General features: G+C 45.7%; 1 protein-coding gene across 1 annotated transcript; it reads left to right on the top strand.

The window, feature by feature from the left end:
• Positions 1-40,783: 40,783 nt before the first annotated feature.
• Positions 40,784-60,356, top strand: DUSP4 (dual specificity phosphatase 4). Its single transcript, XM_049866420.1, has 4 exons — positions 40,784-41,683; positions 53,103-53,248; positions 55,312-55,531; positions 56,069-60,356. The coding sequence occupies exons 1-4, from the start codon at positions 41,251-41,253 to the stop codon at positions 56,452-56,454; spliced, it is 1,185 nt and encodes a 394-aa protein (XP_049722377.1). The 5' UTR covers positions 40,784-41,250; the 3' UTR covers positions 56,455-60,356.
• The last annotated feature ends 10,490 nt before the right edge of the window (positions 60,357-70,846 follow it).

Here is a 70,846-nt window from a genome sequence, read left to right on the forward strand (position 1 = left end):
GAGTTGATTCCACTCATAGCGACCCTATACGACAGAGCAGAAATGCCCCATAGGGTTTCCAAGGGGCAGCTGGTGGATTCAAACTACTGACCTTTTGGTTAGCAGCCAAGCATTTAACCACTGCACCAGTAGGGTTCCAGCCCATTATAGGTCCCAGAAAGAATGTGTGTGCTGAGAGGGGTGGGTTAAAGGGGAAACACACCCAGCCTCAGAGGGTCTGTTTGATCAGTCTGCAGTCAGCCCTCCTCCCAGGTACGTGGGACCCAAGGAATGGCAGCCTTGAAAGGGTTCTTTAAGAAGTGTTTAAATATGGACAATGGAAGAAAGAAACATTTGCAGTTTGTTTTCTTTCTCCTTTAATCCTACGCACAGTATAATAGGCCCTTGAATTAGCTGAGGAATATACATAAACAGAAGAGTCCTACAAGAGATGGCACTGGTGAAAAGAGGTAGTGCTAAGGGATGAGGCTGAGGGAAGGTACTGCGATTACATGGTACGCCCAGCAATCCCTCTTCCAGAAATTGGTTCTAAGAAATAACTGGACAAATTCACAAAGATGTGTGTGTGTGTGTCTGCCAGAAGAATGAACAAATCTGCCTTGGAAGAAGTACAGCCACAGTACTCCTTAGAAGCAAGGATGGCGAGACTTTGTCTTAAGTACTTTGGACATGATATCAGCAGGAACAAGTCCCTGGAGAAGGACCCCATGCTTGGTAAAGTAGAGGGTCAGTGAAAAAGAGGAAGACCCTCAATGAGGTGGATTGACACAGTGGCTGCGACACTGGGCTCAAACATAACAACGATTATGAGGATGGTGCAGGACCTGGCAATGTGCCGTTCTTTTGTACATAGGGTCACTATGAGTCAGAACCGACTCAACGGCACCTAACAACAACAAATAAATGCAATTTATAATAGAAAAAAACTAAGAAAAAAACTATCAGCAGGAGATAAGTTAAAAAAAAAACTGTCAGCAGGAGGTAAGTTACATTATGGCATATCCATAAATTGGAATATTTTTAAGCCACTTAAAAAACAGTAAATCTACATATTGACATAGATGTTTATCATACAGTAAGTTAAAAAAGTAAGTTACCAAAAGGCACTTCACAGAATGATTTCCTATTGCCGTTAAAAAAAAAAGAACGTATGTGTGTGATTTAATTTTTTGCAAAAAAGCACATTTATATATTTACATAAAGAAAGGTTGGAAGAACACACACTGAAATGTTAGTAGTAATTATCTATGGGTGGTGAGACTCTTCTTTATATATGTCTTTATAGTCTGAACTTTCTATAACAAATATGTATTAGTCGGAAAGGGTATTGGTGGTTCAGCGGTAGAATCCCCGCCCTCCACGCAGGAGACCCAGGTTTGATTCCCCGCCAATGCACCTTAAGCCCAGCCACCACCAGGCCGTCAGCGGAGGCTTGTGTGTTGCTATGATGCCGAACAGGTTTCAGCAGAGCTTCCGGACTAGGATGAACTAGAAAGAAAGACCTGGTGATCTGCTTCCGAAAATCGGTCACTGAAAGCCCTATGGAACACAACAGCCTGATCCATAATCCATCATGGGGATGGCACAGGACCGCGCAGCGTTTCCTTCGGTTGTGCACAAGGTTGCCGTGAGCCGGGGCCCAGCTCGACGGCAGCTAACAACATATTAGTCATATAGTCCCACAAACACACACTCACGATCTAGCTCCATTTGTAAGAAAACAAGGCCTGGGCTCCGGGCCGGTGTAGTCGGTGAAATTGCTGACACCTGCGTTGTGGGGCGCGTGTTACCGGAAACCAGCTCACCTGCTCACATGGGCCCCAGCCCTCTGCAGCTCATAGCTGCCTCCTGATACCTGGAAGGAGGGAAGCCCCGGGACTCTGCTTCTGTCGCCGGCCCTTTTACAGAACAAACTTGAAGATGTGTGTTTTTTGTCACTCCTCAGAGGGGAAAAAAAAAAGCAAATGAGTCAAAGAAACCTCTTGTAAGAAAAAATAAAATCAGCCCCCATCCCAAATACGCTAATCTGAATTCGATGGTGTATCATTCTCCCCTGGAGTCAAGGTCAGGCCCTGCAGAAAGATAAGAGAGAGAATCTGAAGATAACCTCCAGTTTTAGGTGAACAAAGACTGGACAAAGCAAGGTTTTGTTTGAGGTAAAACAAACCGAAAAGGAGAAAATGGGGCCTTGTGATATTTTTTGAGAACCTCGCTGTCCCTTTTTTCCCTTCTATCAGAGACCACCAAAACCCATTGGCATAGAGTCGATTCCGACTCACAGTGACCTTATACTAGAGAGTAGGACTCCCCATAGGGTTTCCAAGGAGCGGTTGGTGGATTCAAACTGCTGACCTTTTGGTTAGCTGCCTGATCTCTTAACCACTGTGCCACCAGAGACCACCAAGCTCCTTAAATCAAGGCTCTCCCTGGGTGGTAGCATGTTATAGTTTCTGTTATTTCCCCCTGCAAATAACCAGGCCGGCAAAAACCTGGACCTTCAGATAAAGCCTTTCCAAGGATGGAGGAGGCTGGGGTGAGGGGGTGAAAGACTGGGGGTGAGGAAGACGCAGAGGAGGAAGGGAAACGGAACAAAGCCCCAGGCAGACCGAGCATCCTGAGTTGGGTCGGGGTTTGTTTTATGCAGCTGGAGAAGAGGAAACCCTGGTGGTGCATCTAAGTCCACACATTTATGGGAAGGAGAGAGGGCACAGAGAATGGGCCTGTGTCCACGTGAATATGTCCGTAAGTGAATGTAAAAAAAATTCATCATTTCACAGTGTAAATGGGGGCTGAAGAGTCACCCAGGATTCCATAACCAGTAACCAGTGCCCCTTGAGTCAATTCTGACTCAGGGCAACCCCATGTGTGTCAGAGTAAAACTGTGCCCCATGGGGTTTTCAGTGGCTGACTTTTTGAAAGTGCATCACCAGGCCCTTTCTTCCAAGGTGCCCCTGGGGGGACTCCACCCTCCAACCTTTCCGGTAGCAGCCAAGTGCGTTAACTCTTTGCAAAATCTGCAACTCCCCAGGATTCTATTAAAAAAACCCAGTGCCGCAGGATTCTATAGGGTAGGTGAAAAAGAAAAAATCCAAACTTCCCTCCAAATCCTCTGTAACAGATAAGATTCTCTTTCTGGAAGCAAGGCAAGGGGTGATGCAGGTGGGCCAGGTCTGGCCAGAGCCCGGGGAGGGCGTGGTTAAAGTGACCAGCCCAGGGGTGCAGGCCAGGGCAGTGCTCAGCACTTTTCATCACTGTATCACTCAGCGAAATGCCAGTATAAAGGCCTTCACCTCCTGTAGGTCGGAGTGGGAATGAGAGGCGGGGTAGGTTGGCTCCGGGAAGGAGATGGCTCAGAAATGAAGCTGCCAGCCGGAAATCATTCCCCATTTCCTCTTCTGCTATTTCCACTTTCTCTTCCTGTCTGTTCCCAGAAATACCACAAGTGGCTGGCTTCAATGAACAGAAGTTTGTTTTCTCACAGTTTAAACCTATTGCCATCGAGTCGATTCCAACTCATAGCGACCCTACAGAGGCTAGAAGTCCAAATTCAGGGCACCAGCTCTAGGAGGAGGCTTTCTCTCTCAGTCAGCTCTGGAGGAAGGTCCTTGTCTCTTTTCAGCTTTTGCTCCTTGGTCCCCTGATGATGGTCCTGTGGCATCTACCTTCCCCAATCTGTGCTGCCTTGCTTCTCTGCCTAATCTACTCCTTTTATATCTCAAAAGTGATTGGATTAAGACACACCCTACACTGACATGGCTTCATTAACATAACAAAGAAACCCTTTTGCCAGAAGGTATCATATCCACAGGTATAGGGTTAAGATTTACAGCACTGGCTTTGGGGGGACGCAGTTCAATTCATAACAGGGACTAATGTTTGAAAGCTCTATGTGCCTGTCAGAAAGCCTGGTGGTGCAGTGGTTAAGAGCTATGGCTGCTGACCAAAAGGTTGGTAGTTTGAATCCACCAGCTGCTCCTTGGAAACTCTATGGGATACTTCTACTCTGTCCTATCGGGTCGCTATGAGTCAGGATTAACTTGATGGTAACGGGTGTGGTTTTTTGTTTGTTTTGGTATGTGCCTGTCATTACATACACACACATTAACACACGCACACATACACTTATACACACGGACACACAGACATAATATTTTTTTAAGCTTTATGTACATTTTCTCCTTTAATCCTCACAACAAACCATTGTTGTTATTAGGTGCTGTTGAGTTGATTCCGACTCATAGCCACCCTATGTACAACAGAATCAAACTCTGCTGGGTCCTGGGCCATCCTCACAGTCATTGCTATGTTTGAGCCCATTGTTGTAGCCACTGTGCAATCCATCTCGTTGAGACTCGTCCTCTTTTTCACTGACTCTCCACCTTACCAAGCGTGATGTCTTTCTCCAGGGACTCGTCCCTCATGATAACATGTCCAAAGTATGCAAGACAAAGTGTCACAATCTTCGCTTCTAAGGAGCATTCTGTCTGTACTTCTTCCAAGACAGATTTGTTCATTCTTTTGGCAGTCCATGGTATATTCAATACTCTTCACCAACACCATAACTCAAAGGCATCAATTCTACTTCGGTCTTCCTTATTCATTGTCCAGCTTTCACAAGCATATGAGGTGAAAATATCATGGCTTGGGTCAGGCACACCTTAGTCCTCAAAGTGACATGTTTGCTCTTCAACACTCTAAAGAGGTCTTTTGCAGCAGATTTGCCCAACGCAATACGTCGTTTGATTTCTCAACTGCTGCTCCCATGGATGTTGATTGTGCTGCCGTGACTCATCTGTCAGTTTGTTGTACTGTGGTGGCTTGTGTGTTGCTGTGATGCTGGAAGCTATGCCACTGTTATTTCAAATACCGACAGGGTCACCCACGGTGACACAGGTTTCAGCACAGCTTCCAGACTAAGGCAGACTAGGAAGAAGGACTTGGAGATCTATTTCTTAAAAAATTGGCCAGTGAAAACCTTTATGAATAGCAGCGGAACATTGTCTGATATGCTGCGGGAAGATAAGCCCCTCAGGTTGGAAGGCACTCAAAATACAACTAGGGAAAAGAACTGCCTCCTCAAAGCAGAGCTGATCTTAATGATGTAGATGGAGTTTACCTTTCAGAATCTTCATTTGCTGATGTGGCACGACTCAAAATGAGAAGAAACAGCTGAAAACATCTATTAATACTTGGAACATGGAATGTACAATGTATGAATCTAGGAAAATTGGAAGTTATCAAAAATAAAATGGAATGCTTGAAGATCAATATCCTAGGCATTAGTGAGCTGAAATGGACTGGTATTAGCCACTTTGAATCAGATAATCATATGGTCTACTGTGACAGGAATGACAAACTGAAGAGGCATGGTGTCACATTCCTTGTCAAAAAGAACATTTCAAGATCTACCCTGAAGTACAACACTGTCAGTGATAGGAAAATATCCATATGCCTACAATGAAGACCAGTTAAAACAATTATTATTCAAATTTATGCACCAACCACTAATGCCAAAGATGAGGAAAGTGAAGATTTTTACCAACTTCTGCAGTCTGAAATTGACCAAACATGCAATCACGGTGCATTGATAATTATTGGTGACTGGAATGTGAAAGTTGGAAACAAAGAAGAAGGATCAGTCGTTGGAAAAATATGGCCTTGATGATAGAAATGAGATCACGTGATAGACTTTAGCAGGACCAATGACCTATTCATTGGAAATACCTTTTTTTCAACAACAAACCATTACAGGATATTATTATAGCCATTTTATAGATGAGGGACTTGAACCTCAGGAAGGTTAGGTAATTTGCCCTAGGTCACTGCTACATTACTTGTGTAATAATTTTAAGAAGACTTCAGTGAGAACAGTGTGCTACATGAAGGAGTTACCATACCCTGGGGGCAGTTAGTGAGCATTCAAAAGCAATCAGGAAGCAACCCTCCAGGCTTGATTAACAGATGAGTTGCCCTTATCAGAGGTAGTTATTTATCATTTATAGTATGGAAATCTACACTAAAGAATTCATTAATTGGCATAAGGAATATTAGAAATAATTTTATTGGTGAAATGAATAGGTGATTTACTTCAAAATAGGTCCTTGGCTAGAAATGTTATACAGCCTCCAGTGCCCTTGAATAAATGAGGCTTTAAAAGTGGGCAAGCTCAGCAGTTTAATGCCAAAGGGCATGCCCGTTGGTCTCTCCAGGTCCCGATGGACCTACTGTAAAGCACAGCCTGCCCCTCTGAGCAAACCTTCCACGCAAGGTGCTTGTCAGAGTGCTATAAAACAGGTTGGTGAACAGTTCGTATGACTCTTTTGTGCTAGCTTGCTTATAAATGTTTGTATGCTCGGTAGAATTTAGTCTAAGGCTTGCTTTCATCATCACCCACCTCTGGAGACTGTGGCTATGAATAGGTATCCTACCAATCTCTGATCCCCAAATGCTCTCCATCTTGGCCAGGTGACCCCTACCATTTGCTGAATGATCAAACCCGCTTAGATACGTCAGCAATAGTCTCAGCGCTGGTGAGGGGCAAAGCTAGCATTTGGGACAGATCCACCTCCTCCAAAGCCCAGGCATCGGCTACCTCTTGAAAGAAAGGTAGGGTGTGGAGATGAAGACCAAAGTGAACAAACAGATATTCGAGGCCAACAGTTCTGTCAGTCAACAAGTAGGAAAAAAAAATCCTTTTCTGACTGAACTGTTTTTAATCTTCAGAATCTTCCATAAAGTGTCCTTAGGAACTCTACTCATGTCATAAGTTCTTTAAAGGTCAAGCTGAATATATAAACCTCTTTAAACCCTAACAGGAAATAGAGGATGTTCAGCTTGAAGTACGCACTTAGGATATCTAATATGAATTCAAGACAGGGCCCATAAAACGAGGGAGGGGAGAAAACCATGAACACAAGTTTCTCAGTGTTCTTTTTCAAAAGGTCAACTTTATTTTAACCCTGGTGTCACTGGGCGCACCCTTCTCTTTCATGTGGTGAAGAGTCCAGGCTGCTGCTTTTTCAAGCCATCGGATTGCCCAGATCATCAACAAGCACTTATTTTTAGACTTGAAAGGATGAGAATTTCCGATCCTTCCATCATCCTCTGAAGGCAGTGGGGCCTTGTTTGTGAGTATTATCAACAAAGATATAAAACAGAAAATCCTCCAGATTTGCTTTCCATCCTTGCTGACATGTTGACCGAACGCATTTCCGAACTGGTCTCAAAAAAAAAAAAAAGGAAAACATCATGAGCAGGAAAGTCACCTCAATAGAAAGTAACATTGAGTTGAACATTCATCTTAGTCTTCAAATCACATGAGTTTGGTGCAAGAGACTGCTGTTGTGAACATTTTCCCTGAGTGTGTTTATTGTGGTGAGATCAAAGTATCACTATTCAGAGCTCATAACACTAGAAGCATAGGCTTCTGAGCTGGAAGGGGCCTTGGAGACCATGTAATCCAGCATTCTCATTGGACAGAGGAGGAAACCGACTTGCCTGAGCTTCCATACATAGCTAGAGGCAGAAGCAGGAGAATGCAGAAGTTTGGAATCCTAGTTGCACCTTTTTCCCAATGTCTCTTACTAGAATCTAAAACGTGGGTACCAGGCCAAAGGGTTCAGCTGGGGCATTAAAAAAAACAAACCAAACCCATTGCCATTGAGTCAATTCTGACTTAGTAGAGACAAATCTCTAGCTCCTTCTATAGTATTTCTTCAATGCTCAAGAGTCCCACTGAGGTCAACATACCCAATAAACCTTCTTTAGTCTACACTTCTCTGGAAACCTTTAGTACTTGCTTGGAAGAACTTGAAGCTTTTCAGATTTGTCATTTAAGGAAACATATTTATCCCTGCATTTGGAACAAACATCCTGAGGTGAGGTCACATTTCTGTCCTTTGTTAAAATCAATTTCCCATCCAAAGCCAAGTATCTGATTCCCTAAAGAGCTTGACTGGGGTGAATGAAAAGCTATTAACCATCTGCCTTTTTTTTGATGCCTTTATGAGACTCTGAAAACAGCCTGAAGGGAGAGCAGCAATGGAAAGTAAGAGAGGCAAGGTATCCTAGACGTGAGGGTGGCTTCTCTGAGGCTCTCCAGGAGAATTTCTTGACCCTAAATGAGATGAATCATGTGCTGAGTCTACTAGCATTCAGGAATAAAAAAGATAAGGTCTGGGGCTGGGAGGCACAAGAGAGAACCCAGTCTATTCGAATTTTACTGCTGGAAAATCTTAAGTTCCTCGTCTTCATCTCCAGAATCGCCCCCCAATCCAGATAAGACCACTGGATGATTTGCCCTTTCCTCCCTGTTTGACATTCCTTTACCTGTCCCTGTATCCTGGAAGGTTTGTCTTTCCAGGAAGCAAGGATGATCTCGAAGCAAGGGGACTTAGTGATTTTGATACTAGACAGCTTGCTTACTATTTTTCTTTCATTCATTCATCCATCCATTCAACATATATATTCTGAGTATTTACCACGTTCTAAACTCTATGCTTTTAGTGGGTAAACTCTATGCTAAGCGCTGAGGGTAGGGTGGAACTAACCTGCATTTTCCATGCCACCATTGCCTTATTCCTGGCTAGGTAGGGCTGGTTCCTACCCCTTGAATCAAGCTGGGAGAAACCTGCAACCTCTTCTTCTTGGTCTTCATCCATGCAAAAAGTCTTAGTCATCTCATGGTCATCACCTACTATGTTCTAAACACTGTGAAGCTGCAAAGGTGAATTGGGTAAGCATCCTGTCCTCACTATCTAGGAGGGAGGATACTCGTATGAAACAGAATATCCATTTGGGCTGTTTCCAGTTTGGGGTTATTATGAAAACTCTGCTATGAATACACTTTCACAGTTATTTTTGCAGACATGTATTTTCATTTCCCTTCAGAAAATGTGTTATCCAAAGGTCCATTATCAAACAGATAAATTGTGGTGTATTCATTCAATGGAATACTACTCAGAAATAAAAAGGAATGAGCTACCGATACTTCCAACAACATGGAAGAATTACAAAAACATCATGATGAGCAAAAGAAGCCAGATACAAGAGAGTTCATACTATATGATTCTGTTTATATAAAGTTCTAGGACAGCCAGACTAATCTACTACGGCGAAAGAAAGAAATGAGGACACTGATTGCCTGTGGCTGGGGGAATCAACTAGAAAAGAAACATGAGAGAAAGTTCTATATCTTGTCAAGGGTCGTTGTTGCACAGTGTCATAACTTATTACACTGTACACTTAAAATCTGTGCATTTTATTATATGTACATTATGCCTTAATGTGATCATTAAGGTTGTGTGTCAACTTGGCTAGGCTATGATTCTCAGTGGTTTGGCAGTTGCGATATAGTTTGGCAGTCATATGATGATGTAATCACCTCCATGATGAGATCTGATATAACGTGATCACCTCCATGATGGGATCTGCTGTGAGTAGCCAATCAGCTGAAAGGGTGTTTCCTTGAGGGTGTGGCCTACATCCAATATAGGTGGACTTTCTGGCAAGGCTTTAGCTGCTCTGGATCCTGCAGCTGGCTCCTGTTTGTCTGACCTCTGGTTCTAGGGACTTGAGCTAGCAGCTTACCTGCCGTCTTGCTTACTAATCTTGGGATTCATCAGTCTCTGCAGCCTGTGAGTCAGAGCCCTGCTCTCTGACCTTCCAGTCTTGGGTTTGCCAGCCTCTGAGGCTACGTGAATCTGGAGAAGACTCCAGCCTGATCCAAGGACTTGGGATGCTTCCGACTCTACAACCATGTGAGCCATTTCCTTGATATCTATCTATCCATCTATCATCTATCTATCTATCTATCATCTATCCATCTATCATCTATCCATCTATCTATCTATCTATCATCTATCCATCTATCTATCTATAAATCTATTTATCTATCTATCTAGTTATACACTTTACTGCCTTTGCTTCTCTAGGTAGCCCTGCCTAACACACTCAATATATTAAAAAGAAAGAACAAGTCTCACTTGTGTCTGGAGCAAACGTGGCCAAAATTGAAGAAGTTAAGATTTGATAAGAGTTAGGGAATGACTACATATGTGCTTGTCATTTGTCGTATTATTCTTTATACTTTTCTGTATGCTTGCAAGTCACAATAAAAAATATTAAAAAAAAAACTAAAAAGAAAAAATAAAGATACAGAATCATCAAATCCCAATTTAGAAGAAATGTTGTCCTCCATGAGTCCAACTTCCCATCTTGAACTTGAATCCCTTTAAAACACCCCTGTTAGGTGGTCTTCCAAACTTGAACACTTTGAAGGAGAGGACTTACTACCTCCTGGGGCAGCATATTTCAAAACAAAAATGATGAGTGCAGCTAGGGAGGGACAGAGTTAAGGTGCTATAGAAATTCAGAGGAGGAAAGGAGAGCTCCGAGACAGCCTACCCTCCTTTAGGAGTGGGTTCATTAATGGCGTCTTTGTCATCTAGTGCTGCTATAACAGAAATACCATAAGTGGGTGGCTTTAACAAAGAGAAATTTATTTTTTCACAGTAAAGTAGGCTAAAAGTCCAAATTCAGGGCATCAGCTCTGGGGGAAGGCTTTCTCTCTCTGTGGGGCTTCTCATCAATCTTTCCCCAGACTAGGAACTTCTCCACACAGGGAGCCTGGGTCCAAAGGAAGCACTCTGCTCCTGGCACTGCTTTCTTGGTGATATGAGGTCCCCTCTCTCTGCTTGCTTCCCTTTTCTTTTATCTCTCTTAAGATAAAAGGTGGTGCAAGCCACACCCCAAGGAAACTCCCTTTACATTGGATCAGGGATGTGACCTTTGTAAGGGTGTTACAATCCCACCCTTATCCTCTTTAACATAAAATTACTATCACAAAATGGAGGACAATCACACAATACTGGGAATCATGGCCCAGTCAAATTGATACACACATTTTCGGGGGGGCATAATTCAATTCATGACAAATGATTACCATTCATTGAGGGCTCCCTAGAAGCCTGCAATGAATGTGCAACAGGGAGCAGTTGTCCCTACAAATGGCAGAGCTGCAGCCCTTAGGTTAATCTGACTCTAAAGGTCTGGTTCTTTCCTCTCTGCCATACCACTTCCTGATTGACTGCCTTACCCGCTCCTTGTCTCCTACCACTGACCCAGCTCCAGGCTCTTGGGTGCTCTGGTCTAGAAGGAAGGAGAAGAGCAAGGAGGGAGATAGCAAATTAACAGCCAGGTCCAGTAAGGAATCAGAGCTGGGAGGCCAGGCTGGAAGCTGGGTATGTACTGAGAGGGTCTCTTGCTCCTCCATCCAGGACACAGGCAAGGAAAAGAGCACATTCTGGAAGCTGTGGTCCAACATAGGAAGGAATTTTCATAATGGCAGCGTTGACCACATAAAGAGAGGATGGGGGCAGGCCAGCTATTCCACAGACATGGCAGAAAGCTGAGTCGCTCTGCTAGCAGCGCGCTCCTCTCTCTCGAGGGCTTCCCCATTCCTGGGGAAAGTAGGGTTCTGTGGACCATGTAAGCCTGACCGGGTCTGTGTCAACCTCTCCCTGTGCACACCCAGATCCAGGGACAAGTCACAGATTAGTTTTTCTATGACTGAGAGTTCTAAGGTTGCCAGCAACAGAGAACAACTCTACATAATCTAGGCAAGAAAATGAACGTATTGGACAGATACAGGGTAGTTCCCAGAATAGGAAGGAGAGCTGAATACCTAGGCTTGAAAAGAACGGGAACAGGGCCATCAGAGATCTGAGTAGCAGAATGACATTGACAGCCCCACTGGGACAAATCACTGCCAACTGTCTTCATATCTGCTCAGGAAAAAGAAAGTTCGATAGGCCTGGCCTGAGGCTTGTGACCTTTGCCAAGGAGCAGCAGGCACCTTGATTGACAATCCCACCAACACTGGGGAAAAGCATATTTCTCCAAAGGAAAACCCATGGTGCTATGGCCAAAAGAAGAGGCGCTGGCAGGTGAAATGCTGCCCTCAATGCCCCAAATGATGTCTGGTTTTTTCCCCATCTGTCTTAGCGTGTTTGCCAGGTAACGTGATACTAAAGAGCATCATGGCACATGGCCTGCATGGACCAATGACTCTAGGCTTCCCCAAGTCCTCTCCCCTGCTATCTCCCTGCATGATGTCATAGAGTAAGCAGTGGAGGTGGATAACATGGACTTCAGGATATATCTCTCTCCAAATCCACTAGCCAAGTTGTGTTCCACAAATGTAAGCTGCCCATGACCCCCATTCTGGCCCAATATAAGCTCAAACTGAATGGGAGTTATCCCTCAGAAATCCTGGGACGACCCGTCCTGAGTCTTCTCTGCCTTCATCTGGCAGAGCCAGTCTCAAGTCTTCCTTCACAAGCTCTGCCCCAAACCAGGCTTTAGAGAAATCTGTTTCTCCCGAAGGCAGTGATGGGAACCAGGAACCTCTGCGGGTGGAAGAGGTCCATAGAACTAGGTCTTGGCCTTGCCCTGTAATCTGTTCTGCCGAAATTTGACTCCCAAAATGACCAGGACCAGGAAACAGGGTAAAATAACCAAGGCAGGACAAGATGCGGAGAAGAGACAGACATGGAGACCGCAAGAGATTGGATGATGGGATGCTCAACAGGGCAAACACCAGCTCATGTAGTCTTCATAGAATTCTTGAGAGTCTGGTTAACTTCACTCCTTCCTCCACTATAATGTGAACTCGAGTGTTCCTGTTGTTTCGTTTACTGTTCCACCTCATAGGAGCTCTGGTGGCGCAGTGGTTAAGAGCTCGGCTGCTAAGCAAAAAGGTCAGCCGTTGGAATCCAACAACTGCTCCTTAGGAAACCCTATGGTTTCCTTACTGTGTCCTACAGGGTCTCTATGAGTCGAAATTGACTTGATGGCAGTGGGTTTTTTGGTTTAACTTTTCGAAGTGCCTTCCTACAAATGGGTGTATTCTACTTAAACGCAGCTTGGTGAGATGCCGTGTATTAGCAGTTTCAAAACTCACAAACGGAGGAAAATCCCATTAAAAAAAAAAAAAGTTGAAAAAAATAAAAAAGAAACCCTTTTTTTTTTTTTTTTATGGGGGCAGTTCTACTCTGTCCTATAGGGTCGCTATGAGTTGGAATCGACTCAATGGCGACAGGTTTGGTTTTGGCTTACACTGCCACCACCTAGAGTGGTGCCTGGCCCTTTTCAGAGTCCTGGGCATTTGTACCATGTATGGCTTACAATGTGTTGACTTCTTTGCAAAACCAGCTTGGAACCCTTAATCCTCTTCTGCAGTGGCTGGACCTACCTCTGGAAAGGGGCTAGAAAGGCACTTCTTCCATTAGGTGGTCACTGGTGGCAGCCGATGGACCCCGCCAGGCAGCTGGCCAGCTGCTCTGCAGTGCTCAGGACTGAGGAGCAATCAGGTGCTCTGCCTTCAGCAAGAGCTAAAGAGCTGTTGTGGCTGTATGACCCAAGCCTGGTAGTCCCCCTAGGCAGTTGCTCACAGCAGAAACACCACGCGTGCGCGCGCACACACACAAGGCCTCAGCTGAAGTGCGCAGGATGGTTAGGTAAAGGACAGAAGATTGGGGGTGTGGAGGATCAAAGGCCCGCTGCAGAGTGCCTTCTTCCAGGGTTGCATTATTCTTGGGCTTCTTCTTTCAATCCCAGAGTATATGATGAAAAAGAGGGGGGAAATATCCCTCTGAAAGAAGCTTCATTCACTGAGCTTGGGAGACACACTCTCATCTTAGCTCAGGACCCTCAGGGGCTTGAAACTAAAGTCTTTCCCTCACTCTCCCCCAGTCCAGCACCCCTGGCCCTAGACTGGCATCTGTCCTCCTTTGGAGGCACCACCTACAGGGGCAGATTCCATCCCATCTTCTACCGCTGCCCTGTTTGCTAAGCCGCTTCAAAACCCTCTTTCCCCACCCTTCCCCCTGGTGTTTGGGGGTCTGGTGACTGTGGTGCCATACTGTAGCCCCTTCCCATTTCCTTCATGTCTGTCTCTCACCGGGGTTTCTGTGGTCAGTAAAGACTTTTCCTCCATAACCAACTGTCTAGAGGTGTGGAGACCACCTATCAAGGAGGCTCATCAAGCCCAGACTTGCTCCTCTCCTTCCTGAGCCCCTGCAGGACTATCCTCACCCCTCCCCACCTGTCCACATCAGGGAGCAGTAGGGAATAGGATCAAGAGTAGGACTCAGAGCTAGCCTATCTGAGTCATAATCCTGGCTCTGCTGCTTGCTAGTTCAAGGAACCTCAAGAAGCAACCTAAATTCTGTGTGCCTCACTGTCCTCGTCTATGAATTGAGAGTAAATAACATGACCCACCCCCAGGCGCTTTGTGAAGAGTAACCAGGATTACACAGCACTTAGAACACCTCATAGCATGTACCAACTGCTTGATAAATGGTCACCATTATTATCACACCCCAATCCTACCTATCCTTTAGGGCCTAACTGGAAGCCTCACGGTGAGCCTTCTCTTCTCTGAACTCTCGAAATTCCCAGAATTACACAAAATAATGCTTTATTTCACATACCGCCAATAAGTGTCTGTCACCTGATATTGCCTGTAGGTGTTCCACATGGCTATCTCTGCTTCTCAGGGAGACAGTCACGACTGCCTGTAACACTGAATACCTCTGACGGTCTCTACCACCTAAGCTGTTATATGTGTGGAGCCTCTGATTTCTTACAAACTGATTTCAAAACTCACTTTTAGGCTTTTCACATTTAAGTACAAATGACTAAGAAATATTTTTCAAGCACCTATTACGTGTTAGGTATATGGGGGTAAAAAGGTGAACCGACTCATCTGCTCAGTTCCAGACAGAAACTTCTGTGTCATTCAAGCCTCCCTCTGCCCAAGCCCCCCTCAAGCTGCCACCAAGTCCTGTGGCTTTCACCACAACCTGTCCATACTGGACTTCCTCACAGCCCCTGACCTCATCCTGGGCCTCTCTGTTTCTTGCCTTGGAGTCTCTTAGTAGTACAATAGTTAAGTACTCGACTACTAGCCGCAAGGTTGGAGGTTCAAACCCACCCAAAGGTGTCTCGGAAGACAGGCCTGTCGATCTGCTTCTGAAAGGTCATAGCCTTGAAAACCCTGTGAGCAGTTCTACTCCGCACACATGTGGTTGCCATGAGTTGCAATCAACTTGACAGCAACTAAAAAAACTGTTTCTTGCCCAGACTCTTGCAAAAAGTCCACATAAGTCTCTTTGCCTTCAGTCTCTACCCTAAACCCCAGAGGTATCTTACCAAAATACAAGTTAGACCCTATCACTCCAAGAATTAAAGACTACCATGTTACTACTGTCCATAGGATAAAAGCTCAGGCTCCATAGAAGCCTTTGTCAATGTGGTCTACGTCTTTTCCTGGCTCGGCTCCCAGCACCCACTGCAGCACCCTTTCCAGGCTCCTCATACCCCACGCCTTGATACACACCCTTCCTTCCTCCAAGAACACCTCTCTTCCCTGTCTCTACCTGGCAACCTTCAAGACCAGCTCAAACGCCACTTCCCTAGACTGCTTCAAAGTTTGTATCTGCCTATTCTAGGCTCCCATAGAGCTTGGTACAATCCTTTACTAGAACACTTGCCACTTTGGTTGTTACTGTTTGTAGGCTGATTTCCTCTGCTGGGTAGTGCCTTCCAGCAGGGTAGAGTTTAACCTTGTTGTTTTTGGCACCCAGCCCCAACATGTAGTAGATGATTAAGAAATATGGAACTGGTCTCATACAAATAGGACTTTGAACTCAGGGACGTACATAAACATTTCCCTCACTCTTCTCAGCAGTACTACTTGAAAAACTAATTTATACTCACTGCCTCCAACTCCACTGCTCCCATTCTTTCTTTCTATTAATATTTTATTGTGTTTTTGGTGAAAGTTTACACAGAAAATTAGGTTCCCTTTTAACAATTTCTATACGTATTATTCAGTGACATGGGTTACATTTTCCCAACGAGTCAACATTCTCATTATTTCCGTTCTGGTTGTTCTGTTTCCATTATTCTAATTCCCTGACCCCTCTTATTCTCTCATACTCACTTTAGGGTAACTGTCGACCATCTGGCCTCACATAGACGATTTTTTTAAAGGAGCATAATACTCACGGGTGATATTGTTTCTTTCATGAGCCAATCTGTTATTTAGCTGAAAGGTCACCTCTGGGAATGGTTTCAGTTCAAAGTTTAAAGGGTATCTCAGGGTGATAATCTCAGGGATTCCTCTACTTTCAATTGGTCCAGTAAGTCTGGCCTTTTTTAAGAATTTGAGTTTTGTTCTACATTTCTATCCTGTGTTATCTGGGACCATTTATTGTATCTCACGTCAGAATGGTCAGGAGTGGTAGCAAAGCACCATCTAGTTCTTCTGGTCTCAGGGTCGATGAGGCCTTGATTTGTATAGACAGTTAGTCCTGTAGACCAGTTTCTTCTTTAAGTCTTTGGTTTCCTTCTTTCTCTTTTGCTCTAGACAAGTAGAGACCAGTATCGTATCTTTACGCAAATAATACGAGCCTCCTAGGTTGGTTTGCCAACTGCTCCCTCTCCCCATGGAGATATTTTCGTAAGCTCCACTATGCCAATTTTTTGAACATGTTGCTGCAAAAAAAAAAAAAAAAAAAATTAGCATAGCTTGCTTAAGAAAATAGCTGGGGGGTGGGAGGGGGAGGGAGTGGTTGTCAAACAAACGTAGAAGACGAGCATTATTCGTGTAAAAATAGGTAGTTGTATCTTAGATGGCCACTCACAAGCTTTTAAGACCCCAGATTCTACTTACCAAACCAGGATGTAGAACATAAACTTTATGAACTATGTTATGTCAACTGACAAAGTTGTCCCACCAGACTATGGTCCTAAGCCTTTAAACCCAGTAATCCAATCTTGCAAGGTGTTTGGTTATGTCTTGGAAGTATCTATAACTGTGCCCCCATGTGATTTTATATATATATATATATATGAATATATATGTAGCACACACATGTATATACATGTGTCTACGGGTATACCTATACACGCACACGTATATATACACACGGACTTTCCTGTACACGTATACACAAACATATTTACCTAGGCAATCACACACATATTTTTTGGTTCTCATTGCTGTTGTTGCAAAATTGTATGTTATTGCATTTACTAAAAATGTCCTTTGTTTTTGTGTACTTCTTTGTATCATCATTTACCTTGGTCAAGTTGTACACACTTTTCTCACATTTGCCCATGACCAAAAATAACAACTGCCTCACTACCAGAGGGACTCCACTGCTGCATGCCCAGACCAGACCCTCTTGACACGAGTGAGAGGAGCAAGATTCGGGCTCCAGTGGCCTCTCCTGGTCTCCCTCTCACCCTTCCCCTGAAGGCGGGGCTGAAGGTGAAAGAGATACCAGGGCTCCCTTCTCTGCTGGCAGTTGTAAGATTAAAAAGGAGGTGGCTTCCACACAAGGCCACTGGTCTACTCTGGCATGATTGGAGGGCGTGGGAAGACTCCACCCTACCCAAGGACGTGGCAAGAGGAATCCTTCCTTCTGTCCAGATCTCACAGCCTACAATGCTTTTTGTGTGCACTGACTCATACTATCTAGAGAGTGATTCCCCCTTCCTTTCCCTCTTATCCCCAGTAACCACCACTGAACATTGATTTCTATGTGTATACCTATTCTTGTCTTTTTGTGAAAATGGGATCATACAATATTTGTCCTTTTGTGATTCACTTATTTTACTCAGCATAATGTCCTCCAGATTCAGCCACGATATTAGATGTTTTGAGAACTCATCATTCATTATTTCTTTATAACTGTGTAGTATTCCATTGTATATACCACATTTTATTTATGCATGCATCCATTGATGGGCACTTGGGTTGTTTCCACCTTTTTGCTATTGTGAATAGTGATTCAATGAACATAGGTGTGCATACATCTGTTCGTGTCATTTCTGTTAGGTCTCTTGGGTATATACCTAGGAATGGGATTTCTGCATCATAAAGTAGTTCTATTTCTGTTTTTTTGAGAAAGCACCATGCCGTTTCCTATAGTGACTAAACCATTTTCCATTCCCACCAGCAGTGTATAAGGGTTCCAGTCTCACACATCCTCAACAGCATTTGTTGTTTTCTATTTTTTTTATCACCGCCATTTTAACAGGGATGAGATTATATCTCATTGTAGTTTTGATTTGCATTTCTCTAATGGCTAATGCTCATGAGCCTTTTTCATGTGTTTGTTGGTCACCTGAATGTCCTCTTTGGTGAAATGTCTGCTCATGTCTTTTGCCGATTTTTAAATTGGGTTGTTTGTCTTTTTGTTGTTGAGTTATTGAAGTTTTCTATATATTTTAGAGATTGGACCCTTATCAGATATGTTGTTCCCGAAGATTTTTTTCCCAGTATGTAGACCGTCTTTTTACTCTTTTGAGAAAGTCTTTTGATGAGCACAAATATTTAATTTTTGCAGTCCCAATTATTAATTCAGCTTTTACTGTCCATGTATTTATAGTTGTGTTTGATAGTTTATTTTTTAAAAAAGATTAGGTGCCATAATTTTGTCCCTAAGTTTTCTTCCAAGAGCTTTATAGTTTTAACACTTAGGTCTTTGGTTTGTTTTGAGTTAGATTTTGTGTACGGTGTGAGGTATGGGTCTTATTTTGTTTTTCTGCAAGTGGATATCCAATTTTGCCAGCACCATTTGTTAAAAAGACTGTTTCTTCCCCATTGAATGAAGTTTGACCCCTTGTAGAAAATCAGTTGTTCATAGATGGATGGACTTATTTCTGGGTTCTCAGTTCTATTCCACTGGACTATGTGTTTCAGTGAACCAGTACTAGGTCATTTTGATCAGTGCAGCTGTATAGTATGTTTTGGGGTTGGGGAGTGTGAGGTCTCCTACTTTGTTCTTCAATATTGCTTTGGCTATTGGGGGCCTTTTTCCATATAAAGTTGGTGATTATTTTTCCATTTCAGTAAACAATGTTGTCAAGATTTAGATCAGGATTGTAGCCTATTTCTAGATTGCTTTGGGTAGTAGTAAGTGACATTTTCACAATGGTAAGTCTTCCACTCCGTGAGTATGGAATGTCCTTCCATTTTTGTAGGTCTCTTGTAGTCTATTGTAGTGTTTTGTAGTTTTCATTGTAAAAGTCTTTTACATCCCTGGTTAGGTTTATTCCTAGGCATTTTATCATTTTGTAAATGGTATTGATTTCTTGAATTTCCTTTTCGGGATTCTCCCTGTTAATATAAAAGACCCCAATTGATTTTTGTGTGTTGATCTTGTACCCTGCAACATTGCTGAATTCTTTTATTAGATCCAGATGCTTTCTTATGGAATCTTTGGGGTTTTCTATGTATAGGATCATGTCATCTGTGAATAGGGATAGTTCTACCTCCTCCTTTCCAAGTTGGATACCCATTATTTCTCTTTCTTGCCTAGTACTGGCTAGGATTTCCAGTATGATATTGAATAAGAGTGGTGATAATGGGCATCCTTGTCTCATTCTCGTTCTCAAGGGGAAGGATCTCAGTCTTTCTTCATTGAAAATAATGTTGACTGTTGGTTTTGCATATATGCCCTTAATTATGTTGAGGAATTTCCCTCCTGTCCCTATTTTGCTGAGAGTTTTTATCAGAAAAGGGTGTCGTATTTTATCAAATGCTTTTCTGCATCAGTTGAGATGATCATGTGGTTCTTTTCCTTTTATTTATTTATGTGGTGAATTACACTGATTGATTTTCTAATGTTGAACCACCTTTGCATTCCTGGTATAAATTCCACTTGATCATGGTGTATGATTTCCTTAACATGGTGAATTCTGTTGGCTAGAATTTTGTTGAGAATTTTTGTGTATATATTCATGAGGGATAAACCTTGTCGCTGTCGAGTTGATTCCGACTCATAGTGACCCTACAGGACAGAGTAGAACCGGCCCATAGGGTTTCCAAGAAGCAGCCGGTGGATTTGATCTGCTGACCTTCTGGTTGGCAGCCAAGCTCTTAACCCCTGCGCCACCAGGGCTCCACCATGAGGGATATTGGTCTGTAATTTTCTTTTTTTGTGATGTCTTTACCTGGCTTTGGAATCAGGTGGTTGCTGGCTTCACAGAATGAATTAGGGAATTTTCCTTCCTCTTCTGCTTTGGAAGAGTTTGAGGAGAATTGGTGTCAACTCTTCTCTGAATGTTTGGTAATGAAGCCATCTGGTCCTGGGCTCTGTTGTTGTTGGGAGTTTTTTGATGACATCTTCAATCTGTTCTTTTGTTATGGGTCCATTTAGATTTTCTATAACTATTTGTGTCAGTTTAGGTAGGTTGCATGTTTCTAGAAATTTGTCCATTTCTTCTAGGTTTTCAAATTTTTTAAGTACAATTTTTTGTAGTATTCTGTTATGATCCTCTTTATCTCATTGAGTCTGCTGTAATGCCTCCAATTGCATTTCTTATTTTGGGTTATTTGCACCGTTTCATTCTTTCCTGTGTCAGTCTAGCCAGTCGTTTGTATATTTTATTGATCCTTTCAAAGAACCAGCTTCTGGTCTTGTTGATTCTTTCTATTGTTTTTCTGTTTTCTATTTCATTTATTTCTTCTCTGATCTTTGTTATTTCCTTTTGGTCTTCTTTTGCTTTTCCTTTTCTATTTGTTTAAGTTGTCTGGTTAGGTTATTGATTTTGGATCTTTCTTCTTTTTTAATGTACGCATTTATTGGTATGAATTTCCCTCTGAGCACTGTTTTTGCTGCGTCCCACAAGTTTTGGTATGTTGTGTTTTCATTATTATTTGATTCTAAGTATTTTTTAATTTATTTTATGACCACTAGTTGTTTAGCAGTGTGGCATTTACTTTCCATGTATTTATTATTTTTCTTGTTATTGATTTCTAGCTTCATATCACTATGGTCAGAAAAGACGCTTTCTATGATTTCAATTTTTTTTTTAATTTATTGAGGTTTACTTTGTGACCTAAGATATGGTCTATTTTGGAGATTTTTCCATGTACATTGGAGAAGAATGTGTATTGTGTTGCTGTTGGGTGGTGTGTACTGTATATGTTTGTTAGGTCCAGTTGGTTAATAGTGTCATTCAAGTTTTCTGTATCTTTATTGATTATCTTTCTAGATGATCAAGCCACTGCTGAAAATAGTGCATTAAAATCTACTATTATTGTAGATCAGTCCTATTCTGTTCTGCCTATGCTCATCCCCTTGGTTACTTCATCCAGAATTATGGCTTTGAGCTCCAACTCTACGTGTCTATCTCTCTTTTTAATTCTGTTAGGATTTGCTTTATAAATTTTAGGGCTCTGATATTGGGTGCATAAATACCTATAACTGTTATATCTTCTTGTCGAATTGTCCCTTTTATCATTATAGAATGTTCTTCTTTGTCTCTTAAAATGGATTTTGACTTAAAGTCTATTTTGTCAGATACTAATATTGCCATTCATGCTCTCTTCTGTTTCATTCTTTCTTAAATCCACTCCAAGCAATTGCCAATCCCCACTACTTCTCATCAAGGACATCAGTGACCTCCGTGTTGTCAAATCCAATAGTCAGATCTCTTTTCTCATCTTCCATGGTTGATCACTCCTCCTCTTTGGTCACTTTGTTTCTTGATTTCCAGGACATACATTCTCCTGATGTTCCTGTAATCTCACTGGCAGCTTCTCCTTAGACTTCTTTGCTAGTCCCTCCTTGTCTCTGTGACTAATTAGTGTTAGAGAGTCTTAGGGCTCAGCCCTCTTCTATTTTATGTCTATGCTCACTCTCTTGGTTATCTCACCCAGAATTATGGCTTTAAGCTCTCTCTCTGTGTTGATTACTCCAAAGTGTATAACTCCTACCTATTTTTCTCTCTTGAACTTTAGGCTCATATCCAACTGTATGCTCCACCTCACCATTCCACCTCTAAAATTTGTTAAACTAAAATCCTGCTCTACTCCCCACCCAACACCTTCTTCTCCTGTAGCCCAAATCAGTGGATTGCAACTCCAGATTTCTGGCTGATGAGACCAAACATCTTCCGTTGCTCTACTTTCAAAATATATGCAGAATCTGACCATTTCTTCCTACCTTGGCCAGGCTCCTAACTGGTTTCGTTGCTTTGGCCTTTGTCTCCCTTCAGTTTCTTCTTGACATGACAGCCTCTTTGATCCTTTTAAAACCTTAGCTAACTCATGTCATTCTTCTGTGCAAAAGTCTCCAAAAGTTCCCATTTCACTAGAAGGCCCTATGTGATCTGACTCCCCACCACCTGTCTGGACCCAACTTCTACTACTCTCTTTCTCCTTGACTTAGCTTCACCACATTGGCTTCCTTGCTGTTCCTCCAACACGTCAGGTATACTCCTGTCTCAAGGCTGTTGCACTTACTGGTCCCTCAGCCTAGAGTGTTTCTCCAAAGGATGCATGGCTCATTCTTTCACCACCTCAAAGTTTTTTGATAGGTCATTTTTCCAGAGGTCTTCCCTGGCCACTTGCTATAATATTTAGTACTATAGTATTTAGAATACTTAAATATAATCAGTGGGGTATTGTGTATGTGCCAGTTTGTGTAAGCTTTAATTCTGGAGATAGTTAGCTATGTGCAATCAAGAATGCTCAGCTCAGCAATGGTCAGCTGGCATTACACTAGAAAGGACCACACTTCAGAGGCTGCTACTACAAGCATTTCTGTTACCTACATCTAAGCATACTAAATAGCAAAAAGAGGTCTTTATTGGTGAAATAGCAACTTTTTAAATAGTATGATGAAAGGTAAGAATTGGCTCTTATAACCAAAAAAAAAAAAAACCCAATGCCATTAAGTCGATTCCGACTCATAGTGACCCTATAGGACAGAGGAGAGCTGCCCCATAGAGTTTCCAAGGAGCGCCTGGCAGATTCGAACTGCTGACCCTTTGGTTAGCAGCCGTAGCACTTAACCACTCTACCACCAGGGTTTCCTGGCTCTCATAGGTAAAATTAAAATCATCTCTATGGATTGGCTCAAACAGTTGGCTATTGTCATTTAGAGATACTCCCTACTTGTGTATACACAGGGTATAAGACTCCATCCAGGATCCCAAGAAAATAGAATACTTAGGAAAAAATTTAACAAAGGATGTAAAAGACCTATATAAAGAAAACTAAAAAACACTACTGTCAGAAACCAAAAGAGGCCTACATAAACGGAAAAACATACCATGCTCATGGATAGGAAGACACGACATTGTGAAAATGTCAAAAACTACCCAAAGTGATCTACAGATACAATGCAATCCTGATCCAAATTTCAAAAGCATTCTTTAATAGGATGGAGAAACTAATCACCAACTTTATATGGAAAGGGAGGAGGCTCCAGATAAGTAAAGCATTACTGAAGAGGAAGAACAAAGTGAGAGGCCTCACACTACTTGATCCTAGAACTTACTGTACAGCCACAGTAGTCAAAATGGTCTGGCACTGGTACAACAGACACATAGACCAATGGAACAGAACTGAGAACCCAGACTTAAATCCATTCATCTACAGGCAGCTGATATTTGAAAAAGGGCCAAAGTCCATTAAATGGGGAAAAGACAGTTTCCTTAATAAATGGTGCTGGCATAACTGGATGTCCATCTGTAAAAAAATGAAACAGGACCCCATACCTCACACCATACACAAAAACTAATTCAAAGTGGATCAAAGGCCTAAACATAAAACCTAAATGATAAAGATCATGGAAAACCAAATAGGGACAATGCTAGGGGCATAAATAGAATACAAATCATAACTAGTAATGCACAAAAACCTGAAAAGAAACTAGATAACTGGAAGGTCCTAAAAATTAAATACTTGCGCTCATCAAAAGACTTCAGCAAAAGAGTGAGAAGAGAACCTACAGACGGGGAAAATTTTTTTGGCTATGACATATCCAACAAAGATCTAATGTCTAAAGTCTACAAAACACTTCAATATGTCAACAACAAAAAGACAAATAATCCAATGAAAAAATAAGCAAAGGATATGAACAGACACTTCACCAAAGAAGACATTCAGGCAGCTAGTGACACATGAAGAAATGCTCGTGATCACTAGCCATTAGAGAAACTAATATGAGATACCATCTCATCCTGACAATATTGGCACTAATCGAAAAAACAGATAATAACAAATGTTGGAGAAGTTGTGGGGAGATTAGAACTCTTATGCACTGTTGGTGAGAATGTAATAGGGTACAGCCACTACAGATATGGAGCCTGCTTAAAAAGCTCAAAGATTTTTATTTATTTATTGTGCTTTAAGTGAAAGTTTACAAGTCAGTCTCTCATACAAAAAGTTATACACACCTTCTATGTACTCCTAGCTGCTCTCTTCCTAATGAGACAGCAACTCCTCCTCTCTACCCTGTATTCCCTGTGTCCATTCAACCAGCTCCTGTCCCCCTTTGCCCTCTCATCTCCCCTGCAGAAAGGAGCTGCCCACATAGTCTAATGTGTCTACTTGAGCCAAGAAGCTCACTCCTCATCAGTATCATTTTCTGTCTTACAGTACAGCCCAATCCTTGTCTGGAGAGTTGGCTTTGGGAATGGTTCCAATCTTGGACTAATAAAGGTTCTGGGGACCATGACCTCCAGGGTCCCTCTAGTCTCAGGCAGAACATTAAGCCTGGTCAAAAGGCTCAAGGATTTTTCATATGTTTGTCTGTTTTGTTCACCACCATAACCCAGTGCCAATAATAGTACCTGGTATAATAACAATACCTGAATATTTGTTACAAATGAATGAATGAATGAATTAAAAAAGACAAGGGAGAGCTTCAAGAGTACAGACAGAATGCGAAGGAGTTCAAACGAAAAGTGGATTACTTTGGGAAAATCCAGAAAACATGTAATTTGGTTATGTCACCAGACAAAGACCATCAGTACAGTCTAAATTTATAGATACTGAATTTATTACGTGCCAGGTAAGAGGGAATCACATCCCTTAAAAAAGGCCAAGTAAGTCTCCCTGAACTGGAAGGGAACGGGACATACAAAGTGTGGAAAAGAGGTTTTGTTCAAATTTCTCATTGATTCAAGAGCGGACTTTGAAGTCTCTCTTGAGGTCACTTATTATATTGGTTTTATGTTATTGAGCTGTGGGGCAGTCTTCAGAAAGGTCCAGGATGAGTTGCCTAAGGCTCTAGTGAACTTAACGCTGGGTGAGATCTTACTTAAAATGTTCTCAGGAGATCCAGGGGAAGAGCATTTGGGGCAGAGAAGACAGTGTGGGTCAAAGCACGTGGGAAAGGAAATACAGAGCATGTCCAGGGAAGACTCACGGCTCGAGGGAACAGAGCAAAGCGTGATTCCAGATGACGGTGGGAGACGTTAGAAAAGGGGATAAAGGTTCCAGCATGGACTCCTTGAATACTAGGAGCCTGGGCTTCGTTTGGCATGCAATCAAGGGTTATAAAACAGTTTTAATCTGGGGCTGTGATCAGAGCTGTGTTTAACACTAATCCAGCAGCAGAGTGTAGGATGCAGTGGAGTAAGAAGAGAAGGGGAATGTGAGATAGGAGGCTGGGGCAATATTCCAGGTGAGAGGTAGTAAAAACCTAAAGGCTCGGAGACAGTGCAACAGGAAAGCAAGCTACCAAGGAGGTGATCAAGAAGAAGGAGGGCAAAGTCAAAGCTGCTCTAAGGCAGGCACGGTCAGTCTACTGCTTGGTGCTTCCTCGTGCTGACACTCCCGCAGGCCATAAGGCTTGCGGGCTCAGCCAGGAAGCATGCTTGACTCCACAGTGGCAGCTTGGTGGCCTGGAGGTATTAGAGCTGGCCACTGGGTGGGGGTGGGGAGAAGGAAGGGCAGGAAACGCCAATCCCAGTGGTCAGCTGACAGTGTGGGTGGCTCCAACTCATCCCCAGCTGTCACTGATGAGCAAAGAGGGTCACTCTGAGGGTGCAGGGCCTGGTGGTCCAGCCAGATGGCTATTTTTCAAACGAATGAATGCATAGAAGAAGATAAGGGCAAGCTTCAAGAGTACAGACAAAATGCTGAGGAGTTCAAAAGAAAAGAGGATTACTTTTGCTGGGAAAATCAAGAAAACATGTAATTTGGTCAGGTCACCAGAAAAAGACAACCAGTGTAGTCTAAATTTGTACTTGCTGAATTTATTATTTGCCGGGGTAAGAAGAGTGTTCAGCCCCACCTGGGAAAGACCTGAGCACCGGACTCGGTGAAGGGAGATAAGATTCAGGCAACAACGGCCTGGCCCAGGAGGAGATTTGGAGTGGAAACAGAGAAATCGTGGTGAATGACTAGGCCTGTGCCCTGGGCAGACCCAGGTTAAGGCTGCAAAACCAACCCTGGGTCCTACCAGCTGGTGCGGAAACGGCTCCTGACACGCGGCCAGGCTTGGCTGAGGGACAAGAAAGCCAAGGGCCATGCGTGTCTCATGAATAAGCTCGGGGAGGCTGGGAAACTCACTTCCATTCCAGCAATACTTTCCCCGCTCTCCCGCAGAGCTTCAAGCAGACACTTGGGGTACAGGAATGGCCAATGTTTATTTCACCTTTGTCTATTTTCTAGTGTATTGGGAAGAAAAGGGATGCTTTTGAGTAAAATGAACTTGCTCCTCTTTTACTTCTTCCCCTCTCCACACCTTCTAGAGGTGATGGTAACCAGCAGTGAAAAGTCAGGGCAAGACCGGACGGGGAGCCAGGAGAGAGCATAGCCACCGAAGGGTCAGCTTGTCCCATGCGATGCCAGGGCAGGCTACCCTGTGCAGCTGCCCTTCGGTTGGCTGAGCTTCTCTCTCCTGCCACTCATCTGCCAGATGGTACCACCCACTGGAGTCCTACAGAGGGTGCTGACAACAAAGAGCCCCCCGACCTCAGCCAGGTGAGCTGTGGGAGAGATGTGGGTGCGGTGCTTGGAAAGTGGCTGATTCCAGCCACATTGCAACACTTGTTCAGATTGAGAAACACCTTCCCTATCTTCAGGGACATCCTCCACCCACTGCCTTTCAGAGCAAGGAGAGCCAAGCTGTCCCAACTAACCTGGCACCCTCCCCCATCTCCTTTACTCTCCTCAACTGCTCTTAGCAATTATTTCTGACTCTGCTGACAAAGAAGCAGGTCACCTTACCCAGCCTGGGGAACAGCTAAACACTGGAATCTGACAACTAGTGCAAGTGGCTGTTACTTGGCACAAACCCAAGGCTAGAGCACTTCTATTTCTGTCTGCGGTCACTGTAGCATCTTCACCAAGAGACCTCCTTCCCTCCCCCTACTTGTCTTGGGACAAGGGCCTTTGGGTGACCCAAGACTCCTGGGCCCTCTCCCAACCCCAAGACCAACAGGGGAAGGAGCTGCTGTGGGGAAAGCGGAGGAGGAGTAAGATGGAGTGCCAACAGGCTTGGCTGGTGGTATGGGGACCAGGAAGAGACGAGGGTCCCAGGAGACCAAGGTCCTTCCTGAGAGCCTCAGAGACTCACTAGCGATTGACCTAGGAGAGGACCACTCACCTTATCAGAAATAAATGCATCTGTCTGATCTCTGGTGGGTGCGTCCTTGAGGTCCACAGAGAAGTCAATTCCCTTTCTTGAGTCAAGGTAACTGGGTATTGAGCCAGACACCATGCATCACCTTTCTGCATCATCTCATTGAACCCTTGGGCTTACCCCAAGCTGTGTGTATTCTGTCCCCATACACAGCAGGGGAACCTGGAGCTCGAAGATATTAAGTAACTGACCTAAGGTCACACAGCTAGAAGGGGCAGAGCTGAGGTCCAAACCCAGGTTGGGGTGACTCCAGAACCTAAGCTCTCTCCACAACATAGTACTACCTTCTGTGACGGAGCTTTAGGAAGAACAGTGGTGGGGGCTTAGGCCTCTTTATGGGAAAATAACAACTCCCATTTAGTGAATGCTCATGGTTTTTTAGACCCTGTGCATGGTATTTTACTCTCAATTACCTTCAGAATGGGGTTAAATCCAAGAGGTAGTCACGGGGGCACGGAATTGTAGGAGTTGATAAAACCCCTTAACTAATGTCATTCTTTAGCTATTGTCACAGATTGAATTGTGTCCTACAAAAATATGTGTCAACTTGGTTAGGCCGGGATTCCTAGTATTATATGATTGTCTGCCATTCTGTCATCTGATATGATTCCCCTATGTGTTGTAAATCCTATCGCTACGATGCAATGAGATGGATTAGTGGCAGTTATATCAATGAGATCTACAAGTTTAGATAGTGTATTAAGCCAATTTCTTTTGAAACATAAAAAGAGAAGTGAGCAGAGAGACACGGGGACCTCATACTACCAAGAATGAAGAGCAGGAGCATACATCCTTTGGACCCAGGGACCCTGCGCTGAGAAGCTCCTCTACCAGGGGAAGACTGATGACAAGGACCTTCCTCCAGGGCCAAAAAGAGAAGGCCTTCCCCTGGAGCAGATGCCCTGAATTTGGCCTTGTAGTCTACCAGACTGTGAGAGAATAAATTTCTCTTTGTTGAAGCCATCTACTTAGGGAATTTCTGTTATAGCAGCACTAGATGACTAAGACAGCTATGCAACTCTGCATGTGGCTTATGTCTCTGCCAATAATCTTTCCATTTTAATTATCCTGGCAACAACTACCCTCTGCCTTGTCTCAAAAATAGGACTTGAAGGAGGAGTGCAGAAAAGAGTCGAATAGAGACACTGGCCCTCGCGGACTTCCAGGCACAAGCTGGCCTTGAGGGTGTTGACTGGATGAGACAGCAGGCATCTCTTCCTTGTGGTGAATCTGAGCGACTGCGCTGCTCTTCTACAATGATCACAGGGCAATACGAAGTGTCCATTCCTGTGCAAGCCCTGATCTTCCAGTCTGTCAGTCATCGCAGAGCGACTGCTCATGGCCTTTTGAAAGTAATGATGGACTGAAAACGCATTGCCGGGTGAGAAAAGCCAGATTGAAGGTAAAGAAAATTGGCCTTGGAATCTTGTGAGCGTTTAATTTGGGGACATCCTGTCATGAGCTAACAGGAGTTAGCATTCACAGAAAGGGAGAAGAAGAAATCCATCTGAACTACAAGGGGTGGGTGATCACTAACGGGGGCTTTATAAAAACGAGACCAGGCATACAGGGAGAGCTTAGAAATGGGTGTTTTAGGATGAATAAATAAATAAATAAATCACACACACAATTTATCTCCTACATGCAAAGTCTTGGGGAATTTCGTACAAGAAGAAGGCCTTAGCAAGAGCTGACCAGTAAAAAAAAAAAAAAAAGCCCAGTAGGGAAGGTTTAAGCCAATTTCTAACATTTTTCTTGATTCTTTAGTCATCTGCAGAGAAGGCATTGAAGTAGGAATGCTCATAAGTATAGGGGGAAAAAAACCTATATTTTTAGCATTCCACAGTGTGGAATTCTTCAAACATGATAAATTCCAAGTAGATCATCAGGATAATTTTTAGAAATTATTTCTTTGTTTTACCCAATCCAAAGGGTGTGAAGATACTGCCATAAGTCACAGCTGAATCCCACATCAACCAAAGATAGATAAGTTGCTCTCTGTCTTCAAATACTCCAGGGGAAAAAAGTCTGTTCTAGAATGGCATATACTGGCATATATGTAAAATATTTAATGGTATGCTTGGGTTATTCCATTTTTACTCACATATGTAGTACAGAAGAAGGAAAAACTTCTGCCTGACCTAATATTCTAGAAAAGAATATATTCTGGCCACACTGCATTAGAACCTTGAAAAATATCCCTTCTGAAAGGTAAAAAAATATATATGTGGTGTTTATGCCTCCAGCCAGGAAGTACCTCCTTTAGCTTGGGTTCTGCTGTGAACAGCCATCTACATACCAAAAACCAAACCCAGCGCCCTCGAGTCAATTCCGACTCATAGCAACCCTATAGGACAGAGTAGAGCTGCCCCATGGAGTCTCCAAGGAGCGCCTGGCGGATTCGAACTGCGGACCCTTTGGTTAGTAGCCGTAGCGCTTAACCGCCAGGCCACCAGGGTTTCGCCATATGTATGTGCCATCTACATATATAAGCTCATTTCAGTGTGACCACCTTTGTGTTCTTCGGCTGAGCAGAAGCAGCTAGTTTGGTCAGAAGTTCCCGGGAAGCACACGAAAGGATTAAATCTGCCTGCTTAGGGGTAGGATTGGAAAGGCCCTTAAGCTCTTGGACTGTTGGCAGAGCCCAGGGAGCCTATAGGTATTTGGCCAGGGTGTACTAGGTGGAGGCTGAGTGCCTGGATGGATCTCTCCAGAGAGTGAGCTGTGGCCCTGCGTACCCAGGCAGCAAACATCAAAACCAGATAAAAGGAGCAGGAAACGGCAGCCAGAGAAGCCAGCAGCAGTGATGGTGTTGCGGAGCAGCTGAGTCCTGCAGACAATGTGAAGGAACACAAGAAGCCCGAATGGGGTAGAGAGGCTGGGTAGTGGGCCGAGGGCCTTCCTGGCATTTTCCCCAACAGCAGAGTCATGATAATAAGGTAACAGATCCCTGTTCTAAGTATCCCATGTCTAGTTCTGGCCTGACAATTGTAAGAGTTTTGTCTACATCCAAGAACAGACCTTTAGAGTGCTGCTGGGTGGATAATATGGACACAGGTTGTGACGTGAAATTGCTGCGATATTTCAGAATATTTAATTCTGCTCTTTGAGGGCAATGGTGGTTCAGAGGTAGAATTCTTGCCAGGCTTGATTCCCAACCAATGCATCTCCTGTGCGGCCACTACTCCGTTCGTCAGTGGAGGCCTTTGTGTTGCTGTGATGCTGAACAGGTTTCAGCAGAGCTTGCAGGCTAAGACAGACTAGGAAGAATGGCCTGGCACTCTACTTCCAAAGATCAGCCGGCGAAAGCCCCAAGGATCTCAACAATCCAATCCCGTTGTGCGTGGGGTCACCATGAATTAGGTGTCAACTCGACGACAGCTAACAACAACAACTTCTGCTACTGAAAATAAGAAAAACTACATATAGAAGCCAGTAGCTTATGAGGCATGTTAGTCATAGAAAAGTCAACCTAGCGTGTGAGTATTGAACATAGAAGAGATGAAACAAATGAGAGCATTACTTCCAGACAGAAAAGGCTGGGAGGACCAAGCCAGAGGTATGAATCATGCCGCCTCTAGGATAACAACTATGTCATCCTTCAATCAGCCACCCATTGGTGACACCAATGTGGTTCAATTCTGTCCCCACATGTGCTCTGCCTAGAAACAGTTAAAACACAGGGCTGTTCAGCAAGCTAGGTACTGGCCAGGTACACTTGCTCCTTCTTCTTTCTGGCTTCAGGCACTTCCCCTCTGGGGCAATACACTATGCCATCAGCAGGGAAGGTTGATGTGGCCCAGAGAAAGGCACAACATGAGAACACTGAGGATTCAGATTCTTCTACTCACTTGTACTCTAAAACTAAGTATGCAAACCTCCTTGCGTCCTCTCGTCCTCTCCTTCGTTTCTCATTGGGTGTTTTACATTGATTCAATATACTGATTCAATAAATCTTGTGATCGAAGCACCTTAATTTGGTCTGAAAGCCTGTCTGCTCCATGACCTCTGGGATAGCTCCCCCAGTAAGGTAACTGGAGGCTCCTACTGAATCAATGAAATGTCTCAGACAACATGGTGGAAAGACCAGCACTGTGCAGAAAACAGTGAGAAATAAATGAGTGAAAGGCAGAATGGGTTAGAGAAAACTAGAAGAATGATTATTTTTTCTGCTGGGATGGTCACAAATTTTCATAGATACCATGAGATTCATGCCTGGACAAATACAGGGTGGGCTGGAGACATGAAGGAGCCTGAGAAGATGTGGTGTTGAATAGCCCAGGATAATGGGAAGCAGCAGAAAGAATCCAGGAGTCTTGTATGTTGCCTTGATTGCTAGGTAAACAACTGGACAAATACCTGGGCAAACAGGTAGGCCCACTGAGCAGCCTGGCCTGATGACAAGGGAACCTGGCTGTGCTCATCAACATATCTGAAGTTGTGCCAACTGCACCTCCATGCAGAGAATAATGGATAAACTAGAAACGTCACCTCTCAGCTTCTTTAAAAAAATGTCTGTCAAAAAGAGAATTTGTTGACTAACGTTCCCAGCAATCAGTCTAGGTGTTAGTAGCAGTCCCACTGGGAAGATGTGAAAGTGAAGGTCAGAACTTACCCAGAGTTTCCCAGCTGCTAAACAGCTCCAAAGCCTCTGCCGGTTCTCAACGCACCAAACTAAACCCAGGACTGAAGTAGATAGGACTCAGACTCAAGGACCCTGGTCACCTAGAAGAGAAGACAGTCTGTGTTACCTTGTTACTTGGTAGGGAGTTTTCGATATTGCAAAGTAGAGGAGACACAACTCTGAGTCTGGGAAAAAAGACAGAGAATACATATTAGATTAAAAAGGTAATTGCCTGGGTGGTAATTACCCACTGCCTTCGAGTGGATTCAGAATCATAGCGACCCTATAGTTAGCCTCTAATAAATAGGATAAATAACAGGATGTAATTACCCACTGTGTGAAGAGGACCCTAGGTGTCTTCCTCAGTGGTAAACCCCTGTGGATTGTTATGCTAATTCTAACTGAAAAGGTAGAAAGAGACTACTATTCTTTTGGGGGGGGGGTTGGGGGGGGTTAGGATGTTTTGCTGTATTCTTTTTGTATACTGATTGTAGATAGCTCAAATAATTACAAATAAAAACCCAAAGACTGGATTATATAGAAGATTGGATTACATAGAGGAGATATTTAAACTCTCAGAGGTGCGGGGTCATCAAGGTAAATGTGGGGCTGGGGTTGCATGAGCCAGCAGGGCTACCATTCTATGGGAGCCTTCTCAGAAGGCAGCCCCACTGAGAAGCCTGGGGCGATTCCTTTTACTCCCCTTTTGTTCCCTTCCCCGGTTGGTAATCTAAGTATTCCATCCAGCTGGGTGAGACTATTCATGCTCTGATTTCAGAAAACCATCATTTCAACCAAAGTGAGGTGATCCATCTCATGCAGTATCGAATGTATCAAATGCCTTTTTCATTTTGCTATAAAATTTTTCATTAAAGGTGGATATTTTCATTTAGAAATGGTTGGCTCTGGGCCTCTTCCGTCTGTCTATCTGACAACATCAAGATAAATGGAGAAAATACTGAAGTTGTAAAGCATTTCATTTTACTTGGATCCATAATCAACGTCCATGGAAGCAGCAGTCAGGAAATCAAACGATGCACTGCACTGGGCAAACCTGCTGCAAAAGACCTCTTTAAAGTGTTCAAATGCAAAGATGTCACTTTAAGGAGTAAGGTGTGCCTGACCTAAGCCTTGGTGTCTTCAGTTGCCTCACATGCACGTGAAGGCTGAACAACGTATGAGGAAGACTGAAGGAGAATTGATGCCTTTGAATTACGTGTTGGTGAAGAATGTTGAATAGACCATGGACTTCCAAAAGAACGAACAAAGTTGTCTTAGAAGAAGTACAGCCGGAATGCTCCTTAGAAGTGAGGAATGAGAGATTTTGTCTCACATACTTTGGACATGTTATCGGGAGGCAACAGTCCCTGGAGAAGGACATCATGCTTGGTAAAGTAGAGGGTCAGTGAAAAAGAGGAAGATCCTCAATGAGTGGATGACACAGTGGCTGCAACAAGGCGCTCAAGCATAACAACGATCGTGAGGATGACGCCGGACCAGGGAGTATTTTGTTCTGTTGTACATAGGGTCACTCCGAGTCAGAACCTACTCAATGGCACCTAACAACAACAACAACAAAAGGATTTCCGGGTTTCTAAAGCCACTGATCAGCTACATGGGACTTGATCATCATCCCAACCAAAGACCAGGCCTCGAGCTCTGACATTTCTCTTTGCACTGCCCAGCACCTGGCCAAGCTGTGACACAGGTACAGTGAGAATTACCAGTTGCCGTCAAGTTGATTCCATGTCATGGTGGCCCCACCTGTATCGAGAGTAGAACTGTGCTCAATAGGGTTTTCAATGGCTGGTTTTTCTAAAGTAGATCACCAGGGGGGACTCTGAGCAAGTTAATCATTTGCACCACCCAGGGGCACAGTGAGAATTAACTAGCCATAACTAGGCAAAAGGCCCTCAGTGAGGCCAAGATGTGGAAGAGAACAGCAGCTAAAACATCTGAGGGGTCTGGACATGTGTCCCCCTTGTTTACAGGAAGGACTGTGCCCACAACTCTCTGCAGAAGGAGTGAGCAGACATCAGCGGGTAATGTGGACCGGGTCTGAGGCAGCCAGCAGGTGGCATGATAGGGAACATCTTTAACTAGGTCTCCTTCATCGTTTCTCAAAGTGGAAAAAAATAACAAATGCTCCAAAATTCCAGATTTTCTCTGACAGTATTGATTTCAGGTTGTTGTACTGCTTTCGACAGAAGAAAATTTATTAAATACATAAATAAATGCCATTTAATGTTTACTTCTTGGTAAGAATGTTTCTATAAATGATTTCACGAGTCCCAAAGAAATCTTTCTGACCTCGTGCTCCATCTGGTTTGGAAAGCATGTTCACCACCGGATCCTTGGAAAAGTGATTTAGACATTTGGTTACCCTGAAAAAAAGGCTATAATGATGTTAACATTATTCTTCCCAGTTTCACAAGATGGTAAAACTAAGGTATGGAACAACTGGCTTGCTTAAGATGATAAAGAAAGAGTCAGGCCCACACCTAGGTCACCTCCCTTCTAGGTCAGCTCACTGCTATGGCACAGATTTCTACAGGCCTTTATATCATCTTGGCTCCTTTGTAGCTTCAGACCAATTGCTCATCTATTTTTGGCAGCTAACCCACTGGGGAAGAGAGATGTTAACAAATGACCGGAAAATAATGTAAAGGCACAAGAGCAGAATGAATGTCAGAGGTGGGATAGAAGTTGTTTGTTTTTAAAGGGTCCCTGCAGTGGTTAAGACCTCGGTTGCTAACCAAAAGGTTGGCAGTTCGAATCTACCAGTTGCTGCTTGAAAACCGTATCGGGGTGTTGTACTCTGTCCTATAGGGTTGCTATGAGTCAGAATTGACTGGACAGCAGTGGGTTAAGAGAACTCAAGGATAACATTTAAGCAGATGAAACTCATTTTGTCCGTGATGGCCTTTTTCTTCCACCCCTAATCCCACAACACTTTCTGATCCTTTTCTCTTCTGAATCCCCTGGCGTTTTGTTTGTTCTTTGCTAATGGTACCCTGCTCTGCAGTAGCTCCCGGTGACATTCACGCCTTGTCTAGACTGATCAGATTATAAACGCTTTGAAGGTGCACTCAGTGTTTCAAATAAGTTTTCTCTTCCACTGAGTTTACCTTGTTTGTTGAATGAATAGACGAATGAACAAATGAATGTGAAAAATATTCATAGCCAGAGTCACATGAAAAAAGGCCAAGCCCATTTTTATCTCCTACTTGGAGAAGTATTTGTTTCCGAAATTTAGTTTTGAAAACCTGAAGTTCTATCAAATTGCACTTGAGAAGCATGTCAATAAAAGCTATGAACTTCACTTTCCATGAGCTGGTATTCTAAAGGAGGGACAGAAAAGGAGCTAGAGATTGTCCCTTATGGCGTGGCATTTGTGCTCGTGGCTTTGGGGAGGGAGCAATGAGCAGGCAGGTGAAGCCTGAGCCCTTGATTGACAGAGAGCACGCCTACTTAGGGTCATATAGGTTTGGAGATGGACCAGACCTGAAAAACTGCCCTGCTTAAACTCTTCATTTCACTGATGAAGAAACGGAGATGAAGGGAGATTATCTTGTACAAAGGCATTTAAGCTAGATGGTGGCAGAGCCTAGATGGAGTAGTTTTCAAAGAAAGTAGTAAATGAAATAATGCATTAAAATCTTTCTGCAGACACCTTGGGTTAACAATTCTAGCATTTTAAATCATTAGCAAGTGCTATTGTATCATTTATTGACTACGCAAAGCCATTTGACTGTGTGGAGCATAACAAATTATGGACATTTCGTGAAGAATGGGAATTCCAGAACACTTAATTGTGCTCATGAGAAACCTGTACCTAGATCAAGAGACAGTCCTTTGATGAGAATGAGGGGACACTTCGTGATTTAAAGTGAGGAAAAGTGTGTGTCAGGATTGTATCCTTTCACTATACTTATTCAATCTATATGCTGAGCAAATAATATGAGAAACTGGACTATATGAAGAAGAAAGGGGCATCAGGATTGGAGGAAGACTCATTAACAACCTGCGTTATGCAGATGACACAACCTTGCTTGCTGAAAGTAAAGAGGACTTGAAGTACTTACTGATGAAGATCAAAGACCACAGTCTTCAATATGGATTATACCTCAACATAAAGAAAACAAAAATCTTCACAACTGTACAAATAATCAACATCATGATAAACAGAGAGAAGACTGAAGTCATCAAGGATTTCCTTTTAGTTGGATCCACAATCAACACCCATGGAAACAGTGTCAAGAAATCAAATGATGCATTGCATTGGGCAAATCTGCTGCAAAAGACCTCTTTAAAGTGTTCAAAAGCAAAGATGTCACCTTGAAGACTAAGGTGCCCTGACCTAAGCCATGGTGTTTTCGATCGCCTAAGATGCATGCAAAAGCTGGACCATGAATAAGGAAGACCGAAGAATAAATGACACCTTTGAATTATGGTGTTGGCGAAGAATGTTGACTATACCATGGGCTGCCAAAATAACGAACAAATCTGTCTTGAAGAAGTAAAACCAGAATCACTCCTTAGAAGAGAGGATTGTGAGACTTTGTCTCACATACTTTGGACATGTTATCAGGAGGGACCAGTCCTTGAAGAAGGACATCATGCTTGGTAAAGTAGAGGGTCAGCAATAAAGAGGAAGACCCTCAATGAGATGGATTGACACAGTGGTTACAACAACGAGCTCAAGCATAACAACGATCATGAGAATGGTGCAGCACTGGGCAGAGCTTGGTTCTGTTGTACACGGGGTCGCTCTGAGTCAGAACTGACTGGAGGGCACCTAACAGCAACAAGGACACCAACCACATTGTATCATGCACAGGGAATAAAGGGAGGCAACTGAACAGATCTGTGAGAACATCAGGACTAAAAACACCTTCAGGCTATCTTTTTGAGTTTTCTGGTGAACTTCCATCTAACTGTTAAAGACTTTCCATCTTTTGAGTCCTGATTTAATGGGCAGAGGTGGGCAGGAAATGACAGACTTTTTTCAATTCCATTTATAAATGCTACCAAAAGCACACTGTGTAGGCACAGTCTTCTAGTTTGCTTTGAGTAGCCTGAAATGGCCTCCCAGTTTTTTGTTTTTTTTTTTTTAACATTCCCACTATCACAGGCAAAATTTCCCAATCAGCTGGTCTACCAAGCCAACAGGTACATACAAAATGGTCCATTTCTGTTCCAGTTCACAGTAATGAGCAAGACCTCCTCTTTGTCCAGGAAAGATCAGGAAAGGGGAATCCACAGGACCTCTCTTTCCGTCACCACCTTGATTAATTCATTAATGATTTTTCAGGCAAGTTTTATGCAGGCACCTTGGGACAGTGCAGTGAGTCAGAGGTTGGCATCAAAACCAGAATAGAAGCCATGATTCTCTGGGGAGTCTACTCTGGGCTTTAAATTCCCAGATCAGACAACTCCCTAATTGGAAAGAAATGTGCTTAACACAAGACCAAGAGTTTTGCTGGAGCCTGACAGTGACTAATAAGGTCGGTCTATTTTTTTTTAAGGACTGTCTGATGAAGGAGAGGTTGGATTTATATGTCACAATGAATTTTTAAAGTATTTTCACCCTGAGGTTTCCTGCTGAATATAAATAAAATACCTCTCCTTGGGCAATCCCACCCCAATTCCTGCAGATATGCCTTTGTTAATTAAATTAACTTTGAAATGACATTCAAATAACCTCTTCCTACCAAATGCGTTTGTTTTCTCTAGAATCTACTCATTGACAAGCTGTTCCACAAAGTTCCTCTTGGAACTGGTTATATTTCCCACCCCCAGCCTGCAGACTAATTGGAGGTGAAGTTTTATCACGTCTATAGTCGGTAACGAGTAGCCCTGACATCGCATTGATTGAACCGAAGGCCTGATAGCCCACACACTCAAAATACAAAAAAATTATCCAGGGAGGTTACATAGGATCCGGATAATAAGGTAATTTAAATAAGGTAATTTAAATCTCGATTGTTGAAATCCACACAACGGAAGGCTAATTCACGGGGAGGGGACGGAAGTGTTTTTTAAATTAATCTCTTTCAAAAATCAAGAATTCACATTCTCAGCTACAGCGGCTCATAAGCACGTGAAGTCGGAAGTTGCTACCCCCTCCCCAGGGCTCGGGCGCGCAGGCGCGCAGACGCGGGTGCGCGCACGTGGACACACACACACTCACACGCGCCCGCCCACGCCCCTTCCGTGTGAATCGCCTGCGGGATTTACGGGTTTCGCCCCATGGATTACTGTCAGGTGCAGAAAGCAACTCTTTGTTTCGTGGGCAATCCCTCCTCCCCCATTTGGCTGTTATTTACCGGCCACGTGAACACTGGGCCCGGGTCTAGCGGGCAGAGAGGCGCACCCAGCGTTTGGGAGACAAAGACTAGCAAGAGCGCGGCCAGGGCGGCCCAGGAACGTCTCCCCAGATCCTGGGACACGTGTGAAACCACCCAGGCCTGCCTCCGACTCCTCCAAGAAATGTCCTGCCAAAGCCCCAGAAAAGGACTCGATGTTTCCCTGGGTGGAAAGGCTCCCTAACCGCGGGCCTGACAGGGGTCGGATTCCTGTGCCGCCCTCTCGGAGAGTCGGGCCGCGACACCTTTGCTTGGCGACTCCTGGGGAAAGGCACACTCCGGCTGCTAGCGAGAGCGAATCCTTACAGCCTCAGACCCACCTCAGCCGCAGGAGGGAGGTCCCTTTGGCCCCCGGGAGGGAGTATAAACCTCTTTCACCGGGAGGCCAAGCAGATAGCCTTTGGCCGCTGACCTGCCACCTGAGTGCCCGGCGCCCAAGATCCAGCGCTCTTGCGGCCTCGGTAGGTCCGAAGTCGTGGCCCCTTCCGGGCACAGAACCAGGGTGGGCACTCAGACGCAAAATTTAAAGCGGCGCCAAAAAGCCAGTAATCCGAATATTTTAATGCAGTGCTTAAAAAAAAATTAAAATCTATGCAAAAAAATCCATTTTGAATAAAATATCACTGCAGGATCACAACAACGCCGAACTGAGTCATGTTGGTGCAAGACAAAAGGAAAGATGCCCTGGATAAGCTGCGCCCCCCACCGCCGACCAGACCTTAGCCGGGCCGCCGGGGAGCTTCGGAGCACAGGGAGAGGGGCGCGCGGCTCCAAGGTCTCGGAGATGGAGGCCCCTACGGAGCGAGGCCGGTGGGGGAGTGGAGGTGGCCCTGGGGGGCCAGAGGAGAGAGCAGCAACTCTTTGCTCCGCAGGGAACAAAGACGGAGGGGCAGGAGGGCTGGGAAGGCCGGGCGCCGGAGCAGGAGGGCTTCCACGCCAGACCTGGAGTGGAAGACTCGACCCCGTTGTCCTCGAGGCCGCCTCGGGGCGCATCCCCTAATTTCCTCGCCTCAGTGCGTAATTCTCCCTAACAAGACTTGGCAAGATGTCGGGCGAATAATTTTTGGCTTCTATCAGGTCCCCACCGCGTACATGCACAAACCCCCTGCCAAGAGCGCCCTCCGGGAAAATTAAATGCTTAAGTAAAGCTGGGGCGGGGCGGGGGGGGACCGACCGGGGAGTGGGTGGGTGAAATCGATGTGATCTGGAAAGAGGGATGCAAAGAAACCTGAACCTGCGTGAGTAAATGCTTCCCAAAGGTCATTCTTTTAGCGTAAATTTCTCAAGGACTAGTTCCGCACCAAATGTGGACCCTAATTGTCATTTCCTGAGAAGACAATTCACAGATGTGCAAGACGGGGGCGAGGACTTTCCCGAAAGCCGAAACGCCGATCCCTTCCCCCCCAACACACACGCAAAGGTTAAATAAACACATTTTAGGAAGCGTGGAAGCGAGTGGCACCCTTGCCCTCCTCCATCTGAACAACATTCCGGCCATCAATGCCTTCCCGCCCCCCCCCCCCCGGGTCGTAAAGCGACAAACCCCACGCCTCACCCCTATTACCGTAGGGCTTCGGGGAGGGAGGACTTTCTCTTTCATCTTCTAAGTTGGGGTTTACCCACGTTCCTCGGGAAGCTATAAAGCTGATTTAATGGTGTAAGATGAAAATCGATCACACTAATGCATAAGCCAACGCTTGAGGAAACGTGTTAAATCGTGTAAAGACAACCGGCCGGGGCGAACGAACTCTGAAACGTGGGGAGAAGAGACGCAAGCCTTGCAGGGTGGGCGGTGTCGCACCCCGTCTCTCTCCACCTCGGGACCGGGTGGGGAGGAGACCCGGCGAGCTCACAGTTAAGAGGGGGGCGGAGAGTGAGGCGCTGAGGTCAAAAGAGGCGAAACCTCAAACCCCAGCCGATGGCCTCCGCTAGGCGGGCTTCTCGGCTGCTTCCTTTGCGCCAAACGCAGCACAGCGGGGCGGTGGCACTGGAAAGGGACTCGTGCCGGGGCAGGAAGCGCGCCCGGGAGGCCGGGCGGAGGGCGAGAGGCGCGGCCGGGCGGAGGGCGAGAGGCGCCGCCGCGCTCCATTCACAAAGTCCCGGCGCAGCCTCCCCCTTCCCCGGCTCCCGGATTTTATGAATGGGCCTGGCGGCGGACGCCGAGCGCCTTGTTTACTCCGCTCTTTGTGACGTCGGGGCCCCGTGACCGGGCGCGCGCGGTCGGCGCTCCACTCCCGCGTCGGGGAGGGCGGAGGAGGGGCGGGAGCAGCGCCGGGGGAGGGGGCCCGGCGGCGGGAAGGAGGCGGGGCCTGGCGAGGTAGTACGGCTCCCCCCGCGCGCCGGAGCCCGAGAGCGTTGATAAATCTCAAGGCAGGGAGGAAACTCCGGCTGGGCCAGTGCGCGGAGCTCCGGCGGCGTGTGGGGAACCGGGGCCGGAACGGCGGCGCCGGCGGAGGCAGGAGCGCACGACAGGCCGTACCACAGCGGAGGAGCAGAAGGGAGCCCGTGGCCCTCTTTTTTCGTAAACACGCTCCCCGCCACTGCCACCTTCCCTTGGCGCCGCGCGCGGTCCTGCCTGGCGCCCGAGGCCGCTGCAACTGATATGTAACCGGGGGACTGCAGGAGGAAGGGGACTGGGGAGAAGAGGCTCGCCCGCCGTCGCCGCTCAGAGCCAAGTTTGCAGCCACTTCTGCACGCGCTCTCCCTTAGCTGCCTTCTGTCCGCCCCTTCCAGCAGCCCAGCCGGCCGGGTACCCTTCGCCTCGTCGCGCACCCGGCAGCCGCGGTTCCCCGCGACCATGGTGACGGTGGAGGAGCTTCGGGAGATGGACTGCAGCGTGCTCAAAAGGCTGATGAACCGGGACGAGAGCGGCGGCGGCGCGGGAGGCAGCGGCAGCCACGGCGCCCTGGGGCTGCTGAGCGGCGGCAAGTGCCTGCTCCTGGACTGCAGACCGTTCCTGGCGCACAGCGCGGGCTACATTCGCGGCTCGGTCAACGTGCGCTGCAATACCATCGTGCGGCGGCGGGCCAAGGGCTCGGTGAGCCTGGAGCAGATCCTGCCCGCCGAGGAGGAGGTGCGCGCCCGCCTCCGCTCCGGCCTCTACTCGGCGGTCATCGTCTACGATGAGCGCAGCCCGCGCGCTGAGAGCCTCCGCGAAGACAGCACCGTGTCGCTGGTGGTGCAGGCGCTGCGGCGCAACGCTGAGCGCACCGACATCTGTCTGCTGAAAGGTAAACGCGGGCACCGAGTGCCAGCCGCGGTGCCCCACACTGAGCTGGAGCGTGTGTGTGTGTCTGTGTCGGGGGATTTGGCGGCCTGCGCCTTAATGGTCACGGGAAGGAGTGCCCCGAGTGACTCGTGGCTGTAGGGATCCCCGCGCGCGCCTTTGTGCGTGTTGGTTTTTGTCTGCTTCTGTGCGAGCTTCCGAAGTCCTCAGGACCCGTGCGTTTCCCCCGTCACCTGCCCTCACCCTTCCCGGTGAGTCTGCGTTTATTTACACCCACTAACGGTTCTCGCCTCGCGGGTGAAGCGACTCCTGTGTGCGGGCCATCTGCGAGTACAGGGAAGCACTCCCAAGTACCACAGTGCGGGTGGGGACAGGATGGGCCTGTTTGTTTGGCGTGCCCCGACCCTGAACTGCATTCGAAACGGAGAGCCCGAGGGGATGGGAGGAGGGTGAGCGCCGAGGTGGGATCGGCCCCAACCGGCTGTTAGATGAAGGAACGCGAATGGGGTTGCAGACATTGTGGGGAGCGATCTGGGTCATTGCTCCCGCTGCCCAACTCCGAGCTCCTCCTGGAAGGTGGCCAACTCCTCCCGCCCCGGGGCGAGACCGCGGCCCCGGGAGCCGGAGGCGATAGGACTGAATATCTGGGGGACCGGAGGCTAGGACGGTGTCTTCTTCCCCCTATGAATCCGGACGGCGGAGAATTCGATCTTTTGTTTAGACATGATTGCCGAATATCCGATGGCGCGGTGTGCTTGATTGAAGTGAAAGCTGGCCAACTTCACCTTTTTCGGGGGAGGGAGTTTTGTCAAATCCAGAAGTCAGAATCCCCGAAAGGGCAGCACCTTATCCAAGTAACTGGAGGGACTGTGCGCCGGCCGCGGGCAAGCCGGCGGCCGCACCTGCCAGGGTCCGTCGGTCCGCGGCCCTCGGCGCCCCTTGCGCTGGGCAGCGGGCAGGCCGACGGGGTGGCGGTCCTGCCACGCTGCGCCCAGTCCTCCCGCTGCCGCATTCCTCGCATTCTTTCGCGCTCCACCGCTTCTCGCCTCCGAAGCCCAGAGGCGTTTCAGACCGCCGCCATCAAAGAGCCGCTCCTCTCCCTGAGGGCGCCCCTTGCCCCTTCCTCCCTGAACCGGACCTGTCCACCCAAGAGGAAGGGAGATAGGGCGGAGGGAGGGGACGGAAACCTCTTCCCACCGCCCCTCCTAAAAGCACAACAAAACTGCTCAGTGCCGAGGACAGGGGTTTGCGGCTGGTGAACAGCGGGGGGCTTTGTTCTCGGCAGTTGCTTCCTGACCATTTGACCTGTCAGCTGCTGGGGAAATGCTGCTGTTGACCTTTCGTTGAACCGCCAAGTCGATTTTGCGGATTTTTCTTTGTTTTCCCGTGAGGGCTGCCTTTTGCACCTTTATTTGAGCCCAGCTCTCCTTTCTCCCCAAAACGCTTTAAGAGAAAGTGCCAGGAAGGGGCTTGCACCGGAAGGGCCCGCAGCCAAGCGGGGGCGAGCTGGGCGCTGGTGAAGGGCCGGCCTGCGCCTGGGCGCCTAGCTGTGCCGGGCAGCCAGCGCCGGGCGCACGCCCCTCAGATCCCTTCCTGCGTCAGTTACTGGTCGGACCACCAAGGTGGTGGCCGCGCTATTGTTTGAACTGGGCAGCCCTCCCTTTCCTGGGACTGTCACTCTTGGGAAAGATGAGAGAAAATTCCTCTGGGAAGAAAGTCCGTTAAAGTGGGCAGAGGCTGGCCGGCGTGTCCTCCGTGCGCGCTGCCCCCAGGTTCCTCCTGATCTAGAACCTGGGCGCGCGCCTTTATGGCTTCTGAACCCAGGACTCCGAGCGGGGACTGGGGCAGGACTCTACCCCCACGTGGAGTCTGAGTTTGTTTTGTTTTTCTTCCTGAGAGAAATCCAGAGGGGACCGCCCTAGAGCGGCAGTCTGGGCACGTGGCCCCTGGGCTTCTGGGGCGCAGACCCTTCAGCCCCGCTTCTAGGGAGAAGGGCGCGTTTTTAAGGTTCGATCCCCTGGCCCGCGGCACTTCCTCCACCCCTCGAATCCGGTTGGGAGAGCCGGAACCAGGCGGATTCCGAGAGCCGCCCCTTGGACGAGCCGCTCAGCGCCGGGGAGTCGGGGCGAGGCAAACGTTGATGTAAAAACTGGGTAGGACAGGCAGTCTCTGGGTAATATGACAGTCCCCTGGCGGGTGGTGAGGTGCGTGGCCAACGGAAAAGGACTGCTCTGAAAGCTGTCTTCGGAGTGTGCTCATTTTCTCCTCCAGGAGGCCTGAGACTGCCTCCTGTAGTCTGCCCTGAAGCGGGTGGGAGGACCGACGACGGCCCTGTGCATTTCAAAGTCGACATCCCCCGAGATGAGAGTGTCTAAGCCTGGGCAAGAGTTGAGACTTCGCCTCCGGTCACGCTCAGGGAGTGGCCAGGAAATGTTCTTACTGTGTATTCACAAGCAGAGATCCCCTCGTTGGAAGCAGCAGCCTGCAAATCACAGGGCTGCGGCTTTTTGTCCTTCTGTATTGGTGGTAGTACATTTACAGGTTAACCGGAACTTAAACTGTTTAACTTAGCTTGTTTTGATATTGGAAACTCTGGTGGTATAGTGGTTAAGAGCTTGGCTGCTAACCAAAAGGTCGACAGTTCAAATCCACCAGCCTCTCCTTGGAAACCCTATGGGGCAGTTCTATTCTGTCCTTTAGGGTCGCTATGAGTCAAAATTGACTTGATGGCAGTGGGCTTGGTTTTTTTATTTTGATATGTGCTAAGCGGAGGTCATCTTCAACCCACTTCCTCTTCCTTCTCTCTGCCTTCTAATGAAAAGGCCTCCCCAGAGAGGGCAGAAAGAAAAAAATTAGCATCTGCGCCCACAGTGCTGGGGGGAGGTGCAGCCTGGGGGAGACAAGCAATGGATCCTAAGTCTTTGGAGACACCCAGCTTCCAGTGGTGGGGAGGAGGCTGTGTGGGCAGGGACCTAAAGGGGGGAACATTGGGAAACAAGGGAAGAAAAAGCTCCTTGGATTATATTTAGAAAATGCCTGGATTGATGAGGGCTTGGGTAATTTGGTTCCCACTGGAGGTGCTCATTTTATTTTCCAGCTAATGGGCCTTCCTGTATCTGTCTCCTGTCATGTGGGGTAGTGCGTGTGGAGTTAAAGTGGGGTGGGCATGAAGCTGGTGGGAGACTCTGTTGGTGTTTGCTATCCTGGGAGGACAATAAAAACAGCAGGGTGTTTTCAGAAATTATACTACCCTCCCTAGTCAAAGGTTGGAAACCGTGGTGGCATAGTGGCACTTAACGTGCTTCGGCTGCTAACCAAAAGGTCAGCAGTTGGAATCCACCAGCCGCTCCTTGGAAACTCTGTGGGGCAGTTCTACTCTGTCCTGTAGGGTCGCTAGGAGTCGGAATCCACTCGATGGTAATGGGTTTTTTTAGTCAAAGTTTATCTAATTCTACTAATTTTTTAAATCCATTTTTTTATTTCTGCCACTTTGAAAGGGGAACTGATTCCTCATTGAAGGTCATTAAAACTGATGCCGCAAGCAAGCAAAACTTCATAGTTAAAATCAGGAGTAAGTGTCACTTAATATCAACAAAATGTTGCCTAGCCTTTAAATTTCCTGCTATTACCCAAGTTTTGCTAAAAGCAGTAACCCAAATCACTACAATATTTCCTAGTCTTTTTTCTAGGGAAAGATTCCCACTGGGGTAAACTCCCCCCGCAAGCTCATTCAATTTAAAATCCCGTAAGACATTTTTAGGGACAGTTTAGAAATTTCAGTTTTTCAGACATTATCATAATATACATCTCCTTTACAGTCCTTTTCTCTCTCCTTCGTAAATTCTTGGATTAGAGTTTTCGTCTCTCCTGGTCATTAAGAAAGACAGTCGTTTTTCTCTCCTGTCCCCCAAATAACAAATCAATCTGTTATGTAGAAAGATTTCAGGTATAAAAACGTTAGTTTGCTTTCTCCTCCTGTCTAAAATTCACCTCAGCTCATGTATGACCTTTGTCAGTTCTTATTCAAATTCTGATTTAAAAGCTATCCTGGAGCGGTTTTGAAAAATTCCGGGGGGGGGGGGGGTCCATTAGATACTCGGGTTTCTCCTTCTAGGTTGAAATTCATGTTCCCACTAGTCCCCAGACTTGACCATACAGCCTCTGACATTTGACCTTTGTGGAAAACAGCCACTTCTGCCAGCAGTGAACGGTGGGAGCAGGCAGCCCCCGGCAGCTCTCTTGTCTCTCTCCTCCCATCCACCCGTCCTAGTTCCCCAGGTCAGTGGCATCAGCAGCATAGCCCTGGGGGTGCCGAGGTTGCATTTGCATACCTCTTCCATTCAAAGTGAAAATGACTGGCTTTTTTCTCTGCAAATATGATACAATGCCCAGGACAGCCTAGGACTGGGAGTATGAGAATTATAAAATGTTAGGTCTTAAAGATAATTTCCAACCCCTACTATAGTTTTTTTTTTTTTTTTTTTTACTATAGTTAAGCAGCCCTGGTGGCACAGTGGTTAAAAGCCCGGTGGCTAACCAAAAGGTCAGCAGTTCGAATCCACCAGCTCCTCCTTGGAAACCCTACGGGGCAGTTCTGTACTGTTCTATAAGGTCACTATAAGTCGGAATCAACTTGATGGCAGCGGGTTTTACTGTAGTTAAAAAATGAAAACTGAAGCAAACTCAATAGATTTTGCATCCTCTGAACTGGGTGTTTCCCATCAACAAAGTAACCAAAGGCAGAGTCAGGGTGTAAACTGAGTGAAAACTTGACCTTCACGAAGAGAAGACCACACGGCTTCCTCAGGCTTGCCCTGGTTGCTAAGAGAGACAGCCTGCACAGAAGGCTGAGGGAGCGAGAAGCGGTGACCATTTCAAGGAGCCAAGAAATTCCTTTAAAACATCTGAAACCAGATAGCCGGTTTCCTTACTAGGAGGCAGTTCCTGGCTAACAAAGAGGAAGCATGACAGGAAGAAAAGTTCACTCTCCAACGGAAGCCAGCTTGCTGAACCACGCTAACAGCACAGAGGACAGGGAGGGGCTGCAAACAAGACCCAGCCCCGAGCTCAGCGTTGGTGTCAGCCAGCTGGCCAAGGAGGGACATGTCTCCCAGTGGATGGAGCCCCAAGGTGAGAAAACCACATCGGTAAATTTTAAATCGGCATTTCATGGCTGCTTACTAAGTCAACACCCACACCGAGTGAAGTTCTTAAAGGCAAACGGCCTTCAAACCACCCAGACTCTCTTGTTGGGCAACATTAGCCTTGTATTGATAAGATTTCCCAGAGAGCAAGGGAGGGAATCTTGCCTGTGAACAGGTGATACTCTGAGCCTTGAGAGGGTAATGGAAAAAAGTGACAGGCACGTTAGAATCTATGGCCATAAAAAAAAAAAAAAAAAAAAAAACCATAGTCACCACCAAAGGACAGCCTTCTCCATCACAGACCCCAATAAGAGGCCGGTTCTGGTGCTGCTATCAATAGGACATGGGTCTGCCCTTTGCAGTGCACGTCACATGCACCTTCCAGCCTGTGTGTGGGAGGGGCAGGCAGCTTCGAAAGTGTGTAGCCAGCCAGCCAGCCAGCGGGTCATCATTTTTACTAATCTTGGACAATCGCCTGGCTTGAGCATAAGTGAGAAAAAGAAAAGGACAGATGAGATAACTGTAAATATAGTTATTCTTCAAGAAACTCTGGTGAAAATCAGATTACCTTTTTCCTCCCTTGACTCTCCAGTTTTAAAAGAAAAACGAGAAAATGAGAGCTTTCAGAATAGAAAGTCTATTTTAAATAAGGACATGGGAAAAACAGGTCAGAATTAATATCTGTTATGGAATTACATTCCACAGGACATAGAAAAAAAAACAGGTCAGAATTAATTGGCAGATCTGTTAGGAAATTTTATTCAGGAAATAGAAACACAGATTGTAGCTACCTGCTGCCTTAAAGCTGGTGAAAATGGTGTGCTTTCAGTTTGTAAACTTTGCAGATAGATCCAGAGTATTGAGAATCACAGGATGTTTGAGCTTAGAGATCTTACAGTCAGAAATCCTTACGTTTTGAGGTTGGGAGACAGGCTTTGGGAGGGAATGTGCTTGTTCGGGAAACCCTGGTGGTGTAGTGGTTAAGTGCTACAGCTGCTGACCAAAAGGTTGGCAGTTCAAATCCACCAGGCGCCCCTTGGAAACAGTATGGGGCAGTTCTCCTCTGTCCCATAGGGTTGCTAGGAGTTGGAAATGACCGGACGGCAATGGGTTGGGTTTTTTTGGGGGGGGTGTTTGTTCAAGTTCCCACAACTTGAGCTGGGACTGGCACCCAGACCGCCTGTGTCCACGTTGCCTCCCACACCTGCAGGAGGCACGGGATAAAGCCCAGCCCCTTTGCATATGACAGAAATAAGCTTTGAGTTTTGGGTAAAACTGGGTGATCTAAATCTGGGTCTTAGAAAAGGGGGGATGGGTATTGAACCCGCACACATCTGAGACTGGGTAGAAAGTACTGAAGGGAAGATGTCTGAGGGCAGCCTTTTTGACCCCACCCACAGTAAAAATTACATTGCACTTGACATCACCACCCAGTATACAGACACAGACACTCCTGAAACAGAAGTTCCATGACACCGTTGTTGCTGGTTGCCGTCGAGCCCATTCTGACTCATGACGACCCCACGTGTGCGGAGAAGAACTGCTCCATAGGGTTTCCAAGGCTGGACTTGTTGGAAGCAGATCTCCAGGCCTGTCTTCCGAGGAGCCTCTGGGTGGATTCAGACCACGTTTTGCCTTGTAGTCAAGCGATTAACCTTTTGCACCGCCCAGGTGTGCCTTCTGTGAAGTGATGCCCTCACTAAACTCAATAAATTCTACTACCTTCTATTGTATTTCATTAAAAAAAAAAAAAATCCTGGTCCCGGCCCCTTAATGACAACCTGCAGTCAGGAAACCACTGGAAAGGAGCAGTTTGGTGACACGTCAGCAGTGCCTCATTCAGGTCCTTTCTGATGAGGCCAGCAGGCCCTGCAGAGAGAAGGGCCACCAGGAGGGGGTGGAAGGCAGAGACAGGTAAGCAGCAGGTCAGCTCCTGACAGCAAGCTTGGGAGTTCAGCTTTGAGGCCGCTGGCCCTTCCTCCACCTGTGTGTGGCCCCTTGCCTGCCCTGCACCTCAGTTTCCTCTTCTGTAAGTTGGACTGATCATGCTTTCTCACGGGCTAGTTGGAGGAGATAATGTGTGGGAAGAGCCTGGCATATAGTCAGTGTTCACTGTTAACAGTAGCCGTCACTTCAGTGACGTGGATGCCCTTGCTCCCTGGTGTGTGGTCTTGTGGGGTGTGGACTTGAATCATAAGTTGCCCTCTTCACTGCGTCCTTTGGACCATCGGCACGTATTGTCTTCAGCCTTGGCCCTGGCCTGAGTGAAGCTCTTCCCACCAGAACCCCCTTTGGTTGCTCCTTGTAACAGCCAGTTGTTAGTTGCTGCCGAGGGAGCTCGGACTCCTGGCAACCTTACGTGTAACAGAACGGAGCGCTGCCTGGGGCCTGCGCCATCTTCGTGACCCTCCCAGCCCTGGGCTCATCTCCCAGCACTACATCAGACAGTGCTCTCCTGTGACCCGTAAAGGTTTCGCTGGCCAGTTTTTGGAAGCAGATCACTAGGGCTTTCTTCCTAGTCTGTCTCTTAATCTGAAAGCTCCGCTGAAACCTGTCCACCCTGGGGGACTTTCCTGGAATTTGACTTACCCCTGGCAAAGCTTCCCGCGTCACGGGAACACACAATCCACCACACTATGACAAACTGACAGACAGGTGTTGGAACAACCAGCTACGGACCCTCAAAAACTAGCAGTAACTCAGGAGGGAAAAACCCTTTCGTGGCTACCCACGTCGGAATGTTGGACTTTCCAGAGCACCTGTCCTTGAGCTAGTCTGCTTCTTCACTTAGTTTCTCTTCGGTAGTTCCTTAAAGACACCCCAAAGAGAAGTAAGTTTTTAGTCATAATTTTTCTGCTCTGTTCTACTGGTGTCTTTTGCAGACCATTGTTGTGTCTCTGTCTTGCTGTTAACAGCCTGGAGATGTCGAATGGCCCCTTCTGGCCTCTCCTCCACCTGCTGGGTTCCCTTCATCTCACTCACTGAGCCGCCGGTCCTCCCTGCCTCCCACCCACCCCACACCGTGGTCAGTAGCTGGCTCTGAATCCCTCAGCGCTCGTTCCGCTGTGCCAGCCTAATTGATTGACCCCAGGAGGTAGCTGGTGCTTGGGACTGGGAAGGGAATACAGAGCTCAGGAGGTATGCACCTGCCCTTCCTCTAACTACCAGGTCTCAAGACTCTGACTGGAGAAAATAAATACAGCCCAGGAAGAGAAGGCTGCCAAACGTCTGGGAAGCTGGCAGCCTTACGGAGGCCCCTTGTTCCTCTTTAGTCTTTGGGGATCAAGGAAGCCTTCATTATGTGTCTCCCAGGTGCTAAATCAGTCCTGGCAGGCATCCAGTGAGGAGGAAGTTCAATCATGTTTTACAGGCATGGGGAGGCTCAGAGAGGCTAAGTGACTGGCCCCAGGTTGCACAGCTGATGAGTCACAGCTCAGACCAGTCATTCTGACTGCAGAGCCTCTGCTCTTTTTGTAACTTCAGTCTGGTTCCCTGCTCATGCCTTCTGAGCTTTCCCCCGCTTCTGCTGTCTTTGGGCTCCCTCCTTGTGACGAGGTGTGATCCTGGAGCCTGACCCTGGGACTTCTGTGCCCTGACCGTTCATTTTTGGGTGGGTACAGCTTATCTGTCTATGTGGGTGATGAGCTTTTTGTCTTACATTTCTTTTTAAACATATGTTTTAGTAGCTCAAATTATGTAAAAAATACAAGGGTCATTTTTTCTTAAAAAATTTAAATTCTGTAGAAGCAAATGGAGCCCTGGTGGTGCGGTGGTTAAGAGCTTATCTGGTAACCAAAAGGTCGGCAGTTCAAATCTACCAGCTGCTCCTGGGAAACCCTATGGGGCAGTTCTACTCTGTCCTGTAGGGTCGCTATGAGTTGGAATAGACTCGACAGCAAAGGGTTTATGGAAGTATATAGAGGGCAGTGGTGGTTCAGTGGTAGAGTTCTCACCTGCCGTGAGGGAGACGAGGGTTCAATTCCAGCCAATCCACATCAAGCGTAGCTACCACATGTTTGTCAGTGGAGGCTGCCATGTTGCCGAGCAGGTTTCCATGGAGCTTCCAGACTAAGACAAACTAGGAAGAAAGGCCTGGACATCTACTTCTGAAAAATTAGCTAATGAAAACTCTATGGATCACAACATTCCAATCCCTTTGTGCGTGGGGTTGCCATAAGTCAGAGGCCACCTGTACGGAAGCTAACAACAAGAAGAATGTAAAAGCATAAAGAGTAAGAAGTGATGGCTTTAAAATATATATATTATGGTAAAATATACAAATACAGAAAATTTTCCACCTCAACCATTTTTAAACGTACAATTCAGCACTAATTACATTGCCAAGGTCACGCAGTTTTCACCACCAAGGATTTCCAAAACGTTTTCATCCACCCCAGACAGAAACTCTGTACCCATTGGTCAATAACTCCCCAGCGATGGTTTTTATGTAGGTGTTCAACAAGAGTTTGCTGATGGATCCATTTCCGTTCCCCTTTTTCCAAAGGGCACTGTCTACTGAAGTATCCCATAAGGCCAGAGCCCCATTGTAGAGCCCTCAGCTAAAGACATTTGCTGGCAACTTCTTCCCCCATACTCTGCTGGCTGCATATCAGATAGCAACATTTGTAGCCTTTTAAGGAAAGAGGACCAACCAAAAACCAAACCGATTGCCATCAAGTTGACGCCAACTCATAGCGACCCTATAGGACAGAGTAGGAGTTACCCAAAGGGTTTCCAAGGAGCAGCTGGTGGATTCAAACTGACGACCTTTTGCTTAGCAGCCAAACTCTTAGCCACTGTGCCACCAAGGCTCCACATAGGGAAAGGGGGTTATAACGGAGGGAGGGGATGCTCCTGAGATGTGGTAACCACTGAGGCCACCAGGCACCTCCAGCTGGCAGGGCCGGACTTGTTCGTAGGTTTTCCACCCAGAGAAGCTGGTCATTATGACTCAGCAGGAACCAGGGCCTTTGACCAAAGAGATATCCATTTATACCCTGAGGGAGGGAGTGGAGAGAACAGAGAGGAAAAACTGTATACCCTGTTTCTGTAAGCCTTATGATACGACAGAGTCATTTTCCCCTCAGAAGCAGTAGACAGTAATTCCCAGGGTTGAAATTTGGGGCAAGTAATTGACTAACCGTCACATGCCTGCACGTTGGAAGATGACTGTAAACGTACACAGGGAGCGCTGGACCGGTACTACTCAGCCATAAAGATTTCATGGTTCGAGCTACATACATGTGTGTCCTTCAGCCAACTTGTCATTTCTACAACATACCAAAACCGAAAAACCAAACACGTGGCTGTCGAGGTGATTCCCACTCACAAAACCTGCAAAGTAAAAGCAGGGCCAGACATTGACAGTAAGTGGTAAATACCCTCCAAAGTAAAATCCCAGAGATCACAGGATGGTCGGAGACCCAAGGCTCGAGTAGTTCTGGGAGTGTCTCCCCTGCCAGCCTCGCCCTGCAGCTTTGCCTACCGCCTCCGCCCAGAAGCACTTTTCTGGTTAGCGCTGACAATATTCCAGTTATGTTGGCCGTTTATCTTTTTTACGTAAAACGCCTCCCTTCCCCGGAAGACAGTTCCACGGATAACCTACCTTAACCAGGCTTAGCAACTCTCAGGTCAGGAAATCCTCCCTTGCCCCAGACCTGTATGTAGCAAGAGGGATTTACTGAGATTGAAGCCCGTTTCCTTTTGCTTTGGTTTTTTGATGGAACAGCTGTTTGTGAGGCCCTGTGATTGGCATCTGTTCCATTCATTGCTGAGCTCCAGGGGGGCTGGTGCCAGGGTAATTTTTCCCCTCCTTTCCCACACTGGAGAGGCTGTCCAGAGGAAGGGCTAGAGTGGAGATGGTGTCTCTGCAGGTTCCAAGGCACAGCTGCCGGCTGCTTCAGTGCTCACGGAAACCCACAGTGGCCATTCCCTCTTGCCCTTCCATGCTTGGTGATCCCCTAAGAAAATGGTCTGAAACGGATCTCATCTGCATACTTATGCACGTCTTCCTTTGCATATCTTCATCCCAAACTGAAGCCCCCAAAACTTCCCTTCCAGCCTTTAGGATGCAGTTCTGGCTTTACGTGGGCTCTGCATCTCAGGAAAGGGCCCACAGCCATTATCTCCAGGCCCAGAGTGCCACCCAGTGGCAAATATAGAGCCAGCCCATAGCTTCCCAACAGACCACTTTTATCTGGGGGTAGGATCCAAGTTCTTTCTGGCTTCCTGCTAACTTGGTAACACTCTCCTTAACCTGAACCTCATTCTCCTTTACAGGTGGCTATGAGCGGTTTTCCTCCGAGTACCCAGAATTCTGCTCCAAAACCAAGGCCCTGGCAGCCATCCCACCCCCGGTGCCCCCAAGCACTGCAGAGTCCTTGGATCTGGGCTGCAGCTCCTGCGGAACCCCACTGCACGACCAGGTAGATGGCAGCAGGAGCCCAGGCCAGAGTGAGGGGCAGAGACTAGAGGGGTGGGCAGTGTGGTGGCAGGTGGAGGGCCTTCTTTTCAGAATGTCCGCATTTCGAAGGCTTTGAATGTAGCACCTCAGTTTGGGGGGGATGTGGTGAACCCTGGGTATCGGGGGGGATGTAGGTTGGGTCCATTTATTGGAATTTTTCCTCTTCCCTCTATTATTACCCCTTCCTTAAAAAAAAAAAAAAATAGACATCACTCCCAGAAACCCCCGAGTTAGCCTCGAGAGTTATGTCAGACAAGGCTGATAGGGCTGTGAGTGTGTGGCCTGCTGTACAGAAAGCTGAGAAAAAGTACACCCTTCTTCTTTGAAGGAAAAGCTCATGGAACCAACCCTGGCCTGCAGCCGTGAGTCTCTACCCCGTGTACACGCCAACTGTGAATGCCAAACAGACGTAAATGTCACCAGACTCCCTGAGGAAACCCTGGTGATGTAGTGGTTAAGAGCCACAGCTGCTAACCAAAAGGTCAGCAGTTTGAATCCACCAGGTGCTCTTTGGAAACCATATGGGGCAGTTGTACTCTTGTGTACAGGGTCACTATGAGTCGGAATTGACTCGATGGCAACAGGTTCTTTTTTTCTTTTGTAACCCTCCCCAAAGAAAACCAACTCAGGCCACGCCATTTCTTACTAGCCCGTCCTCCCCAGCCCTTCCAGTTAGATGGGAGGGAAGGAGGGAGTTTCCGGGGCGCAGCCACTTGGCTTCCCAAATCTCGGATCACTTGAGTTGTTCTGACCCAGAAAATTTTCAGTAATTTAGGCTGACATTGTCTCATCTAGCCCAGTTCCCTCCTCTTGTCTGTGAGCCCAACATGGGATCCGCTTTTGATGTATTAAGGGAAGACATATTCTGCTTTCATGAAAGGTTGCACAGCAAAGTCGCTTCCCATTTAGCAGTTACTACACAAATTGTTCAGAGACATTGGTTACATTTTTCACAATGTTTTCACATTCTCATTCCCTTCTGGATGTTTCGCTTCCAGTAATCTGGTTTCCCTGTCCCTTTACCCTTTCATCTTTGCTTTACAGTAATTGTTGACCATTTAGTCTCATACAGATGATGTTTTAAAGGTGCACAGTACACACTGGTAATATTCATTATTTTATAAGCCAGTCTGTTATTTAGTTAAAAGGTGCCCTCAAGGGGTAGTTTCAGTTCAAGGTTTATGGAGTATCTCAGGAAGGTGATAGCCTCAGGGAGTCTTCTAGTCTCAACTGGCCCAGTACATGTGGACTTTTTAAGAATTTCAGTTCTGTTCCACATTTTTTTCTCCCCTTCTATCAGGATTCATCTTTTGTAGCCCTGATGAGTACGGTCGTTAGAGGTGGCCGGGCACCATCTAGTTCTTCTCGTCTTAGGGTAGATGAGCCTATAGTTTATGTAGGCTCTTAATCCTGTAGACTAATTTCTTCTCTGAGTCTTTGGTTCCCTTCCTTCTCTTTTGATTCAGATGAGATGAGATAGTTGTATCTTAAATGGCTGCTCACAAGCTTTTAGGACCCCAGATGCTACTCACCAAATTAGAATGTAGAACACAAACTTTGTGATCTATATTATGGCAATCTACCAAGTGTCCCATGAGACTATGGTCCTAAGGCTTCAAACCCAGAAAACCAATCCCTCAAGTGTAAAATCTTTTGTTACAAATGGTGTGGTAAGGCCAGCATTGTCTGCTGCTTCCTTTATCACCAGGAAGGTGGGTTGCTTGGACCAGCAGGTGGGACCAACAAACTACGTGGCTCTTAGCTTCCCTGTTCATGGGCAGAACAGAGGGTAAAGGCTAGAGAGGTCCTGCTGGACCCATCCACTCTGGGGACCTTAAGACTAGGAGCTCCAGAAGGATAATGGGGAACCCCGGCAGGGCTGTGCCTAGCAGGCATTCTCCCGCGGGCCTGTGAAAGCCCATCTCAGACTGCCTTCCCCCTCCCTGTGCCAAGCAGCCCAGCCCTCTTCCTGGTTGCCTCCCACTCATGTTGCCCATGGGCCTTTGTTTTCCCTTTCTGGTGCAGGGGGGTCCTGTGGAGATCCTCCCCTTCCTCTACCTTGGTAGTGCCTATCACGCTGCCCGGAGAGACATGCTGGACGCCCTGGGCATCACAGCCTTGCTGAATGTTTCCTCGGACTGCCCCAACCACTTTGAAGGACACTATCAGTACAAGTGTATTCCAGTGGAAGATAACCACAAGGCCGACATCAGCTCCTGGTTCACGGAAGCCATTGAGTATATCGGTAAGTTGGTCCTGCCTTTGTGTTATTAGGTCAGGGGGCTGGGGCCAGGGAGGACGAGAGGGCACCACTGGTAATCAGTGTGTTGAAGGAGGGACTTGGGAGGCCCTGTGTTCGGGCTGTGCCCATTTTCTCTCTTCCTTACCCACTGGGTGTATGGTGGGGGCAGCGAGAGGAAGGTGAACTCCCAGACCCCTGCTGCTAGCTTGCCTGCCTTTCCTTTGCATGTCTCCATGTGTCTAGATGGTAAGACTTTCTGGATGCCGAGGAAGACTAAAAAAGCGGGGAGAATTAGGTCGTTTTTGTTTCTGCAGATGGAAATCTTGAATGTCTGTTGGGGTGTAACTAGTTCATCATACGTGTGTTTCCCAAGTGTAGTGTTCTTGTTTGGTTAAGTCTCAAAAATACCCTAGGACAGACGGGTTTGTAGAGTCGCTCAAATGTGCCCCATCCTCCAAATCTTGCCCACCCCTTTGGTATGCCCTCTGGCGAGGGGCCAGGAACACCGAGGGCACTAACTATGTCACGCTCTCTGCCCAGATGCGGTGAAGGACTGCCATGGGCGGGTGCTGGTACACTGCCAGGCGGGCATCTCTCGCTCAGCCACCATCTGCCTGGCCTACCTGATGATGAAGAAGAGGGTGAGGCTGGAGGAGGCCTTTGAGTTTGTCAAGCAGCGCCGGAGCATCATCTCACCCAATTTCAGCTTCATGGGGCAGCTGCTGCAGTTTGAGTCCCAGGTGCTGGCCACGTCCTGTGCAGTGGAGGCCGCCAGCCCCTCGGGGCCCCTGCGGGAGCGGGGCAAAACCACCCCCACCCCCACCTCGCAGTTTGTCTTCAGCTTCCCGGTCTCCGTGGGGGTGCACTCGGCCCCCAGCAGCCTGCCATATCTGCACAGCCCCATCACCACCTCCCCCAGCTGTTAGAGCCCAGACGCAGAGCCCCCAAGCCGAAGTCGGCTTTCAGCAGAGGTGGGTGGGCCATGTGTGGCGGCAAGTCGGGACTGACCAGCAGGGGGCAGGTGACCAAGCTCCTTCCTCATCCATTTCTCCTTGGCCATCCTCCGGGCCAGCTTGAATGGCAATAAGGACTTTGAATACATATTAAAAGCAAACAAACAAAACACTCCAACTTAGAGCAATAATGGCTGCCTCAGCAGCCGGGGAAGACCTTGGTTTGGTTTGTGTGTCAGTTTTACTTTTATGATAGAAATTTCTTACCTCATTTTTTTAAGCAGTAAGGCTTGAAGTTATGAAATCCACAGATCCTGGCAAATGTGCCCAACCAGTTTTATTGGGAGGAGGGGGGCGGGCAAGGGATAAGAAGCAAACATGTTTCCCAGAAGTGCCTGGATTTCTGTTCCTGCCCCATTTTTGTTGTTGTCATATTTACAGGAACTTTATTATTTTTTTTTTAAAGAAAACTTTTAGGACATGGTTTTTATTTCCAAGTCACCAACAGGTGAAAAATTATGCTTAATAATAAATAAAAGTATTTATTAAAAATTTCCTCAGTATGTAAGTACAAGGAGTCCAGCGACAATGACTTTAGAATTTATTTATGTGGATGTCAAACAACGGAGCACAGTAGCATGGCAATGTCAGAGCAGTTAGGAAGTTCATGATTTCTTGGTCACATTCAAGGTTAGCATGGTCATCAACTTGTGTTTGTTGCCCCTGAGAGGCAGGTGGAGTGGGAAGAGGAAGAAAGGAAAGGATTCCTGTGGAGCTGGTTCCTGGGCACATAGACCACTGAAGCTATTTCAGCCCCAACAGTACACCCTTCTCTCTCTAACGATCATGAATTCGATTGGCTGATCGGTGTGTTTTTTCCCTAGCCCTGCCTAGGGCTTGTATACTATCCGTGATAAATGCCATATCCTATGAGGTGCTCCTGAAAAATTGGGTGCAATTCTCATTCTCCTGCAGTGAATCGTTCGGCAAGGTCATTGGGGAAACCAGCTAACTAGACATAATAAACCTAAAATAAGCCCTTTTGTAAATTAAAGCACCCTCTTTTTTTGCACAAATCTGAGTTTTTCATCCTAGAGAGTTTACTTGAAGTATGCCAACCAATTCCTGTGTTCTTAAAATTCCTGGTTTAAGTGGATATTTTTATGTGCCCTCTTTTGAGTGAAAAGAGGGGAAAGGTCCCCTCGAGGTTTTTGAGGGGCAGGAGAGTGCAGGGCAGGGCAGACTCCTTGCCTGGGTCTGGCTGCTGGGTTCAGTGAAGTGCATGGTCACGGGCACTTGGGGGGCCATTGTAGAACCTTTTCTTGGGACAATCCCATTTTAAGAGGCCTTTCCAAATGGAAGAATGGCTTCGGAGGGAGAAGGACATGTTTTCTGTGGGGTGGGCTTGGGGGGAGGGAGAGGGAACAAAGCTACCTGTTACTTCATTTGTAGTATTGTGGAATAGTGTTGTTAAGGAGTACCAGACTAGAGGCCATTGCCAACTTGTCTAGAAATGAGAGCATGTGTTTTTAGCCCTTTGAGAGTCTAGATCTAAATGAACATTCTTGCTCACCTACAAATAACTTCAAGCCTCAATGTCACTGTAGTGTTGAAATGCCCTCTCTCACCTGAGTATCCCAGACAGGACCAGGCTCATTACATTTCCTTCCATGAACCTGTGTCTGCATCATTAGTCCTGCCTCTTTCAAGCCCCACCTCTGGGTGAGGCCAGAGTTTCCGCTTCCTGCTTTTAGAAAAGCCAGAGGCTGCCTCCTGCCCCTGGGAGCTGCTTGGCTGACTAGTTAGTTAAGGGTGAGGCGTGGAGGGGTCGGGGTTCCTGGACAATGGACCCATTTAGAAACAGCGCAGTTGGACGCTCCTGTCTTTTCCTTGATTCCTGGAAGTCACTTCATGTTTTGTGATGAACGAGGTCAAATGGGTCCTGCAGCTGAGAAAGCTGTGGATTCCAGTGGCAGATCAGCAGGGGAGGAGGGGTTGCTTGGGGGGGAGGGAGGAAAAGGAGCTGGAGAACAGATTCACTTTTTGAAGAAGGAGTGTACAGTTGCCAAAAACTAAGCGTAATGCTTTCCCAGATTGGAATTTAACCACGTGGATGGTCAGAACACAGGATGAGTTTCAGGTCTGTCTTTCCTCAGCTTCCCAATTCAAGTCTTCTACCACAAGGTCAAATAACTATTCATAAAGCCATTTTCTCTGTATTTGGTAATAGTGCGGGTCCCAAAGCTCTTTGAAATGAATAGGACATTGGCTTGATTGGAAAAGGGGACTTTGTTGTTGTGGTTCTCCCAGCAGGAGCCCCTTTGATGACTTGGAATAACTGTAAGGAAGACACCAGCATAGGGTGAACCTGAATGGTCAATGAGTTTCAACAGGCGCCCCTCCCATGAAATGATTTCTGGTGATGTGAGATTCTCCAATGGCCGGAGGGCATTGCCTCGGTCACCGGTTATCCGTGTTGCTATTGGCTATGAGAGGCAGTAGGTTCTCTGGATGTTCTATGGAGACCCAGGAATGCTGCTGATTGCCTCCTGAAATCTTGTCTGTCCACAGGCATTTATGGAGGACCACTAAGGGAAAGTGGCCCGATGTTCCCACAGAGCAGGATTAGGCTGAAGCCAGGCAAGTGGACGGCTGATAGCGCCGCCTTCAGTCATCCTTACCTGAGGCCATTTTGTTCAGGTGTTCAGTCCAGCCAGATTCCAGACAGTTTTCAACAAAACTGAGAAACCGCGAGAATTTTTTTTTTAATCCTTGGGTAGATGGACAGGGGAAAGGAGGACAGTTGATTCAAATGTGAGGGCAAGGGGCTGGAGACTGGGGCTGGCCAGGGATTACTAAGCCTAGTATTAAAGCAGTGGTTTGCCTTGGCTGCCCATTAGGATCAATTAAGTCAGAGTTTCTGGGAGCTGGACCCAGGCATTAGAATGTTTCAAGGCTCTCCAGGTGCTTGTGATGTGCCCCCAAGTTCGGGAAGCTGCTGTCGTTCCTGCATGGCACGATGCTGTTGGTGGCTGGGCCTTGATGACACAGAACTAGCTTGTCTCACAGGAGCCACGGGGTTTGTCACTGGCTCAGTTTGGCCCCCGCCCAGCCAGGGGACAAGATGGTTTATCTCAGGAGCTCCTCAAGGGGTGTGAGTCCCCCCTGAGTAGGGCACCCTGTCCTGCTCTCTGGGATCATCATCAGGTAACTGAATACAGCGGCCAGATGTCAATGTTTTCCTTGAAATTCCTTGTCTATCAAATTAAGATGGAGAGTGTCACCTCCTTGAAAGTGCCCCCTCTCCCTCCATTACCCTGCCCCTCCTTGGAGTTGGAGTTATACAAGGAAGAGACTTCTTACAGACAGAGCAATGCAATACTCGTAACTTTTGTAAATAGCCCATCTTTCAGAGTGGTGTCATTTCTACATTTGATATGCCTGTATTTCTGTAGGATGTATATAGTTTAGGGGACTTTTTTGTTGTTGCTTAGTTTTGTTTTTTTAGAAAAGTCAACATGTCTGTTTTTATTTATTGCTTGAAAAAAGATCATTTGAAGAAAAATAAATACATTTTCAACCACTTCTGGCTTGGTTTGCCCTTTCCTTGAAAACTGTCCCGCTCCTCTGACTTGGAAGGGGAAGAAAGAAGACGTGGGCCTTTTAATAATCTCATGTGTTTAGTGACATCTGCAGTGAGACGGGCTGGTAAAATCGGTCAGCCCATTTGTGTTCCCTGAACAGCACTCAAGGAAAAGGAGAGGAAGAGGCTGGTCCTAATCTCTGAGAGCCTGATACCTCCAGTAGCTGAGAGACTGGTGGGGAAGAATTGGATGACAGAAATAGACAGGGCCCTTCATCTGAGAATCTGCTGTGTGCCAAGCACAGGATACAGAGATAAGGACGGATTAGAACACTTGAAAAAAAGTCAAAAGACATACTGTACTGTGTTCTTGGATACAAAGACTCAGTGTTGAAAAGATACTTCTCCATAAATTAGCCTATATATTTACCTATACACTTAATGTGATCTCAATCAAAACACCAACAGGATTTAAGGGGGAACGACAAAACGATCCTGAATTTCACCTGGAGAAATAAATATGCAGACATAGCCAGGGAAACTCTAAAAATAACAGAGGGAAGGGAATCATGAGGTGTGGGAAGAGGGATTTATATCCTTCAGTATTGTGCATCTACCATTGTTATGATAAAAATTGCTTTAAAATCTTTTTACAGGAGATTATTTTAAAAATTGAGATTCTTGGGCCCACCTCAGACTGAGTCAGAGACTCTACAAACTCCCCCCAGGTGACTGATTTCCAGCCCAGTTCAGGAATGAATGTCTGACCCGGATTATGTCCGCTTGTGTCTATTCCCCTTCCGTTGATGCGCTCCCATGGTAACAACACACAAACCATAAGTGTTCCAATTACTACTAACAACCATTTTATTTTGCTCATGGATTTGTTGTTCAGGAGTCTGGGAAGGGCTCTGCTGGGCAGTTCTTGCTGGGGGTCTCTCAAGTGGTTGCAGTCAGGTGCTACCTGGGGCTGCTCTCATCTGATGGCTGTATTAGGCTGGATGTCCAAAATGGCTCTCTGACGTGACTACAGTTGATGCTGGCAGCTGACTGATAGTACAGCTCTGCCTGTCGACCACAGCGCCCATAAGAGTTCTCTCTAGGTTTCTTACACGGCAGATCAGAGCTCCAGAGTGAGTATTCCAAGGCGATTAAGGTGTAAACTCTACTCCTTTTATGACCTGGCTTCAGAAGTCACAGAGCATCACTTCCCCTCAAATATATTAGTTGAAGCAGTTTCAAGAATGCCCACACTCAAGGAGTGGTGCCTTAGGCAGGGTTCTCTAGAGAAACAAAACCAGTGAAGCATACATATATGTATTAGAGAGAGAGAGAGATTTATATCAAAGAAATGGCTCATGCAGTTGTAGAGGCTGGAAAGTCCCTAGCCTGAGGGTCAGGCTAGAGGCTTCTCCTGACTCTTGTAGCTACAGTGGCTGATGAGGCCAAGATCGGCAGGTCAGACAGCAGGCTGCTGTCTCAAGTCCCAAGAACTAAAGCTCAGATGATGACAAGCCCAATGTAGGATCCAGAGCTTTGCCAGAAAGGCCATATACATTGGATGCAGGCCACACCCCAAGGAAACTGTTTGGCTGCTCATAGCAGATCTCATCATGGAGGTGATTGCATTACATCAGATCTCATCATGGAGATGACTGTACTATATCCGAAGGTATCATGGATGTGATATCATTACATAAGTGCCCAACTACATCATAACTGCCAAACATCAGCTTTTTAAGTTTCCAGATGGATCTGCTGCACCGTACATGCTGACACCAAGGTTATTGCTTAAATCCTTCCTGGAATCCAATAAAAGACATTAAATTGAGTGAATCAGAAGGCCTCAGTTCTAACTGTATTAGGAGTTCTAATACGTGGTCTTCATGCTGCTGCTGAGCACCCCTGGTCCCATAACATTGCTAATCCACTAAAATATTATTTTCTATTGAGCTCAGGTCTAGGTTTGTCATCGAGCTTTTAACAGAGCACTCTAGGCAGCTCTTACTGCTTCCTTAGAGTTGGCCTGCAAGATAATAACAAACAAATGCTAATAGTTGTTGAGTGCCATTCTAAGTACCTTATATTAACTCATTTATTCCTCACAACAGCCTAATGAGATACAGGACCTGATATGATCTCTGGTTTACAGATGACAACAGCTGGGCACAGGGAGATCAAGTAGCTTGGCCAAGATCCGAGTTGGTCTGTGGAAGAGCCATGATTGGAACCCAAGCTTCCAACCACTATGCATTCTCCCTGCTTATGCCCTGCTGGCCCCACCTGATCCACAAAATGTCACAACATAAACTATCTACAGATAAGGAAATGCTAGAAAGTAGAAAGCTGGAAGGCAGAAAGCTGCAAAAGCATGATCCAAGGAGAAAATGGAGGCAAGAAGCGTCTAAAGTTCTCACTGATTTCAGACCCTTGGCCACTGTACTAGGGCTTAACTCAAGTTAACTTGGGCAGTACCTTTTTGCAATGTGAGTGACACAGAGGGAAATTGAGGGCATGATATGGAGAACAATTAGCTAGGGAAAATGTGTCCTGGATCCTGTAACACCAGGATACAGAGCTACAGAAACCCTGTCCACCAGCCAAGCTGGGATAGGTAGACAAGAGGAGCTAGCTCCAGGGTATCTAGGCAGGACACACACATTCCCATGAGACCCTGCTAAAACTCCTCCCCTGGTTCTCCAGAGTCATTTAATACTATGTGATGGGGAGATTTGGACTGATTTCTATTGGTATTATAGTTGTGACCCAGGCGGACCAACACGCTGCTGATATTCTTCCGGAATTTTCATCCAAAGGAGTTGGAAACAGAAAATATACATCAAATGGGCAAGCATCTGCTATCTCCCAGGACTAGGCTCTTAGGGAAGAACTAATTTGGACAACCCAGCTTTGACCTCCAACTTCTTACCCCATGGACCTAAAGCAAATGGATCTACAGAGTAGTCCTGCTATGGATTAAATTGTGTCTCCCCAAAATATGTGTTGGAACTCTAACCCCTATACCTGTGGATGCAATCCTGTTTGGAAATAGGATTTTCTTTGTTATGTTAATTAGATTACACATATGTAGGGTGGTTTTTGACTTATAAAAAGAGCAAGTTAGACACAGAGACTTGCATACACAGTGGGGTGCAGAGAAGGGATAGACACTGTGTGAGATTAGTCTACAAACCAAGGAACTAGGGAACAACAGGGGGTTCTGACGAGGGAACCAACATGGCCAAGTTGATTTGGACTTTTTCAGCTTCCAGAACTGCGAAAAAGTTAATTTCTGATCTTTAAAGCCACCCTGCTTTTGAAATTTGTGTTACAGAAGCACTAGTAACCAAGACAAGGTCCCACACTAAATTTCCTTCTTCCTTCTAATTGCAGGTGAAGAGTGGGAGGTACAGACTCTGTCTGGCAGGAGAAAGGAGAGGCATGTGCTGATCTTGAGGCATAGGAACCTCACCCAATGGAAAAAATGTAGTCCAACGAATGTCCTAGGTTCTGACCAGTTGGACAGGCCACTCATCTTTCCTAAGAAACAGGGCTGTCAGTGAAGAGGTGGATGAACAGACAGAGGCAAAGAAAGGCGTTAGAAACAAGACAAAAAGGGTCAGTTTCCCCAATACGTACCTTCAGGAGGAGAGAAAAGCCTTTAGAGAAAAGTTGTCTATCACCCCTGATATTGAGGATTACATAACTGTTTGTTCTCTAAGGGTTTTATCCAGCCCTTAGAGTGGTATGCACTTTATCTTACGGGAATTAGTGAAGGTCCCATTTGAGTTCCAAACATTTCACTGCTGATAGCACAGGCGGGAGGAAAAGGAGCCAAGAGGTCAATTCTGTGGGTACCAGGATGATGTTCTGAACATGGTGTTCAGGTCTCCCTCAGGATACCAGGGGATCTAGTCTTATCAGAATAATTGAGGGAACTGGCTCCCTGCTAGCTTCCAGAGAAAGTTCAGTGGGAAGATACTGAACTTGACCAACATAGTGGCTTGTTTATAGGTGCCTCTTGGGACAAATATTCCCATTATAGCGTTCTCTGGCTGATGTTGCTGCTGAGCAAACATAATTCTCATCTTTTAGTAACAGCACCCCAATATTAATCATGGATATATGCATTCCCCCATATGCTTCAGTGGAAGCAGAACCTACCTGAGCTCAGGGCTGGGACCTGTGGTTCAGTCCTAAATTAAACAGCATAGACCATCCAAAGAGCCACGGTGAAGTTCAGGGATGAACACCCGACCTAAACGGTCCATCAGACTGAAGCTCCGGGCTTTTATTGGGTGCTTGGGAATGAATTCTTCTCCACAGCTGTCACATGAAACCTGTCATCTTAGGGGCTATCAGGACCATCTTGAGACCGCAAGAGAAAATTCTCCAGAGGATGGAGCCAACATGGAGGAATTAGGGCACGAAACGGAGATATTGTTTGTGCTGCCAGACCCAGCCTTGTCTGCAGTCTGGACTTGTCCATCATTGACCCAACAAGTTTTCTTCTTTTGATAAAATCAAATTACGTTTCTTGCAACTACAATACCCTGACCGATACACTCATTTCACCCCTTCTAGGCTTGTTCAACTTCTAGACAGAGGTTGATGGAGAAAAGTGAAATCCACCAGTGCCTAAGGTACTTTTTGTAACTCTTCACTAATACCTGTCTTGGGAGCCTACCTACTAACTCTGAAGAAGCCCAGCGAAGTCTGTGAGAATCCCTGAACTAGGCTGAGAGCCAGCATATAGAGAAATGGAATATGGAGAATGATACTTTTATGCAGAATAACAAGAGAAGTCCAGCTTTTCTTTTTATTAAAACTATTGCCATGGAGTCGATTCTGACTCATAGTGACTCTACATGACAAAGCAGGACTGCCCCATACGGTTTCCAAGGAGCGGCTGGTAGATTTGAACTGCCAACCTTTTGGTTAACAGCTGTAGCTCTTAACCACAATGCAACCGGTTTTCCTTTTATTAATAGTAATATTCATAAATCAAACTTGTTTGCTAGATGTTTGTCTATTTTATTGGCTAATATTTATGTGATACCAAAACCAGACTAAGCTATTACAGAAAAAAAAAAAAACCTCATGAATATAAATGTGAAAAACCTCAAAAAGATTTTAGCAAACTGAGTTGAGCAAAATATAGGAAGGAGCATATACGCTGACCAAGGGGCTTATCCCAGGAGGTCAGGTGAGTTTAACATCCATGATCAACTACGGTAATACACAACATCAACAGAATAAAGGAAGAGAAATGCATGATCACCTCAACAGATGCAGAAAAAGCATTTGGCAAAAGCCTTGGCACCCATTCATGACAAAAACTCACACAAATTAGGAATCACATCTTTGTCTTTTGAATTTCAAAGCCATCAGGCAATAGAATTGGAAAACCTGTGCTCGATCATGCTATGTCCGCGTTACTATGCAGCTTGCTCTTCATTTAACGACACACCCTGGGCATTCCTGAAATCCATACTTACAGTAAAAGCTCTCCTTTATCCTTTTTAATAGAGTGTAATTTCAGTTTTTATATCTTCTTTAATTCAAAAATAGTATAGAAGAGCGTTTTTTTAAATTCTCTGCTTTGGGGTTCAAAGCTTTGTGTATTTATTAAAATGAAGTTAGTTAAATATAATATTTAAAAATAGTTGCCATTGAATTGATTCCAACTCATGATGACCCCATGTGTCAGAGTAGAACTGTGCTCCATAGGGTTTTCAATGGCTGATTTTTCTCAGAGGTAGTTTGCCAGGTCTTTCTTCTGTGGTGCCTCTCGGTAGACTCAACCCTCCAAACTTTCAGTTAGCAGCTAAGCACATTAACCATTTGCACCACCCACCCAGTACTCCAAATACAATATTTAATGCCCCCAAACTCCTATTTATTTTTGTCTTATCTGTCAGATACTTAGAGGAATGTATTTTTAAAAATATAAGCACGAGGCAGGGCCAAGATGGCTGACTAGGTAGACGCTACCTCGGATCCCTCATGCAACAAAGACTCAGAAAAACAAATGAATCGATCACATACATGACAATCTACGAACCCTGACCAAGAAACACAGATTTAAAGAGTTGACCTGAGTGACAGAGACTGAGCACGAACAACCACGGGGAAGCAGCGACTGTTTTCGGAGCCTGGAGCCAGTGTCCCAGTCAGGAAACCTTGGCGCCGGGCTTTGGACTGGGAGCGGAGGAACTAAATGCGTCTTCTGAGACAGCGCAAGCACGGGACGTGGGCCTGACCATCGGGGAAAATCTCTACCCAGCCAGTGCACACAGTTGACGCACCCCTCGGGAATCTCAGATAAAACAGTCATCCCAAGCAAGATAAGTAACTTTGTCTATATTCTGGGGTGCTACTCTCTCCTATTTATCTGAACCCTCCCCTGCCCTTCCCAGGCGGCTTCATTAACATTGGAATTTCCTGAGCCAGAGGGAGAACTGCTCTGCGGTTTTTCTTTTCCTTTTTTTTTTTTTGGTCGTTTCCTAACCCATTCTCCTGGCCTGAGAGAAGCAACTACGAAAAACCCAGGGACCAAAAATTCTTCCCTAATTGGACTAAAAACACAGAACCAGCTCCAGCCAAGCATATGTGATCCACAGTCTTGGGCTTTCATCCCTACAGGGAACAAGGTGGCTCCTATAATGCAAAGACATTTCTGATAGGGATCTGACTGCAATTGTTTTAGCAGATTTACTGGAAAGACAAGTTTCCCAGGTCTGACATCTCTGCATATTCAACAGAGCCCTCACTGACCCACAACAGGGAACTGAGGGCTGAAGCTCCCCCCAGACCACCTAGCCTCCTGCCTTAGGGGTCTAAGGAGGGTGACACCTACCAGTCTTTAGAGGTACTTGCATTGGGGGCCTAAGGTACAGCTGCAGAGCCCACCCACCAAGGTGTTTTAGGAATAGAGACACACCTACCTCACGGACACTTGGGGGAAGCCTGTCAGCATTCTGTCCCCCCTGGTGTGTGAACCCCAGCTGCTTCTAGAATCTGCTGCACACAACTATCATCACTACTTCTCTAGGTGGATAGGTGACAGTCTGCATCACACACTTGATGACCCCAAATCAGATTCTACTCAAGAATAGCGAATGGACTCAGGCTTATATATCTGGTAACAGGCCAAACCAGCTGGTAATAGGACATAAGTGAGTCAAGGGCTACAACAACCAAGACAGCACAATCTAATAGCCCATCTAAGTATATTGAAAGAAAACAAAACAAGATAAGACTTAGTGAGCAAATATAGAATAAATCACTACAATATCTTAGTGATGGCTCGGAGACAGCAGTCGATATCAAACCACATAAAGAAGCAAACCATGACTGCTTCTACAACTCCCCAAACTAAAGAATCAAAATCTTTCCCAAATGAAGATACAATCCTGGAATTGCCAGATACAGAATATAAAAAACTAATTTACAAAATGCTTCAAGACATCAGGGATGACCTCAGAAATGAAATAAGGCAATCTATAGAAAAAGCCAAGGAACACACTGATAAAGCAGTTGAAGAACTCAAAAAGATTATTCAAGAACATAGTGGAAAAATTAATAAGTTGCAAGAATCCATAGAGAGAGAGCATTCAGAAATCCAAAAGATTAACAATAAAATTACAGAATTAGACAACACAGTAGGAAGTCAGAGGAGCAGACTCGAGCAATTAGAATGCAGAGTGGGAAATCTGGAGGACCAAGGAATTAACACCAATATAGCTGAAAAAAAAAATCAGATAAAAGAATTAAAAAAAATGAAGAAACCCTAAGAATCATGTGGGACTCTATCAAGAAGAATAACTTGCATGTGATTGGAGTCCCAGAACAGGGAGGGATAACAGAAAACACAGAGAGAATAGTTGAAGATCTGTTGGCAGAAAACTTCCCTCACATCATGAAAGATGAAAGGATATCTATCCAAGATGCTCATCGAACCCCATTTAAGATTGATCCAAAAAGAAAATTACCAAGACATATTATCACCAAACTTGCCAAAACCAAAGATAAAGAGAAAATTTTAAAAGCAGCCAGGGATAAAAGAATGGTCTCCTACACGGGAGAATCAATAAGAATAGGTTCAGACTACTCAGCAGAAACCATGCAGGCAAGAAGGCAATGGGATGACATATACAGAGCACTGAAGGAGAAAAACTGCCAGCCAAGGATCATATATCCCGCAAAACTCTCTCTGAAATACGAAGGCGAAATTAAGACATTTATAGATAAACACAAGCTTAGAGAATTTGCAAAAACCAAACCAAAGCTACAAGAAATACTAAAGGAAATTGTTTGGTCAGAAAACCAATAATATCAGATACCAGCACAACACAAGGTCACAGAACAGATCATTTGATATCAACTCAAATAGGGAAATCAAAAAAACAAATTAAGATTAATTAAAAAAAAAAAAAAAACGCTCAAAACAGGGAATCATTGAAGTCAATATGTAAAAGATCACAATAATCAAAAAGAGGGACTAAATACAGGTGGCATAGAACTGCCATATGGAGAGGGATACAAGGCGATATAGGACAATACAAGTTAGGTTTTTACTTAGAAAAATAGGGGTAAATATTAAGGTAACCACAAAGACGTATAACAACTCCATAACTCAAAATAAAATCCAAGAAAAACGTAACGACTCAGCAAACATAAAGTCAAATACTATGAAAATGAGGAACACACGATTTACAAAGAAAAACGTCTCAGCACAAAAAAGTAAGTGGAAAAATGAAATTGTCAACAACACACATAAAAAGGCATCAAAATGACAGCACTAAACACATACTTATCTATAATTACGCTGAATGTAAATGGACTAAATGCACCAATAAAGAGACAGAGCGTCTCAGACTGGATAAAGAAACACGATCCTTCTATATGCTAACTACAAGAGACACATCTTAGACTTAGAGACACAAACAAACTAAAACTGAAAGGATGGAAAAAAATATATCAAGCAAACAATAAGCAAAAAAGAGTAGGAGCAGCAATATTAATTTCTGACAAAATAGACTTTAAACTTAAATCCACCACAAAGGATAAAGAAGGACACTACATAATGATAAAAGGGACAATTGACCAGGAAGATATAACCATATTAAATATTTATGCACCCAATGACAGGGCTGTTAAATCAAATTTTAACAGAACTGAAAAGTGAGATAGACACCTCCACAATTATAGTAGGAGACTTCAACACACCACTTTCAGAGAAGGACAGGACATCCAGTAAGAAGCTCAATAGACACGGAAGACCTAATTACTACAATCAACCAACTTGACCTCATTGACTTACACAGAACTCTCCACCCAACTGCTGCAAAGTATACTTTTTTTTCTAGCACACATGGAACATTCTATAAAATAGACCACATATTAGGTCATAAAACAAACCTTTGCAGAATCCAAAACATCGACATATTACAAAGCATCTTCTCAGACCATAAGGCCATAAAAGTGGAAATCAATAGCAGAAAAATTAGGGAAAAGAAATCAAATACTTGGAAACTGAACAATACCCTGCTGAAAAAAGACTGGGTTATAGAAGACATTAAAGAGGGAATAAAGAAATTCATAGAATGCAATGAGAATGAAAATACTTCCTATCAAAACCTCTGGGACACAGCAAAAGCAGTGCTCAGAGGCCAATTTATATCGATAAATGCACACATACAAAAAGAAGAAAGAGCCAAAATCAGAGAACTGTCCCTACAACTTAAACACATAGAAAGTGAGCAACAAAAGAATACATCAGGCACCAGAAGAAAACAAATAATAAAAATTAGAGCTGAACTAAATGAATTAGAGAACAGAAAAACAATTGAAAGAATTAACAAAGCCAAAAGATGGTTCTTTGAAAAAATTAACAAAATTGATAAACCATTGGCCAGACTGACTAAAGAAATACAGGAAAGGAAACAAATAACCCGAATAAGAAACGAGATGGGCGACATCACAACAGACCCAACTGAAATTAAAAGAATCGTATCAGATTATTACAAAAAATTGTACTCTAGCAAATTTACAAACCTAGAAGAAATGGATGAATTCCTGGAAAAACACTACCTACCTAAACTAACACAATCAGAAGTAGAACAACTAAATAGACCCATAACAAAAAAAGAGATTGAAACGGTAATGGAAAAACTCCCAACAAAAAAAACCCGTGGCCCGGATGGCTTTACTGCAGAGTTCTACCAAACTTTCAGAGAACAGTTAACACCACTACTACTAAAGGTATTTCAAAGCATAGAAAATGACGGAATACTGCCTAACTCATTCTATGAAGCCACCATATCCCTGATACCAAAACCAGGTAAAGACATCACAAAAAAAGAAAATTACAGACCTATATCCCTCATGAACATAGATGCAAAAATCCTCAACAAAATTCTAGCCCATAGAATTCAACAACATATCAAAAAAATAATCCACCACGACCAAGTGGGATTTATACCAGGTATGCAAGGCTGGTTTAATATTAGAAAAACCATTAATGTAATCCACCATACAAATAAAACAAAGGACAAAAACCACATGATCTTATCAATTGATGCAGAAAAGGCATTTGACAAAGTCCAACACCCATTTATGATAAAAACTCAGCAAAATAGGAATTGAAGGAAAATTCCTCAACATAATAAAGGGCATCTATACAAAGCCAACAGCCAACATCACTCTAAATGGAGAGAGCCTGAAAGCATTTCCCTTGAGAACAGGAACCAGACAAGGATGCCCTTTATCACCGCTCTT

The sequence above is a fragment of the Elephas maximus genome, chromosome 22, assembly GCF_024166365.1.
Source record: "Elephas maximus indicus isolate mEleMax1 chromosome 22, mEleMax1 primary haplotype, whole genome shotgun sequence".
NCBI lineage: Eukaryota > Metazoa > Chordata > Mammalia > Proboscidea > Elephantidae > Elephas > Elephas maximus.

What these genes read in the sequence shown, in the direction of transcription:
- DUSP4 (XM_049866420.1), top strand. Translation starts at nt 41,251, where the DNA reads ATGGTGACGGTGGAGGAGCTTCGGGAGATGGACTGCAGCGTGCTCAAA. An exon ending in CGACATCTGTCTGCTGAAAG is followed by an intron (nt 41,684 to 53,102) that starts GTAAACGCGGGC and finishes TCTCCTTTACAG; the next exon opens with GTGGCTATGAGCGGTTTTCC. An exon ending in GAACCCCACTGCACGACCAG is followed by an intron (nt 53,249 to 55,311) that starts GTAGATGGCAGC and finishes TTTCTGGTGCAG; the next exon opens with GGGGGTCCTGTGGAGATCCT.